Source organism: Monodelphis domestica, chromosome 4 (assembly GCF_027887165.1).
Source record: "Monodelphis domestica isolate mMonDom1 chromosome 4, mMonDom1.pri, whole genome shotgun sequence".
NCBI classification, from domain to species: Eukaryota; Metazoa; Chordata; class Mammalia; order Didelphimorphia; family Didelphidae; genus Monodelphis; species Monodelphis domestica.
In genome coordinates, this window is record NC_077230.1 from 110,310,321 (window position 1) to 110,382,409 (window position 72,089).

At 37.8% G+C, this 72,089-nt stretch overlaps 2 protein-coding genes across 5 annotated transcripts; both read left to right on the forward strand.

Moving 5' to 3' along the window:
• The first annotated feature begins 14,117 nt into the window (after positions 1–14,117).
• AMMECR1L (AMMECR1 like) lies at positions 14,118–38,941 on the forward strand. 4 transcript variants are annotated; one of them, XM_016433565.2, is made up of 9 exons: positions 14,119–14,255; positions 15,957–16,066; positions 21,128–21,219; positions 23,511–23,955; positions 28,692–28,802; positions 29,108–29,222; positions 29,907–29,997; positions 33,705–33,801; positions 35,259–38,941. In XM_016433565.2, the coding sequence occupies exons 4-9, from the start codon at positions 23,549–23,551 to the stop codon at positions 35,368–35,370; spliced, it is 933 nt and encodes a 310-aa protein (XP_016289051.1). In that variant the 5' UTR covers positions 14,119–14,255; positions 15,957–16,066; positions 21,128–21,219; positions 23,511–23,548; the 3' UTR covers positions 35,371–38,941. The 4 variants fall into 4 exon arrangements, with proteins under 4 accessions (XP_007494041.1, XP_016289051.1, XP_016289053.1 ...); XM_016433567.2 differs by lacking the exon at positions 21,128–21,219; XM_016433566.2 differs by lacking the exon at positions 15,957–16,066 and having other exon boundaries at positions 14,120–14,255.
• Positions 38,942–48,948: 10,007 nt separating this feature from the next.
• Positions 48,949–53,613, forward strand: POLR2D (RNA polymerase II subunit D). Its single transcript, XM_001366347.5, has 4 exons — positions 48,949–49,071; positions 50,487–50,667; positions 51,672–51,767; positions 52,409–53,613. The coding sequence occupies exons 1-4, from the start codon at positions 48,999–49,001 to the stop codon at positions 52,485–52,487; spliced, it is 429 nt and encodes a 142-aa protein (XP_001366384.1). The 5' UTR covers positions 48,949–48,998; the 3' UTR covers positions 52,488–53,613.
• Positions 53,614–72,089: the final 18,476 nt, after the last annotated feature.

Genomic DNA, 72,089 nt, shown 5'->3' on the forward strand with positions numbered 1-72,089 from the left:
AGCAATATGGATTTCTCTCTAAACTGAGAAGTCACATCACCAATAACTTACTGAATCTTTGAAATCTGTTAATGTTGGAAGATAATATAGTATTGTCAACATTTTAAAAATCATTTTTAGAACAAGGCAGGTAGGTGGCTCAGTGTATTGAGAGCCAAGTCTAGATACAGAAGATCCTGGGTTCAAATTTGGCCTCAGATACTTCCTGGGCAAGTCACTTAACCCCAATTGCCAAGTTCTTACCACCTTGGAAGCCATACTTAGTATTGATTTTTTTTTTAAATCATTGTTAGAACACACCAGGAGATTGTGGTTAAACTTGAATATCCTAAAAGGTGAGTATGTGGGAATGTGGGTACCCTTCCTATCTCCTAGGTTGCTTAGAAATTAACCCCAGTCTGAACTCTTCCCTTTTGGAATGTAAATGATCTATTAGCCCCCTGTTGTCATTAAAGCAATGTGCTTGTTCATATCATCAGAACTAGCAGCTTTTGTTTTGAAACTTCAATCTCTAGAATTTATAGTAGTATAGACACTATATTCATGCTATTTGCAATTAGCTTCTAAAATAGAATAGCAATCAGCCCAGGCTATTCCATCCCTAGAGTGACTGACATTTAGTCCTAGGAGATTTAGATAAGAGGCTTTTCTTCTAAATTCTACCTACAACAAATCGAGGTAGCTCACTCTTTGGGAGGCAAGAAGGAAAATATGTAACAATAGTCAGCCTGCCTTAGCTAGTGCCAGGTTAGGATAGAAACAGTTTGTTAGAATTCCATTTTGTGAGAAATTGGTCAGCCAGGGAATATTGGCTAAGCAATAAACTAACGAAGGCATGCCCATGGCTTTAAGAAATGAAGCTTAAAAGTAATTCTTCATCCTTCCAATAAACATGAATCACAGTCACAGAATATTAGAGCTGAGAAAGAACAAAGTCCAAGCCTTTTTCCAAATGAGAAAACTAAAGCTCAAAGAGATTAAATGATTTGAGAAATGTTATATACTCAACAGTGGCACAATCAGGAACACAAGAATTCACCATGTCTACTGAATGCTATCTGGTGGATTTTATTATTCCATGCTGCCTGTGTTTGAAGATCTACTTAGGCAAAAGGAGTCTAAGTCCTTGGTTTTATGATTTTCTTGGTAGAATCTAGTTTTGATTATTGGTCCCAATTTAAAACAGGTAAATTCTTTATTATAAATGTTGTGTAATAGCAAAAAGTCCTAGTCTGTATCTTAAGTTATTCCTCTTTGGGAAACCCTTGCTTTCTCTAAAAATACAATTCCTTCTAAAAGATACATGAATAAATGATCTTTGCATTCTGATTGAGGGTACTGCAAGAGCAAAATATTATGAATTAGATAAGATTCTAAAAAAATGTTTTAAAGGTAACCTGGACAACTTTTGCATGAAATCAGGAGATCACCCCAAATTTTAGGAAATAGGCCACATTTTTCAGCTTTGGAGAAATTGTCTTACATCTTTCAAGAAACAAAAAATGAAATAAGGGGGAAAGAAACAGAATGTCCCTAATATCTAGCCAGGATATCTCCGAAATTATATATAGGTTTGGCAAAAGTGTTGGTAACTAATAGTCCTTCTTCATGCTCTCTCTTCTATTCCTTTCTCCTTTCAAATCTCTTCTAGTTCTAGAAGAGATGCTAGACAAGATAGCAGCTAAGAAGTCTCCAAGTTGGGGATCTCCACTGTTGGCCAAATAACTACAAAGTTGGCTTGTTTTTAAATTAAAAAACTGTAAAACTCAAACACTTCATGAGTAGGAAGAAATTCATTTCTATAATTTGGGATTAGACTGTACTAAAAATAATAGGTACCAATAAAGAAACTAAGCCCCATAACATCATGGCTACAAGAATTAACCAAGTCATGTTTAAAGAGATCAATGCCACTTGTTCAATGAACTTTTTAAAATGCATTTAAGAAAGGGAAGCAGTGTAATATAGTAGAAAGCACGTGGACTGGCAGAGGAAAGAACTAGGTTCTAGACCTCATTCTAACATTATTTTTTTGTGTGACCGTCATTTACTGTTTTTCAACTTCAATTTCCCCATCAAAAATTATAAGGATAATCAATTCTGCTACTTAATAATGGATTTATGAGTATTCACTAAAATAAGTATTCTTTCTTATTTGCCTATTTTCCTTATCTTTCTAGCATAGAAATTCCCTTATGTTTAAATTACTGCCTATATACTAGGGGAGTTTTTTCTGAAACTTCTCTCTTTCATTATATATACATGCACATACATATACATATATATATTTTTTAAATTCGGGCTTTCCTTTTTTCTTTGACTTTCCACAAGTCTCTTCTTTCTAGTCTGGATTCCCAACTTATTTGCTAACATGGGTAATCAGTTATTCAATAAGTATTCATTAAGCCCTTATCATGTGCCAGGCAGTTTGCTAAGTCCTAAAGAATACAAAAAAAGGCAAGAAACAGTGCCCATTCTTATGGAGCTCACAATCTAATGGGAGAGATCAGTAAACAAAAATGTACAGACACTATACACAGGATGGATAATAATTAAAAGAGGGATATCACTAGAATTCCAATTAATAGGGGGGAGGGAGTTAGTCAAATCTATGCTATGGAAAATCATTTTGTTGGCTTACTAAAGGACTGAGTAGAGGAAAAAGACTTGAGGCAGTCAGACCTTACAGCAAGCTATTGCAATAGTCCTAGTCTAAGGTATGAAGGTCAATTTAAGCAAGTAAATGTTAATGTGAATTACTACTTGAGTTTCATTTGTTTCTAAACCTTTAGAGTAGCAGTTCCCCAACTTTTTTCTCTCTGAATCCCTTTACATTCTTAAAAATTATTGAGGAACCCCCACAGTGGGTTATAGCTATCAATAGTTGCCATGTCAAAAAATAAGACTTATTATTATATAGTCCTCAGGCCCATATATGCCATTGTTAGTATTGTGAATCTTAAAACTGCTCAGGCTCTACTTCAGAAGATTTGATTAAGTTATTCTCCATTTTTAACAATGGAGGTACTTGGTCAGGAACATATTGAGAACTTTTAAAATTACTCTACCCTACTCAGAAAGTGCCTTAGGGGAAGATAATGTTGAAAACTCCTGATTGAACAATGAAAAGTCCCTATAGTGAAGCTAGGTGGTCTGTTTTTAGATCTAATTACAAAAGGTGCTCAGTACCTATAAAGGTTAAATTAGTACCTAACAGGTCAAGCAACTTACAAAAGGCAAGCTTAACAAAAGAGGTGTGAAGTACTCAGTAGATTTTATCTAACCAGAGAAGGTGAGAACAAAAGAAGATGTAAACTAAGAATGGCCAGTCCTGGAAAAAAGCATCTACTGTGATTGGTAGATGTGAAAATTTAGGGGAGGTGACACAAGAGAAAATTTCTTTAAAAGGGGAGTTTGAAATTGAGGGTAGTTGCAGTTTGGACTAGTTGGAGTTCCTAGAGTTTTGGGATTGGAAGTTAGTTGGAGTTGGAGTTTGGAGGTTTGGAGCTTGCTTGAAGACGATCTTGTGGTGAGTGATAAAGACTGACTCCCTCTCCCGTAGGCTCAGGCCTAGGCCATTTGGCCTAGGCCCTTTCTACTATTTTCTCTTTCTCTCTCTCTCTCCTTCCGTTAATTCCTTCAGTTATATTAATTAAAATCTCCATAAAACCCAGCTGACTTGGGTATTTTCTTATTTGGGAATTTTCCCACGTCGACGATTTTAATTTTAGATTTTAAATCAAGATACTAAAAATTATCTTTATAGTTGGCTGAACCCTTTACAGTTTTGGCAATTCAGTCTTGGCAAACCACATTTTCACGGTTACAGTTTCACCCAATTATCTCCAGAGCTGCCTGTTCTTTAAAGAATTCTAATTTCATTTAAGGCTGTGCCCACCTCTCCCACAGTAAGGTTAGTTCCCCACCATTAAAATGGTTTCATGATCAATTTTGCTGTCCTTCCCCCTTTTCACTCAATTGTATTTGCTAGTCCAACCTTTGAGACTTGGTGTTTCTATGGTCTCCCTGATGTTGACACATCACAAGTACAGATCTCAAAACTTTCCACTCTCATCCTATATAATTACTGTCATTGTCTCTCCAGAAATTCTTCAAAAACAATCCACACAAATTTATGGAAGCCTGCCTGTTTCTTTTGATAATGGCTAACATTTATATAGTGTTTTTTTAAATCTGGCCTCAGACATTATATGATGCTAGGCAAGTAACTTAACCTCTGTTTGACTTAATTCACTGGATAAGGAAATGGCAAACCACTCTAGTGTCTTTGCCAAGAAAACCCCATGGACAATACTGGCCGCTATGGTCTGTAGAGCCTGAAATGATTGAACAACTGAACAAGGATTTACAAAGTGCTTCAAATACATTATCTTACTAGGTTGTCAATAATATATAATACTAATAACATAATGTAAATGTGTATAATACATAATAAGTTAATAATAAATCATACCCCTTTGGCCTCCCAAAAAGCCTTTTAATTTCAAAGTATAAACAATTTGATTTTAGGGCTGAAGTTGAAGCTGTCTCTCCCTAGGCTGTGATGGGCAACCTTTCCAGCTTGGTGTGTCAAAATTTACTAAAAACCCAAGCATAACTCAGGTGGTGGGTCACTTCAAGGAAAAAAAACTTAATTTCACGATATTTATAGTTTAAATAACAAAAAACATATAATTGTAATATATAACTATTTAATAAACCAAAAACTAATTATTTAACTTACCTGCTTAGTGACTTCTTTGTTCATCTGTTAGTCGGTTTCTTTTGTTGGTCTTGACATTATTTAACTTGTGTGGAGTGCCCTGAACTTAGATAAGTGAGGGGGAGGGAGAATTCTTTAACTAACCTGCCCATTAGTGACTTTTTTGTTGCTGAATTTCATTGGTTAAATATTCAATTGAAAGTTGGTATTTTGTATACTCCAAGCCCAAGCAATCGCTACCAACTTCATCTATCAGGTTTTTTTTTGTAGGTTTTGATATTATTTAAAACTGAAACTGTGTATTTAACTGTGAAACTGTGAATAAAGCCATTGCTATATTTTTCAGGGTGTTAAAAGTGTCTGGTAATCGTTCTAGGCACTCCTCCATTGTATGTGGGCTGGAGCCCCTCCCAGTCTTCCCTGCCCTCCCCAGCTAGCTGGCCCAGGGGCACCAAGAGAACAGCACCACCGGCCTGCCTGCCCACATTCACTCCTTCCCCATGTGTGTTGCTCCTTCTCCCTGCCCCTGCAGGAGCCCCATGGGTCCCAGCCACCTGGCCCACACCACCCACAGCCAGCATGGAGCAGCCCTTCCTGGGGCCATGGCTGCAGGTGCAGGCTCCTGGGCCTGAGGCATGCTAAGCCCACATGTGGCCACATGTCGTCAAAAATGGCTGAGTGTCATAGGTTCACCATCACAGGGCTAGGCCAATTAGATGTCCACAGAAATTCCTAAATTCTATATTAATATGATGAACCCTAAGGGGACCACTACGTTGAGAGGTTGTCAATGCTCCAGTGCCATTTACTAGTGAGAGAGCTATGAGTTGCCCTTATTCTTCCAAGGTGAGACTGGAAGATCCAGTCTTTAAAAAACAATTAAAAAAAAAGTTATCTGAACAAATTCAAGTTTCAAGTAAGTAGCAGAATGAAGAAGGTGTAAAAAGATGGGAATACTTTTCAACTAAACAAACTCAAAACAAAACACTTCTGGATTCCAGAGAGAAGAACCCCCCCCCCACCCCCCTTGTTTCCAGTAAAGTAGGAGGCCAAAAGTAATAACAAAAAAAGGTAAGAGTGAACACATGCGCACAACCCACAAATCCATGTTTTGGCTAGGAGTAAATGTGGTTTTTCCAGCCTTTTAAGCACAAAAGTATTTTTGACTCAGCTCAGCTTGGTGATAGAACAACAATAGCTCAGCCTCTGCTATTCTGCTCAATTTAGACACCAAGAAGTTTTACATATTTGTCTTCAGCCTACTCAGAAGTAGTTAATCTATCACCAGCCCTCCCCCCAACCAAAATTTAGTTTTTCTCAGGTTTTTTAAATCACTTTATTCTCTCAAGTTCTTGAAATCCAACACAAACAAAACTTTCACACCTTAAGAACTACATCTTGTACATATAAAGCAAGAATAACTATTTGTTTAAAAACAGAGGAGACTAAGGTTATCAAATATTTCCTTGATTCTTTCCAAAATGAAGTTGCCGGGAGGCATGAATTAGAAAGGAGCAAAAAAGGGTAGTACATTAAATAACTTTGAAGATGATGGCTCTGCTCAGGCTGAAGAGCCAGCTCTTCCAGAAAAGAAGATGCTAGTGAGATGACTTTCTGGATTGTTTGCACTTTCCCTTTCCTCCCAGCCCCTCCAACTATAAGAATAGGCTCACATACAAACAGAACAAGTTTTTGAAACTTGCAACTAGTGGAGATTATTTGTTTTACTTACCTTTCCTGAGTCAATCAACCAACTAATACCAGGGAGATTTTCTTAAAAAGAATTCTTGGCCTCAAAAAGTTTTTTTTGTTTGGGAGTTTTTGTTTGTTGTGTTTATCATTATCTTCTAATTAAGTTTGTCTACTAGATCAAAAGAATTTTTACAAGGTTAATGTACATGAAATAGCTGTAGAATGAAAGACCAAGCACAATCAAGCACAAAACTCCGTGGTCCAGTGGTTTAGGGGTATAGAAATGACTGACTTATGAAAATCCCACTCAATCTGGAACTGACTTCAGTGAAAGCCTTTTAGTACCTACTTGTAATAAAGTAGATCCTGTTCTACACCAAGTGAACCCCAAAACCCCTCTCACCTGCTTTCTTTGATTTTATGGGCTCTAATTTCCTCACATAGTTCTACCTGTTCAAAATAGTTAATAGAAAACAAATTACATTCCTTTTCTTTTGAGCCTTGAAAAGCCAGAATTAAAGATAAATGTACCAAGGAGAATGATTACTTAACACAGGAAGCAAGGAGCCTACCTGACCCACAGTGATCAATTTATGTACAGTCTATTTCACAAGTCTGGAAAATCTTAATTCTGTTATGCAACTAAGGGAAAAAACAAAAAGACCAGACCAGCCCAGATCTTGTAGAATAGAGATAACAATCAAAACTTGAAACTCCAGCCATTATAATAGCTCCAAAACATCTTTGGGAGAGGAAAGGAAGGGCTGCCTGATTAAATCAGTTTTTCCATTTTCAGGGGTCAGTAATCCCTTAGAAGCAATTTATATCCCACTCCCACTTAGCCCTCCCCCTTCCTGGCTACAGATTAAGAAAATTTTAAAATTGTTAGCTACACAAAGGGACAAAGCTGCTTAAAAAATAGAGAAGGGTGGGAGGTTGGTAAGAAAGAAAAACAGTGAAAGTGTCTTCATGAGTCAAAAAAAATCCTTTTAGGTTTATTTACAGACATTAGAGTAGAAAAAACATAAGCATCATAGCATCCAGAATCTCCGATTGGATAAAACCTCCGGTTAGCTACCCCAACTCAGACCTGACTCCATTCAGTGCTATCTTGACAAGGAGCTCTTCTGTCTCTGTCTGAAGACCCCCAGTAATAGGGAACTCATTACTTTCTGATGCCATCATTCCACTTTGGAACAGAACTAATTATTCAGAAATTCCCTTATATCATACTTAAAAATTAAACATGCTTCACTGTAACCATCACCCACTGCTCCTAGTTCTGCTGTCTGGGGTCAAGCAGAACAATTTCCCCACAAAATAGCTTTTAAAATACCTAGATAAGTCTAAACTTCCTTAAATCTTTTCTAGGATAAACATTTCAATTTTTTTTCAGCCAGCATTCTTCTTGTGGCATGACTTCATGTCCCCTCACCACCCTAGTAGCCCTGAACATCTTCCAGCTTGTCCTTGTCCTTCATAAAATGTCCACAGAAGTGGACACAATATGGCTTGGGCTAGGCAGGATAACACCATCACTTCCCTCCTTCTGACCATTATGTCTCTCAGTGTCACCTGAGTAAATTGGTTTTTTCAGCGTCCATCTCACACTGTTGATTCATATTGAGCTTGCATGAAATCCCCTGAAATGCCTAAGTCATTTTTCAGATGCTCTATTGAACTCTGCCTCCCCATTCTGGACTTGTACAGTTGATTTTTTTAAAACAGTGCCTGATATCCATATTAAATTACATCTTTATATAATTTAACCCACCTCCAACCTGTTGGCGAGTTAGGTAGGGGAGTGTCTACCCCAGGCATGGGAAGACTTCTCCGGAGAATGGGGTACAGAGCAATTTGTTCCAATGGTCACGAAAGCAGCTAAAGCTGGTGCTGTGGAAGGCTTAGAGCTCGTCTGATAAAGAAAATGCTGAGGTCAATCCACTGCATCTCTGGCCACTAACAGTTGTCTTGACACTGGATCTGAATGAGGAAGAGAAAGTGAGGCTAATGAGTTTGTACAACTCTGGCGAAAGCCAAGATGTCACTTTGGTCCTCTGCTAATACAATACATGACAACATCTTAAGGTTCGGTCTGTAATTCTCCCAGGCTGACTCCCTGTGGGTCATTTCTCTTATGGAGCTCTCCTGCCAGCATCAGTCGCCTGTCCTCATCTTGAGTTTGCTGATATCCATGATGTGTCTGTAACACTTTGGAGGAAGAGTATGGTTTGAGTATGAGACATTGTAAGTTCTGCCTGAGTGGTCTGGAGTGGGGGGAAAGGGGGAGGCAAGAAATGCATTTAGATTGGAGAATAGGTCAATCTTTTCATAGATGGATGACTATATGTATTATATACAGATATTCCTACTCCATCCTTTCAGGGCTACAGATAAAGAAACAAAATTAGGAAGTATATATATACTATCTATAAGGAACAGATAAATGCATAGAAATATCTCTACATATTTCTGTCCTTTTCTTTCAGATGCTATTCCCTTTTACTTTTTTACTTTGTCTATCACATTGTACATGCTTAAAAATAAAGTAGTCCTTGCTCTCAGAAAGCTTATGTTATTCTTAAGGGAAACACCATTTAGACTAAAAAGCAAATATGAACATAGTGTAATTTCCAGAGAAATGAGGAACTAGCCAACTGGGCAGACCAGGGAAGGCTTGCTGTAGGAGGTAGAGCTTAAGTTAAAGTTTATTCAAATCTGGCCTTACATACTTTCGAGCTGTGTGACCCTGCACAAGTCTTTTAACTCCAAAAGCCCAGCCCTTACCTCTCTCCTGCCTTAGAAAAATATTAATTCCAAGACAGAAGGTAAAGGTTTAAGAAAACAATAAAAAATATAAAAGTGGCAGATTTTCTCATCTTTTTTTTAAACATGTACTTCTTCAGTACTTCAATTGAACCTTGGTCAAATATGGATAGTTCTGTAAGTGTAGGCGGTAACTTTCACATATTTTCATCCTGTCTAGTAGGCAATGCAATAGTTACAGTGTTGGACCTGTAGTCAGGAAGACTTGAGTGTGTGATCATAGGCAAGTCACTTACCTTAAACATGCCTCAGTTTCCTCCTATTTAAAATGGAGATAATAATAGCATCTACTTCACATAGTTGTTCTGAGGATGAAATGAGTTAACATATGTAAAGCATTTTGCCAACCTTAATGTGTTAATGTTGGCTTTTATTATTACTATCAATTCTTGTTCACATCCTCCCAGAGAAAACTGCCTGCCACTTTCTCATCATTCATTTCCCTTCTCCCTGCTTAATCAATATGCATTTTTCTGTGTGCCCATTTAAGATAATACTGATATATTAATTCAATGAAAGTGGCCTTCCAAATACATGTCATCATCGGGAAAACACGTTTTCTCATCCATTTGGTTTTTCCTGTGTGGATTGTTAGGCTTCCACAAAGTCCTATTCCAGGAGAAGTAAACATGGGATCAAGCAAATTATTCAATTGAGGGGCAGAAGTTCTGGCAGAATTTTATTCCACTCTCAAAAACCATTGACTGTAGTCCTATGGATCAAATAAATCTACTGTCTGATGCCCATGATAAGTATAGAGATTAATCCTCATTAGACTACCTTTTGGTGACACAGGCTTGGTTAAGGATTTTTGAAATGACAACTATCTCCATAATTAGAAATAAAGGGGGAAAAATTTTTAATGGTTCTCAGTCCAATTTGGCTCTCTTCTTCATTGAAGATGACAGATTGGTGGCATAGGATGCTAAGAATCCCCGTAGGTGCAGGAACCTTAACTAACATAAGATCTTTAATCAATGACCAATAAACTGACATACTTGGAAGAACTGGACCATGTCATTATTGATATTCTCATTATTAACAAAACCACAAGACAAAGAAAAGTTGGAACTAAATTAAAAGAATGGTTTGAAGGCTCTCCTTGGATCAGCAAACAAAGGAATTGGTAGTTGGCTTCATCATGTATCCCAAGAAAATAAGAAAATCATTTTGCCAAGTACAAAGTTATCTCATCTTTAATTGTTCATTATTAGTATAAGTAAAAAGACCATCATTGAGATACAGGCAATTTATCTGCCAACATCTGTTAAAGAATATAAAGTTGTGGAGAAATTGTATAAAGCACTTGATAGGAGCATGAAGATAGGGACAGGGAAGAGAACCATCCCCCGTCCCCCAAAAGCTGGGAAATATAATTCAGCTTTAAGAAACAAGAAGCCAAAGGCCTGCAGAAGCTAGAAGCTTTCTGCCTACAGGTAATACTTTATTCCAAAAAGGAATTAGGTGGTAGACAAAGAGAGCACTATATACAGCACCCACCATGATTTTACAAAAAGGAAAATGTCTTATCTTTTTTTTTTTTAATGAAAATGTCTTATCTTAAAAGAAATGACTTATTATTAATGTGGGAATATAATATGGAAGCTTCCTGGATTGTATGGCCAGACCATCTACTTAACAGAATAAAAATAGGAAGACACTGCTTATACTTGCAACAGCTACTGCTTGACCTATTCAAATAAATCATGATGATGGGAAATAGAAAAAGACAAAGATACTAACTTTGTTTACTACCATTTTCTGTAAAAGTTTAGCTCATGAAAGAGTTTTTTAACTTATTAAATGAAAAAGTTTCATCATTCTCACTTTATAAATAAGACTGAGACACTAAAAAGTTGAATGCTTCTTTAGGTAGGACCCATTGTTTTTCTAAGCAACAGAGATTTTCTTTTATATCCAGGGTTTTGTTTGTTTGTTTTTTGGCTAGCACCCTATTTTACTTTTTACTTCTTTCTCATTCATTGTACTCTAGCACCCAAGTTACAGACTAAAGTCACACCTACTTATTTCCTTGACCCTTTTGTCTTAAGCATCACTTTTTAACTCTAAAATCAAATCCTCTTATCCCTGCTTTATTTCTAAAGTCTTTTATTTATCTTTTTTGATAGCTCAAAGCATGATTTTCTTTTAATTTGGTGTTGAACAGAGCCCAACTTCAGCACCATCATTTTAAAGCCTTTACCTCCTGGCACTCTGCACAGTGATAACATGGGAGCAATAATAACTACCCTTATCTATGTGCTATTTAATGACTGCAGTACTGCCTTGGGAGCAATAAAACTAAATCTCTTTCCCAGCTGGCAAATACTTCCTTTCCTGCTTTAAGAGTTACTTTCTACTGGAAAGACCTTCAGTATTTCAAATTTATTCTGATTACTTTGCTGGGACCTGGCCTTTTTATCCACACACAGAAAAATTACATTCTGGCTTATTGCCTCACATACTTTTGGCTATGGTCCAGATGGATCATCCAGGAGTCTGTCATGCAAAAACAAGGAAGGTTAAAAGACTGCTTATGTGGCCTTAACAAAAGATGGGGTCAGCAAGCCTGTCACAGAAAGACAGTAGACTTGTAGAAACAGCTTTCTAGAAAATTATTCTCTTCTACAAAAGAACTGGCTGGAAGAGAACAGAATAAATTGTAGACAAGAACTACTATAAAAATAATATACTGATTATATATGTTAAAAAGGAAAGCAAGGTGTGTATATAATATTCATAGCTCCCTGTAAATTCCTTTCTATCTTTCTGTGTCTATGTAATTGAATGTTTGTTGAAATTTAATTTAAAAAAGGGGGGGGGGGGATTTTTAAAAGATTGAAAATAAAAAATTACCTGATTTTTCCCTTCTGCCCTCATCCTACTCCCTCAACTGATTGAGAGCATTATGATACTAAATCTTCTGGGTTGCTTCTTTGCCTTTTTCCTTAATATAAATGTGCATGAAATTTGCTCTAATGATCTTCCCTCATCCCTTATTGAAAAAAATTGACATTTTAAATTGTGTATTCTGGAGCATTAGTGTTTTGTTGGAAAGCTTTACTGTTACATATGATTTGCATTTTTTACTAGACACTTGTTCTTGGTCTTAGAAGACAAACATTTTCATTATTTCTTTGTAGAGCAGTAAGAATGCCAAGATGCAAATTGAGACGGTCCTCTGCAGCCCTAAGACACAAATTCTCCTCATAGTTTATGAAAGCAATTCTGGGTTCTAAAAATGGCTCCTCTCTTTGGTTCTAGATCCCTTTGAAACTGCCTTCCCCAAACTCTCACTATATTCTCTCCTCATAATAACCCTTTATTTCCATTTCCTAAACTTGCCTTCAAATATGTCACACACAGTCAAATGAACTGACCTGAACCAAAATCCCTTTTAGGAAAATTTAGAAGTGGAAGAGAATAAGATGCTATTTATTCGATTCAATTCCTATGCTCCAGAAAACTGAGTTTATTCCTCTTCTGACCAATAAAAACAACAGCTTCCATTTGCATTGTGGTTTTCTGAAAATAAAGTGTTTTCCTAATTCTGGCAGACTAATTTAATAATACTCGAATTGCCTATCTTACAACTAAGAGTTAACTGACTCCACTAAGGTTACATATAACTACCAAGGAGTTGCCCGGTTACCCTCGACCAGAAGCGGCTTTTGCACACATTTATACACAGACACGCACACGCACGCGCGCGCGCGCACACACACACACACACACACACACACACACACACACACACACACACGCCAAGCCACGCTCCTGCTGCCAAATTTAAGGGCACAGGCAGAAGCTGGAAAAGAGCACAAAGAGCACAGAGATGGATACCGCCCCCCCCCCACCGCCCCATTAGGCGCCAGCTCCCGGGGGGAGGGGGGGAGGGAATCCTTAGGGTTCTGGGTTCCAGAACCAGACGTAAACGTTGCCTGCGTGACCTTGGGTAAGTCACTTACGGGTACCTGGTCACCGCTACCCCGCTTTATGAAAAAGGCTGGTGGGGTGAGGTCTGCTCGCCAGCGCATTCTGCCAGTATCTGCACGTGCTAGAGTTGGGTTGGGGTCCAACCTACTGAGAAAGGCAAACCCGGCGACCTTCTTGAGACTCAGTTGAGACAGCTTACTCTAACCTCCAGTCAACCCTTCGCTCTTGAGATGCCTCGTCTGCAGCCTTGGTTTCGAGGGTCGTAGGCTCTGGAGACGCCAGAAAGGGCTGCAGAGTAGTACAAAGTATCCGCTCCCCCGCCCACACTGCCGTCGGGCTAGCACTACAACTCCCGGGATGTCGCTCTCATGGACAGAACCACAAAGACCGACATGCACTGCACTTTGTTTGCCACTCTGAAGGTCGGGAGCTGTAGTCCACATGCACCACCTTCCGGGCGGTGATCAACCCCCTCCCACTAGTATCTTCCGGTATCGGTGTGGGGGGCGGAGTCTTAATTCCAAAGTAAAACCGTCGCCTTGGCGGGGGAGCAATCGAATAACAGCCTCTAACTCCCCGTAATCACCACTGGCCAATAAGGCGGGCCGACTCTAGTCATGTGACCCACACCGGAGTCGCGCTTTTGTACTTATAATTCCTTCGCGCGAGACGCGGCCTCTTCTCTATGGTTTCTCCTGGTCGTAGGAGGGTGGATGGGCCTCTGGAGGACTCCGTACATTCTTCCTCCATTACCTCACTGTCTCCGGAAGGCTGCCGGGATATCGGAGGACCCAGTTCCTACCTCGTTTCAGTCCTCCAGCCACCCGGGGAATCCCTCCAGCAGCTCCTCCTTGCCGCCGCCGCCGCCGTCGCCGCCTCCGCCTCCTCCTCCTCCTCCTCCTTTTCCTCCCCCCTTCCTCCTCCTCTTTCTCCGGCCTGGCCCGGCCCGACACTCTTCACTCCGACTGGAGGGCCCGCTTCTCTCAGGAGCCCCCACCCAGGCGCATGGCTCCATGAAGCGGGAGGAGGAGGAGGCACAGCGCGAGAAGTCCCGGCTGCTTCAGGGACGGGAAAAAAGGTGGGAAACTCGGGGCCGCCGCCCTCCGCGCCCGGCCCGCGGGGGGGACGTGGGAAGGGGAGTGGACCGGAACTTGGGTCCAGACGGGGGAAACGGGGCACCCAGGGCTGGGGGACCCTGGGCCCCGAGGCCGGGCTTGGGGGGGGGCAGTAGGCCGGAGCACTTGAGGCAGGCATGTGGCCAGGGGAAGGACCCCTAAGGCCCGAGCCGGGCCCGCCGCCCCCGGCCCCCTGTGGCGGGGCTCGGCTGCCTTTCTTTTAAAGCCCTTTTCGAAACAGTCTCGGGTTTGTGGAAAGTTTGGCGGTGTCGGGCGCCCCCTGGCGGCCACCGTGGGGCCGGGACCCGCCGCCCCTTCCCCCCCCCCCAGGCCTCCCTCCCCTCCCCCGCCGCGGGATTCCGCCCGTCAGCCTGGCTCTACCCGCCGCGCCCCCCCCCCTCCCCACACACACACACATGCCTTATATTACAAGCCCTGCACTGGGGCCGGCTCTGCTCCCTTCTCTCCCTCGGGATCCCACCTTCGATATCCCTTCTTCATCTTCCACCTTTCCTCACTTTGCACCTCACTTTGCACTCCCTCCATTTTCCTACCTTCCTCTACCATCCTCTTTCCTTTTTCCCACCTTGCCCCACTTCTTTCCTCACATCCCTACTTTTCTTATCCTGCCCTTCCTTTCTCCCCACTCCTCTCCCTCTTTTCTCATTTTCACCTAGTATTAGTTCCCATGATGTTCCATTATTTTAGGTGACATATCTAGTCCTTCCCACTATCTTCAAATTTCCTAACCCAAAGGATATCTTTTACTTCCCTGGCTGTAGACTCTCATCTCATCTCCCCAGCATTTCCCTTATCTCTCAGCCTTTCCTAACCCAGAAACTTCCTTTCTAGCTTCTCTATTCCTTTCCATCCTTGTCCTGGTTTGACCTTCTCTTGTCCTAGTCTACCCTTCTATTTCTCTTACCACACTTCCTCTTGGCCTAACCAACCTCCTCCCCTTCCTGATTTGTTTTCTTCACCTCCTGTCCAAGTTGAGCCAAACCTAACTCTTAACCTCCCCAGAGATCCCTTACCTTCTTCACCTTTCGCTGCCCTTAAGAATATGGGGCCTGGAGTTTCTTGCTTAGCACCCTCTCTTTTCCTTGGGATTATTCCTGTCTCCTGGTCCTTAGGAGTCAGAACAGGACTGGAGAGTAGATAAAAAAATTCAGAAGTAGTAGTATGGAGTTCTTAGAGCTTTTAATCACCCTTGCTACAGAAGAAATGAAATATGTTGTCCTTACCACCCTGGCAGGGAGTCTTGGTATGGAACTCTCCATCACTTCTTTGCTAGTGGCTTTTTTGAGGAAGTAGAAAATTGTTTGTACTCTGAAGTCAGGAATAAGCAAGTTTTAACCTAAAGTTGGAGAAATGTTTAATGCACCTTGTATCCCACAGTATTTTATAAACAATTTCATCAATACATCAATACCCTTCCCTTTGATAATAACAACAAAGATAGGATAATTTAGGGAATGTGACTATTGCTACTGCTGTTAGCTAGTTTCCCACCCTTATCTAGGTTTCTAAATGTTTTGGGGTGAGGAAAGCCTATTCTGAAGCTGTAGTTTTTAGAAATTGTTCTCATGTCTTACCCACTTCTGAGAAATAGGCCTCATTTCTTCTTTCTGAGATTTTGTTAATTCACTGCCTTTACATTTTAGGTACAGAAAGCAGGAATGGAACTGGAAAAAGGAAAATTCTTTGCAGATACAAAATAGGTCCCCCCCTCTGCTGTAGCTGCCCCTCTGGCCATATACATTTTCTGATTTCAGTGAGTATGACCTTGTACTTACTCAAAATAAAATGTGTTAGCTGTCTTAGAACTAAAGGAAACTTCACAGCTTAGGTGTTCATGTTCATTTCCAGTATGAGGTACTGCATACCTTGAAAGCTCCTGATTTTGATTTTTGTAGTTCCCAAGCAGTCCTGATGGTGATGGGATCCCCTGTTCTATCTCTGACTTAAATTGAAGTCATTTTATTGTACATAATGTTCAAAATAAAATTGTAAGATGACATAGCTTCAACTTCTTTTTTTATCCTAGTTAGGTTATAATTTTCAGAGTCTGAGTGAAAATAAATTCACCTGGTCTTCTACTACTAAACCCTGTACTTCCAGTGATTTTGACAAGAAATAACCTCTGAAGTTGCTATAGATAAGTACCAAAGGGAATTTATAGAACATGTGCAGAAAATTTAGACTGTACGCTGCTTTCTGGATTATTTGTTGGTCTTTGGTTTTGCTGTTGATATTTTAATAAAAACTAGTTAATACATACAATTCATACATGGTGTGAAAAATAATTGGTGTACTAAATATAAACCCAAAGTTCCACGTGAAGATTTATAGCAGTTAATTCTTTAGGATCTTGAAAATCTTCTATGCGTTTTTGAGATTTTTCCATATACATTTGTCAGCTTCGTAGATATACACAGAATTTAGCTCCTTGTTACAAATTACTAAGCCAAGTCTCTGTGAAGTTGGGATAGGTTCAGTCACAGAGTATCATTTTAAGTACCCAAACCTAGACATCTTGACTTTCAGGATTGAAAGACCTTTCAAACATCTATCCAAATAAGTTATGAAAAGAAATACTAAATAATGCATATGTATTATCTATATGTATTTTCTGGGATGACAAGTTTGATGACAGAGCAATTAGAATAGAGCCCCTGAATCTGCAGGGGACACCATCTAAGGCTTATTACTGCAGGAGGTGAAACCATGGATATAAGCAAACACCTGCTGGCTCCATGTATACGTTCCCTTATTCTCTCCCTGCCCTTGGCTTGGCTCTCTGCATCCTCTCCCCACTCAAAAAAAAACAAAACAGGAAAGATTAAGAAAGCCAGAGAGATTTCTGCCAGGGCTGACCTCTAGCTCTTTGTGGTTGACCCCTGAGATAACTGAAACCGGGGTGGATAAGGGGGCTCTGCTGTGTTGTTTCTGAAGTTTATCAAGCAAAAATATGGAAGCAACTCTTAAAGCGGCTGTTTGAGACAAGTATCAGGGTGATTTTTTTTTATCTTTTGCTGATTTCTTTAGATAGAACAAAATTATAGCTGCTCAGGTGCGGTTTCTCTACCCGTAAAAGTAGTTAATAAATTTGTGTTTTATTTTCTTTCCTTATAACAAAGATTGCTGTGCCCTACTCTACTTTGTGTGAAAATAACTCCCCATTATTATATTGGTATAGTAGTTTCTTTAACTTCTTCCATCAAGCTTCTTACTTTCTCTAACACTGGCATGCTTATCAAATGAGCCCCCCCCCCCCTTTTTTTTGGCTGTTCCTTTGTAATACCAACTTTTATTTAAGATATGGATAAATAGGGGGCAGCTGGGTAGCTCAGTGGATTGAGAGCCAGGCCTAGAGACGGGAGGTCCTAGGTTCAAATCTGGCCTCAGACACTTCCTAGCTGTGTGACCCTGAGCAAGTCACTTGACCCCCATTGCCTAGCCCTTACCACTCTTCTGCCTTGGAGCCAATACACAGTATTGACTCCAAGCGGAAGGTTAGGGTTAAAAAAAAAAAAGATATGGATAAATAAAGCTCTTTCCAACTGTGATATATAGCCTATGAGCTATTCATTTTCTTAACATCTCTTGCTGAAAGGTCAGCAAGTGATTTTTATTAATGAGTGGGGCAGGGGGTTACTGGTGCCAAAGAATCAGGTTCATCAGAAAAGTAGTGCCATGTTAGTAATGTAATTTATCATCCTATAAGGTGATTATTTGTAGAATTTCTGAATATTAATGTTTTTCCTCCAGAATTTCTATGAATCAATAGCCACAATGTCGTATTAAAGATCTTATTTTTTCATTCTAATGCTACCTATAACCTGAGAATGTTCTTACCAGAGATGAGGATATTTTTCGGTTAATAAAGAAGCTTTAAAGGGAACAGGCATAGTGTAATAGAATGTCAGGGTAATAAATACGGAACCATGAGGGAATGAGCAGAGGATATCTGCTTCTGACAAGGAAGATGAGCCAATTAAACCCTGTCAGTAAGTGGGACAGCATGTCAATTCTAGGTCATTTTAATAACCTATTAATAGGGCAGGTTAGCCTACTTATTTGTAAACAAAAAATTGAGAGTGGAATAAATAGGATTCACCATAGAATCTTTAAGTTGGAAGGGATATTAAGAATTCATTCTAGTTTAACCCCTTCCTGATGCCCAAGTCTCCTCTGCAACTTTAAAAATTGCCAATAAAGGCTAATTTAGCTGCCTAAATGAATAAGTCTTAAGTCTTACCCTTCCAGCAAACAAATGTAAACTTTTTTAGTCAGCAAAGGAAGAATTTTTTGGATGAAGTAGCAGCTTGAGGTCATTGTCCCTTTTTCAATCTAGAGCCACCGAACTTGAGTATATGCAAAAAAAAAAAAAAATCCTTTTCGAAAGACCTAGCTCAAAGCTTGAGCAGTGGATTTTAGCAAAAAAGATAACTAAATTACATCATTTAAGTAGAGCAGATTTAACTAGTACTGCAAAGCTGAGAACTTTGTAGCTTGAGTTATCTAAGTTGACTGTTTTGCCATAATAAATTGTTCAGTGATATGCTCTGCTTTGTCAGAGTACAGTTTATACTGGCATTTTCTGATAAGGATGGATAACCACAATCCCAAGTTTCCTCAGTGCTTCAGTGGTGGACTAAGTCAGCACCACAAATGAACAGAGTGATCAAGTTGTAGATTATGTTCCTAAGGAAAATGTGTCATTTTCTTATGAAGACTTAGAAACACATTTTCCAATTCAACAGATATTTATAACATGTTTAGAGGAAAGAGAAAACAAATGTATTCATGGTTTTGGAAGAAAAGGATTGTGCAAAGCAGTCTTCCAGAGGAATGGATTAGAGAGATACAAAACTGGCCCAAATCTCCAGGAATGTAGAGTGAATGCTATCCAATTCTGGGGTCTTTAGATAAATTATAACCTTGAAGTTAACCTGTATTGCCTGTTCTAGATGGTTAATTATGTTTTAGTATTCATAGTCATTAAGCAGATGTTTATAGAGAGCCTATTATAAGAAAGACATTAGGCACTGTGAAAGATTAAAACACGTGAATCTCTACCCTCCAACTTATAAACAACTGATAGTGAGCTGTTCCATATAATAGCTAGCTGTTTCCAAGTAGCATTAGAATCTCCTAAATCTGTTAGTCACAAATATGAATTCTTCTAAAGAAAGGAATAACCAAGTCACTTTCTTTAGCATGCATATATGCATAATTGAGAAATCAGAATCTTCTATATTTGTTGTTTTTAAATTTGAGAACCCTGCAAACTACTTAGTACTTTGGGAAGGTAGTAGCAAACAACAGGTAACAGGATTCATAATTGTAATAGAAATAATACCACAGTTAATGGGGAAATATGGAGATAGTTTAATAGTTCAATCCTGAGGGAATTTTGATCTAACCTAGGATTGAAATTTGATGTTTATTAGATCAATAGGAAGACTAAAACTAATCTTACACATGAGGCAGTGACATCTGTTATTTCCTCCTTCAAACTGGATGTCATTTCTATCCCCTCGGAATAAAATTTCAACCAGTTCATCTTCATTGGCAAACAGGCATCATTTTTGATTTGGACAAATCATCGGAAAATGGTCTGCTTCCTACTCATAATGTATGGTGCTGGTGGTGGTAGGTTAGTTCACATTTTCCCTCTCATTGTCATCAAACAGCATATGGTGGTGGTAGGTAGGTGGTAGTGGTGGTGGTTTTTAAACAGAACTCTAAGGCTTTATAAAAGTTACTATGTAGTTGAATGTTTGCTTTTGTTGGTGGTTACTAAGTTTAGATTTGAAATCATTAAGTATCAACCTGGAAGAGTTGATCTCACTGATACAGTATAATTTTTTTTTTTTCAATGAAATGGCATCTAATTTCCATTTCTCATAATGGAACAGTGACTTTAAATCACTCAGCCTAGGGAGAGAATTGGTAACTCACTGGTAATTTTCCCCCCCAGGGTGTTAGAGAAGAGGGAGATTGTGCCATTGGATAGTATGTCTATTTTTATCTAGTCAGACAGATGGGCAATCTGTCATGGTAGTATGTTGTTACTCAGATTTAGGTCCTACTATCAAATACCTAGTATTTACTTGGTCAATGTGTGACAGTCCTGAGAGTTAGCTAGTTTTGCCTGTCTGTATAGTTCTGTATAGATGACTCTTTGGAAGCAGAGTTGCAGTAATTATTCACCTTCAAAAGTTTAGGGGTTTTTTTTGGCATATGCAGAAATAAGCCGAATACCATGACCTTTGGGGAAAGTTTTTTTAACTATCAGATAAATGTAAAATTATTTCAAATATGTTTTCATGCAGTTAAATTTTCATCTTTGCTTTAGTTAACTAGTACAATTATTGAGCTATTTAGTGATCCTTAGAGAAATAAATGCTCAGGATTAACAAAATGAGAAGATCTTTTTGTCTGTGGTTGAACATAATAATGGCTTCAATAAGAGAGAGCCATCACCAAACTGAAATTGTTAAAATGTTGTTTTTGTGTGAGTTTTCTGAAAATAAGCACATTTGAGATACCTAATTGCATGCTAGTTGCAGGTTGATCCTTCTTCCAATCTCATATAATTCCAGACCTGATTTAGATTTGGAATTCTTCTCTTACTTGGTTCTGAAGAATTTCAGTAAAGTTACAGGTCCTCTCTTAGCTGGGTTTTTAGCCTAATATTAACACCATGTACAAAATGAAATTATGTGAAAGAGGAAAAAACTTTTTTTTTCTCAAATTTGTGTGGTTCTCCTTTGTCTCCTCTAAGCTAAAAAAACCCTCTAAGGGGCTTTTTTTTGCTTCTCTCAAGGCAGGGGACCTAAATGCAGGGCCACCTAAGGACACTGATGGCTCCACTCAGATTCCAGCCCTCTACAGATAATACTGCTTCATCACTCTACGGTTTGTAGTTAATACATTTCCCCATAAGCATTAACTAATTATTCCCTACCCTTACATGTCCGGATTAAATAACTTCGAAAATAATGTATAGTCACGGGTGCCAATAGTTTTCATCTTTTACCAATATGACAGTGACAGAATGAACCTCTAACTATATTGTCTTGTAATTAAGATAATGGCTGCAAGTTTTGTTTGTCTCTTTTTTTTTTCTCGTAAAGCCTTCACCTAACATGGCAATTCTGCCACTAAAATTGTTCTTTCTTGAAGTCTGCACTGTGAACACTATGGTTAGGATTTAGCTATTAAGGAGTTTAGAATTATTTAACTTTTGAAATCTCTTATCAAATATTATCTTAAGTAATCACATCCTAAGAAATGTCTAACTTTCACTAATATTTAGCTTAGCCCTGAGTATCTTGAAGACAGTGAAAGCTGAAATGGGTATTTCCCTCCTGACTGGTCAGAGCCCCTGGAGAGCTATTAAATGTTCATAGAGAGCCTCAGTATCTCCCTTAGAGAGTGTCAGTTCAGATTTGACTTGGAACTTAATAATATAAGTAACTCGGAAATTAGGAGAATGAAATGGAGAGTTTGGGGATGTTTACTAAGACAACTTTTGCTACTAACCTAGTTTTTATGGCTTTGACCAAGTCATCATCCCACTGGACCTCCATTTCTTTATAAAATGAAGGAATCAGACTAGCTATCTCTTTCCTTCTAATTCTATAATTCTTGTGTCAAGACTATTCTGTTTTAAATTGTCCCAGAATTTTCTATTACCCTTAAGACAAGAATCCAATAGATTTTGCTCCCAGGCTATTAGTTCACATTTTCCCTCTCATTGTCATCAAACAGCATTTAAGTGCCCCCTTGCAGTTCCCTCTAATTTGTTTTGTGTTTGTCTAAGTGGACTTCATACTCTTCGACTCATTTTCCTTTCTGTGAAATGAATAAAGTGTGAGCTGTATCCTGGTAGTCTAGTCATAATGATCACTTGTTCATATTGTTCTCTTACTCTGTCCTGGTTTGTCAGATTGTAATTTTTTTTTAATTTTTATTTATTTTGCAGCTACAGTAAGGAATGTGTAGAGCTTAAAGAGGGTTCAAAAGAAAACTTAATACCATTTAAAAGTTGGAAAATAAGGCCTATAAGGGAGGAAAGGTGAAAGTAACTAGAATTATTTAACTTGAGATTATTGAGTGTTGATTAATGATGGTCTTTTGGTTTATGTTGAATTGTTACAAAAGATGGTGGTATTTGAGGCAACTATATGTAGATACAATGATTGGGTGGAAAGAGTGCTGGATTAACACTCAAAAGGAAGACTGAGTTTAGATTCTGAATCTGCTACTTAAAACCCAGGTAATCTTGGACAAGTCACCTCCCCTTTCTCTCTTTAAATTAGTAGATTGGACTAAAAGGCCCGATATGGTCCCTAAATTTATAATCTTATATTTTCTTTAGTCCTGTGTTATCTTTACTGAGAACAGGAACCAAACTTTTATTAAGGAGATTAGAGTTAATGAGGAAGAACTTCCTGAAAGTGTTGGTTATTAAATGTTGGACAGGAATGCCAAAGAATTTACCATATTTTTTTCTCTGCATTTCCTTAAAAACAGAACAGTCCGATTTTGATTGGGAAAATAAGAATTAAACTAGAAGGCTTATTGGTGGGCCAGTTGTAATATATAATTTAATCCTAAATTATTTTTTTTTCTTTTAACCTTTACCTTCCATCTTAGAATCAATACTGTGTATTGGTTCCAAGACAGAAGTCTAGTAAGGGCTTGACAATGGGAGTTAAATGACTTGCCCAGGGTCACACAGCTAGGAAATGTCTGCATCCAGGAACCCAGGATCTCCTATCTTTAGACCTTGCTCTCAGTTCACTAAGCCACCTCCAGCTGCCCCCTCATCTTGAAATTTTACTTAGTTTTCAACTCAGTTGCCAATGCTGTACCCCACTTTTGCTAATAGTTCAGGTCATAGGATTTCCCAACAGTGAGGAGAGAGCTAGGAACTCTAAGCAATTTAATTATTAGAATGCATATGTGTGTGTGTTTGCACACTCTGGGGATCATAAGACTTTGGAAAATTGAGAGTAATTTATTAGGGAAATGGCCAGCTGTCCTAACAAGTTAGATGATATCTCAAAATATTCTCTTGCCCTTTGGTTCTTTGATCTTATCTGTCTGTACAAGTTATAATGCTTGAATGGGAAAAAAGATTTCTAGCTTTCCACATATTTTTTCATTCAGCCTAATTCTTCACTTTTTCCCCCTTCTGATAGGGTTCTGCAGCATTCCAGACCTCAAGCACTGAATCAGGATGGGAAAAAGACGTTGTGTTCCTCCACTAGAGCCCAAGTTGGCAGCAGGCTGTTGTGGGGTAAAGAAGCCCAAATTATCAGGAAGTGGAACACACAGTCACGGGAACCAGTCAACAACTGTACCTGGCTCTAGTTCAGGTCCTCTTCAGAACCACCAGCATGTGGATGGGAGCAATGGAAGGGAGAATGTGTCTGACTTAACTCTGGGGCCTGGAAATTCCCCAATTACTCGAATGAATCCCACTTCGGGAGCTCTGAGCCCACTTTCCCGGCCCAATGGAACTGCCAATACCACCAAGAATCTGGTGGTGACAGCGGAAATGTGCTGCTACTGCTTCGATGTCCTCTATTGTCACCTCTATGGCTTCCCCCAGCCACGACTTCCTAGATTCACCAATGACCCCTAGTGAGTAAACTCGTGTGTGGGCAGTGAAGATGCAATTGCTCAGCAGGCTTCCTGGCACCTTTCTGGGTTACTCTGTGGGAGGGTGTGGTCTTTGTCATTAAACGCTTTAATAATCAGTCACTTGAGAGATAGGTAAGTGGGAATAAAACAATGAGACATAAAGTCAAAATGATACATTCGAACATCTACTGGATTCAGCAGTGGATGAGATGTTGGATTGCATTTGGAGGAAGTATAATCCTGGTTAAAAAAAAATAATGTCCTAGGAATCAGAAGGTTTTGTCTTGGCTCTGCTGCTAGTTTACATTGCCTTAGGTAAGTCTTTTAACCTCAGACAAGTTTATCCAACTGGAAGATGATGCTATCTAGGGTTTTACTCTGTATTACTTATAGATGGAGGGAATTCAAATGTAGGCAAAAGAAATGCTATTGTATATCTCTTCACTTCTTCAACAATCTTATGGTGTTTCTAATAGACATTCCTTCAGTGTCTACTGCATCTTACTATACCTCTTCCTTTTGTGCAGCATTAGCATTCTTAGAAGCCAAGGGTTGCCAACAGAAGAAAGAGTCATGCTTTAACTTTTTAAACTTTGACCCAAAGCTTATGATTTATACTTAACCACCTTAAGTTCAGAATTTGTATTAATGCCTGGACTGTGATAGTTCCTCAAGATTTTTGTCTCCTTTGGGATCAAAGGCTATTTTTAGGACACGTAGAAAGTGACTCTTAAAAATGCTAGCACTTTAATTTCTTTTCCTAGGGCTTAAATGAAACATTGGGGAGGGAGGGGTGCAGCTGGGTGACTCAGTAGATTAAGAGCCAGACCTAGAGATGGGAAGTCCTAGGTTCAGATTTGGCCTTGGACACTTCCTAGCTATGTGACCCTAAGCAAGTCTCTTAACCTCCATTGCCTGGCCCTTACTGTTCTTCTGCCTTGGAACAAATACACTGTATTGATTCTAAGACAGAAAGTAAGGGTTTTAAAAAATTAAAAGTAAAAAAATATGGGTGTGTTTATACATTACCTACAATATTCATAGGATTGAGCTAAAGATTACGGGTAATACAGAGCAGCAAGGTATACGGACAGTCCTTACTTGAGAACCCCTGTAATCTTAAATTGGGAAAATAATTAGGAGCACATCTGAATTAAACACAATAGTATAATTAAGTTCAAATGGAAGTTACAGATAAATTCCAAAAGTTTGTAGTTGGGATGTTTGTCTGGATTGGACTATTCAGAAAAGTTTTCAGAGAGGAAGTGTAGCACTTGTAGGACGAATTGGAGTTAGAATCATATCTCAATTGGAAAAGATCTTAAAGTTTCTCTAAAGCTAATTTCACATCTATTACAGAAGATTTCTTTACACTATCCAGTGGGTAAAACACTTTACCTTTACTGGGAATTCATTGCTCTCTGGGGCAGCCTTTTTATCATTGGACAGCTCTGAAATGGATAAATGGAGAAAGAGAAGGAAGATATAGGCAAAACAAAATGAAAATTAACATGATGAAACTTTATCTCAGGGGAAATACCAGTCAGGCTGGTGTGATAGGATTCACCACAAAGAATAAATGGCACTTGAGCTAGAAAGTTAGGTTAAGGCAAGATTAGGAAAGGTCTTAGATGGTAAACTAAGAAGTATAGATTTTATTGTGAAAGCACCAAATAACCATTAGAGATTTTTGAATGGGGAAAAGACAGGAATGTATTGTTTTAAGATTAGCGACGCTGTATAGGATTTGTTTGAAGACAGACCAACCAAGGCACAATTATAGTGGTTATACAAAATAATACATGCTCAGGACTTTAAGAAAGTTAGATGAAATCTTTAAAATTATGAGTATGCCTTAACTTCTCATTCTTTGTTAGGTATATTTCCATAGGGTCTTATAGTTGTTGGTCATTTCTGGAGAATATTTAATCATATTTCCACCTTTTAATACTAGAAAGTAAATTACTCAGAGAAGACATGGAGAAAGGAATTGGTGATTTCAGTTGGTGAAATACAGGGGCTTTTTTCCCCCCCTTAAAATCAATAGGAAGCTTTTATATACCCAGAGAGACTGATAAATTGTAAAAAACAGTCACTATCCTGGAAAACTGATAATGAAACACCTTCCTCTCAGTAAAGAAGTGAGAATTATGATGTAGCCTGCAGCATTTACTAGTTGGTTTACCTTAAATGTTTTTAAGAGGGGGGGGGGGAAATTTAGGATAGGATGAGGGAATTTTAAGAGAAAATTTCAGACATTAAAAAAACAAAGGACAAGTAAAACTTTAAAATATCCAGGCAAGATTTTAAAATATCTTGTGAAAATAATCTCTTACTAATGTTCTTTGTGTTTGGGGGTTGGGTTTGTTTTGTTTGTTTTGTTTTGGTTTGTTTTTTTTTTTAAGCCCTATCTGTTCTAGGAGCAACTCTTAACACAAAAGGGCAAGGAGGCAGTTGATTTGCCCAGGGTAACTCAACTAGTAAATGTCTGGTACTTTTTATCCACTGTGCCACCTAGCTGCTCCTAGATGTAGTCTTTATAAGAAGGCTATCCTCAGCTTTTCCATTTCATAGAATCAGAGCTAGAAGAGACCTTAAAGATCATCTAATTCAACTCTCAGGTTTTATAGATGAGTGAACTAAGTCCAGAGAGGTTAAGAATGTTGCTTGAGGTCACAGATGATACATAGCAGAACCTGACCTTGAACCCACAAATCTGGTGTATTTTTTTTTTATATTTATGACCTATATCCCTTAAAAAATTAAAAGGGTGGAGAAAATTAGAAGTAGGCAGAGGTTTAAGTAGGGTTAGGGATTTGATGTCAATTTTTGTTTATTCTTAAAGTAAAATGGTTTAGAGGTATCAAGGTAGCACAATGGATAGAATGCCAGGCCTGGATTCAAATGTGACTTCATGTACTTCTTAGCTGTTTGGCCCTGGGCAAGTCACTTAACCCCAGTTTTCTAGCCCTCGCATCTTACTTTTTTTTTTTTTAACCCTTACCTTCTGCCTTGGAGTCAATACTGTGTATTGGCTCCAAGGCAGAAGAGTGGTAAGGGCTAGGCAATGGGGGTCAAGGGCCTTGCCCAGGGTCACACAGCTGGGAAGTGTCTGAGACCACATTTGAACCAAGAACCAAGGACCGCCTATCTTTAGGCCTGGCTCTCAATCCACTGAACTACCCAGCTGACCCCATTGTTGTTACTAAGACAATGTAAGGTTGCAGAGGTTTTTTGGTTTTTGGTGTTTTTTTTTTTCTTGGTGAGTTAAATTGGATAGATTCATTATAATATTGCACTTGATATGGGTTATACATTGAAGAGATTATTATCATATATGGAGAAAGAATAAAAGCTGGCCTAGCTGTTACTAGGAAACTTGTGTTAGTTGCTAAGTCCCATCTAAATAAAAGACAATTTATAAAGAAAGCAAAGAAAGGTCATAAATGTGCTGCATGATAGTAGAGATTTGAGGAAAATAAGTAGCTCCTCAACAATGGCATGAGAATTAGTGGAAATAGTGACTCCTCATGTAAAAGGAAAGAATACATTTTATATTCTGAAGTTAGAAGAGCCAAAAACCAATCAAACATAAAACCTGTTGCTGTGGATGAGTTTAAAGAAGAAATTCTAAGGTGTAGCTGGGTGGCTCAGTGGATTGAGTCAGGCCTGGAGATGGGAAGTCCTGTGTTGGACTTCTGGCCTCAGATACTTCCTAGCTCTGTGACCCTGGGCAAGCCCTTGCTGCTCTTCCTTAGAACTAATACACAGTATTGATTCTAAGACGGAAGGTAAGGGTTTTGAGAGAGTGTGTATATGTTTTGGGTGAGAATGGAAGTGCAGATAGAGTATTGAGGATTTTAGTTCTTAGGGAGAGCTCCTCCTAAAGAAACAAATGAGAATACCTATTTCATCTAATAAAGAAAGAAACCCTTAGTTTTAGGTGGGGATGGGAACCCAACGTCCACTGGTAGCACTTTCATGAGAATGGGTTTTCTTCCCTTCAAAGCTTCGGTAGTGGGGGATGGGGGAGGATGTTATTAAAACAATTATAGTAAACATTTGTGGTCTGAGATGTTTGCCTTTGGAAAATTTTAGGTGATCTGTGGACAGTAAGTGAAATTTCTCTAGTTGATAAGAGATGAAGGAGATGAGTCATGTTAAAATAATTAAGGGGAAAGGGCAAAAATGGATATCTAGGATGAGATGAAAATTTTCATTTTAAAGGTAGGATAAGAAGTATATATAGCAGTGGTTCTCAACCTTTCTAATGCTGTGACCCCACAATACAGTTCCTCATGTTGCAGTGACCCCAAACCAAAAAATTATTTTGGTGGCTACTTCAAATTCATACTGTAATTTTGCTACAGTTATGATTCAGGATGCAAATACCTGACATGCATTATGTATTCTCATTGCTACAAATTGAGAGGTTGAGAACCACTGATATATAGGAATCTGGTACAAAAGAGGAACACAGCAGTGTAGAAATCTCCACAGATCTCTATACAACTGCATGGGATTCTTTATAATCAGGAAAATCTGAGACTTTGGGAAAATAGGAAAAGAATAACGAAGGATAATAAAAGGACTTCCCAAAAGAGTCATTTAAGTAGTTAGCAGTTTAGAAAATCATTTTGTTTGCAGTCATAGAAATTGAAAAGGACAATTCAGAAGGTTTTGTTGTTATATGTTACTAATTTGAGTCTGGAGAATGTTTTGTTTTGCTTTTTTAGCCCACTCTTTGTGACATGGAAGACGGGGAGAGACAAACGGCTTCGTGGCTGCATTGGAACCTTCTCAGCCATGAATCTTCATTCAGGACTCAGGGAATACACATTAACCAGGTAATGCAGAACTAGAGACCTGCATAATATCTCTATTGTCAGGGAAGTCCCTGAAATTTTGAACTGACAAAAGAACAAAGCAATCAATAATCAAAATATAAATAAGCAATAATGTTACCTTGGTATATTATTTCAGAAAAAATAAGTTTCTTCAAAATATTTGAAGATTCTTTGAAAATTCTTCAAGATGGTGGCTTTTGTGATCCTGGGATACTTAATCTAAAGTTACCTCATTTTAGTGGGAGGGGGGGGTGTTTTGTCATATGTGTATGTGTGTTTGCATGTGATTTAATGTCATTTTACAGTGCACTTAAGGACAGCCGATTTCCCCCCCTGACCCGCGAGGAGCTGCCTAAACTTTTCTGCTCTGTCTCCCTCCTTACTAACTTTGAAGATGCCAGTGATTACCTGGACTGGGAGGTGAGAACAGCTGCATTTGGAACTGCATCTCTCGTTACATGTGGGTTCGGGTTAGTACATGGTAATGTGTCTCCTTCGTTAAGAGAATATAAGATTGTTAACTGAGTTGGGTAGAATTTGTGTGGGAAATTTTATTGCAAAAATATTATGAAAGAAATATAATGACCAATTTTTCTTGCTCCTTTCCTATTCTATCTACCCTTTTCCCCATATCCTTATCCCTTTACCAAATCCAAAACATTTTGTTGTTCCCAGGTCAAAGATTCTCCTGAGTGAGCTTACAATAATCCTTTGTTACATGAATTTAATAGAAGAAATACTGGCATGATTAATAAATGTTAACAATGAGATATAATTGTCCAAAGTCAGGTTGGTTAATTAAGGAATTTATCTCTGTTTCTCTTACCCATAGACAAAAAACACATATAAAAGGGACAGGTGGCTTCTCTTAACTTCTTCCTTTCTTTTACCTTTAACCCAGAACCTAAATCTGGCACTTTTCCCCCCTTCTCAGCAACCAAGGAAGGATTAATTGTGTAGATATAAATGATTTCTCTTTTCCCAAATTTCAGTTCATGCTAATTTTAGAAGTCAGTGTCAGGTTTTATGTGGATTACGAATGAACTAACAATGCAGTCAGACCATGTAAATGTCATTCATTTGTCTTCTTTTTTTCCCATACAGGTAGGGGTACATGGGATTCGAATTGAGTTCATTAATGAAAAAGGTGTTAAAAGGACAGCCACATATTTACCTGAGGTCGCTAAGGAACAAGGTGAGCTGAGAAAAACTTCCATTTTTTAATGGTGCAGTTATATAGCCATGGGAGACTAATCTCTTAGATAATGAATTCTTACAGAATCTGAATAAGAATCTTGTTAAAACTTAAAATGGTGTGATTGGATGTGGCTCTTTGCAGAAAGTACTCTGGGTACAGAGTGGTGGTGTGTATACATTCAACTTTTTACACTGCAGGTTTCATTTATTTCCTGCTTTGTAGAAGCGTGCTGTAAGCATCCTTAGTCATTCTTAGTTTTTGTTTGATTTCTATCTTTGAAGAAAAATTAAACTTTGCTTCATTTCATACTTTAAATTTGAGATACCATAAAGAATGGGAAATGGAGGGAAAGCTCTGCAGCCTTCTGACCTACTGTACCTGGCCTTATCACACCATGATTTGGGAATAGATACACAAGTAGAAGAATGAAGACAACTATTCCAGCCTCACAGAATATTTTTTCTAGGCATTGTTGGTATAGGATTAATCATTCCACAGATGTTTGTTCTCTTACTGATAGGAACCAGTTCAATGTTGTCATTCTCTGTGTGAGATATGCCTGTGAATTTTCTAGCATACTTTTAGGAATAAGGAGGATTTTTCCTTTCCCCATCTAACCCTACATAACACTTTCAGAACCAAAGTCATTTTACAACACCATTAATAAAAGCATTATGTATTAAAACAAAGCAATTTGTATTAGATTGGTAATCTGTGCATTTGTACTGCGTGCTCCCATTATGTTATTTGGATATACAACGTGTGGACATACTCTTAAGCATCTTTTGTCCTTTTTACCATAAGTATTACCATTTCAACTTTACTATTGGCCAAAATTGGCAAAATAGTTAGGAAGCCTGTTAAGTGTAGAAAATGCCAATGTCCACCAACAGGCATTTATTTATTAATGTGCTTTTTTGGGCATTGGGGAAACAAAAGCAAACTAAAATAGTCCCTTCTGTCATGGTGACTACAGCCCATCAAAGGGGATGATGTTCAGATCTATAAATATATACAGACTAAATATAAGGGAGAGCAAGGCACTATCAGTTGGCAGGATCAAGGAAGGGTGTCATGTAGAGATGGATGGTTCTTGATTTGTGTGTTGAAGGAAGAAGGAAATGAAATGAGGGATTCTCTGAGGTAGAGATGAAGGAGCAGAAGGTGTAAAGGCATAGAAGTGGGATTTGGCTGGACTATTAAATTCAGTAAGGAGAATAATGTATAATACTAGAAATAGACATTAAATTCAAGTTGCTACAGAGGGTTCAAAATGCCAAACAGAAGAGTTTGTTTTTTTCTTGGAGTCAATAGGGAGTCGATAGAATTTGGGGAGAGGAGTGCCATGGTTAGTGTTGTACTTAAGACAATCCCTGACAACTGTGTGAAGGATAGATTGGATTAGAGGGGCTTGAGATAGAGAAACCAAGTGAGAGGTGACAACCATATGTGAATGGAGAAAAGGTACTGATATAAGGGATGTCAGAGTAGGAAATAGTAATATTTAGCAACTGATAACATGTGGAGTGAGATTCAGGGATGATGCCCACAGCTAGGATCAACTTGTGAGATTGGAAGAAAGGTGTTGGCCTCTGCAGAAATAAGGAAGTATAATAGAGAAGAGGCTTTGTGAATGAAGGTAATGAGTTCTAAGGAGCTAATGTGGTCACCGAGAGTGGAGAGAGAGACACAAACCCAACATATAACCTTGCCTCAAGATAGCTATGTAACCAAGGAGCAGCTATTTCAAAGTCATTGTTGAGAAATACTCCATTCAATATATGCTAGCTTTAGTTTACTATTTGAGAACTCATTACAAGAAACTATTTCCATTTTCCAGTAAACATGGGATAAATAATCCCTTTGAGCAAGCACTTGCTCAAAGTTCAGTAATGGCTGCAGTTTTTAATGAAAGAACTTGATTGTTCTTATTCTTGATGGAGATTGGGGTGAGAAGTGAAAACTTTTGCTACCTTTGACCTGCTATCAAGTAGCAATTACCCTTCAGCTTTCCTTCCTCTCAATACGTCCTAGCCACATTAAAACAAAACAGCATTCACTTAAATTCTCAAACTATTCACGAGACATAAACCATGTAGGAACTAAAGGGATCAATGAATGACTGGTGTTTTGTTTGTTTGTTTTTTAATTTTATTTAATTAATTTAGAACATTTTCCCATGGTTATATGATTCATGTTCTTTCCCTCCCCTCATCCCACTTCCATAGCCAACATGCAATTCCACTGGGTCTTTATGTGTGTCATTGATCAAGACCTATTTCCTTTTTACTGACATATGCACTAGGGTGATCATTTAGAGTCTTATCTCCAATCATTAATGAATGATTGCTGATGGTGTGTCAATAAACCTTCCTTTCTTCTACTAAATTCAAAACATTTTCACTTGCCACTTCTTCAGAAAAAGATGTCTAGGAATAGGTTCATCTTTAACAAATTTGTATTATAACAACAAAAATTTGGTTGACTTACTTATGTGTTCTAAACCTTTGATCATGTTTGGTGAAAATTTTGCCATACCAGCTTCTATACTTAACAGGAACAAAAAAACTACTGTCTTTTTGAAGAACCAGATAGTTCAAGTTTTTAGCATGTGTGAAACCTAGTTTATTTAAATATTCTTTTAAAAAGAATTCTTTGAAGATTGCATGTTCATTTTGTGATATGCAACATTTTTCTTTATTTCAGAGGATTAACCTTTGGGGTTTAAGCCTAGAAAAGAAAAATGTTCACTATATCCTCAATGAAGTAAATGGGGGGGTCTTGTCAGTTTGTATTTCAGGTTATGCCTACATTTACTTTACAAATCAGAATATGGATTTGGCACAAAAGAAAGCATTTCATTTCAGTGAGTTCCTTGAGGTCCAAGTGTAGTCCAGTGCCATTCAGCAAATTTTTTTAATGATGAGGATGGGAGAAGTACTTGAGATACATTTATTGAAGTACTACAGCTATTTCTGAAAGGCTGTTGGGGAAATTAAATACACTTTTGGCATAGTAACTTGTGGGGGAGTTTACTATATTCTTTTTATTTGATTGTTGTTTTTTTCCATTATGACAAAAAAACTTGCTTTCCTAAATTGTTACCAAAACACAATTTCTTCATCTTCATTAAGTAAACTTTGAACAGCAATACTCTAGCAAAAATTAGGAACCACTGTGGCTGCCATAATAGTTTAACTTTGTACTTTTAAGTTGAAAGAGGATACTGCATGTAGGTAAAAATGAATGCAGAAATTTGAGCTCATCTTCCCACATTACAGTGTGATACCACTACTACTAGTCCATCAGGCCAGCCTAAGTTGGGACATTTTTAATACACTGTAGGTGACTGAACCCGGGTGTCATCTGGCAGAAATGGGTTATGAGTCAATGCAGCAGGAACAGGGAGCCTGGGGAAACGCATTATGGAACACATGGGGTTACTATTTCACAGAAGCTGCGATTTCATCATGGATTCTAGGAGAGTCAGACACATACACAGGGTATGTGCAGGCAAGTGCATAGGTGTGTGACCATGCATGTCATATGTATTTCCCTTAATTCTGATTGTATATATATTGTTCAGCCTGATGTTAGATTTTTTACTTCCTCTAGAATCCCATTTTTCTTTTTGAACAGTTAACAGCATTTCATTTTGAAATGTTTATTACAATGCTAAAAATTTCTTGATTTCCCTTCCGCAGACTGGGATCAGATCCAGACGATAGACTCCTTGCTCAGGAAAGGCGGCTTTAAGGCTCCAATTACCAATGAATTTAGAAAAACAATTAAGCTCACCAGGTAAGCCACTGCCTCAATGTCTTTATCATTATAATTGAATTGGAAGTTAACTTTTGTTAGTAAAGGGAAAAATAATGCCTTCTCCAGTAATGGATCAGGGAAAAGGAGATCTGGGAGAGCACATGAAAAAGTGGCAATAAAGAATATACTTTTAATAGAGTTTTATGTGCATATCTACAGTTATGCTCACACAGGAATTGTAGTGATACATAGCTTTATGTGAGCATAATATTAGTGATCTTATCAAACAGATGAAGGGGAAAACAAAATTTAAAGAAAGATAACCCATTGATTAAAGTATTTTGACTCCATTTTCCCCATAGAAAATCCACTGAGATTATCCATGGACAGCCTGATGGCATTCCAATAGATTGGTCACATAGCTCTTTGAAAAGATCTAGCCCTAACTGGTTTGGATAGTTGCCAATTATGAGCCTCCAATCTATAAAATAATATTTCTAGTGGAATTGGAAGAGCTCAGAGTCTTAGCTTCTGGGGACCTTGGTTACCCCATCTGTAAAATTGTTGATAATCATATTTGCCACCTACTAACCTCACAGGTCCGATTGGAGGATAACCTAGTGTTTATGAAGTGCTTTTGGACTCCAAAGAAGGGCACTCTTCAAATACAAAGCATTATTATTATTATAATTTATTTGAACAGCCATATCCCTGTCAAAATTCAGGAATAATCACCTTGCAGTGGAGAAGTGATTACAGTGAGAAAGAGATGGCTATGGGTAAGGAATATCACACCTAGCTCCTGTGGTCTGTAGTAGGCTCCATAGGTTTGTAACACCCCATGCTTTACATCTTGATTCATGGCTCTTTTTAAGAGCAAACTTAAAATGCTCTAGATTCCAATGGCACTGTTACCGTATTCATCTAGAAAATGAGAACCTTCCTATACCCCAAAAATCTTTTTTGCCTGCTGCTTCATAATGTGGCCTGAAATTAGGTTCCTTTGCTACATTTCGTAGTAAATATCTTGATTATTGTCCTGAAAGTTTGAGGTATACATTGTTCTTGCATTTTTGTCAAAACTATCATACCTTCTTTGTAGAGAGAGAGAGAGAGAGAGTAGTGGTAGAGAGCCCAAACTGAGTGGTTGATGCAACGTATACCACACTTTATTTTGACACTGGAATTCTTCATCCAGATTGCATTAGCAGATTGCTGCAATGCATCCTGATGATAAATGTAGATAATGTTTAAAGGTGAGGTATTCATAAAAGACAGGCTCAGGTATGGATTGTGAGTGTGCTTTTTCATCCTGTTCATTTGTAATAATCAAACATTGTTTTTTTGTGCTGTCTTTCATCCTTTGTAAATGAGGTTGCTTTTGTTCTTTCATCTTATTCTTTCAATTAGAGCACATATTTTATTTTTTCCCTAACAAATAATGCTATAAAACTAATGGTTATATGTTTCTGATCCCCTTTCCTGTTTCCTCACAGGTACCGCAGCGAGAAAGTGACAATCAGTTATGCAGAGTATATTGCTTCTCGTCAACCTTGTTTCCAGAATGGCACTCTTCATGCCCCGCCCCTCTACAATCATTACTCCTGACACGCGGCTGCATGACCAGTCCCATCCCCCCGTGGCCTCCAGTGGCTACGACATCATTGGAGCAGACGCCTCCTCTTCCTGGTCCAGTTACTTCTATTACTGCACCATTTTATGATGCTAGCTTCCGTTGCCGAGTCTGCCTTCCAGCTGACGGGGGGGATTGCACTGAGCGAGACAGAACTTCAGGGGCCCAAGCCTTATCTCAGCCATTCCTCAAAATGGGGTTCAGTTGGATTGGGGCTCCTCCACGACTAGGAATTACTGTGTGAGGTGCAGAAGACCCTTAGGCATGCAAGCGCCACTTCAAATTGCTGTATTGTGTGTAAGCCACACACACTGGAAGCTGGAATTGTTGATTTATGAAAGCCCCCCCTCTCCCCTAACCTCCTTCCCTCTTCTCTCCTTCCCACTTCCTTTACCCACCCCAAATCAAGTAGGAGCGTTCCCCTGGCAGTCTGGGCAACGGAGTCCGACAAGAAACATTTTTAGGTTATTTTAAATTCCTTTTTTTAAACCTCTGGTTTGGTGTGTACCAAGAGTTGATTGCAGCTCCCAGGCACCACAGGTGGACATCATGTTAGGGTTAAATTGTTGGGCACCATGAGTCCTTTCAGGCTCCTGTACAGAGACCATTCAAACGTCCGAAAGCCCTTTGGATGGTACATTGCAGATCTCACCATTGCTAAATAAACCCTGAACGTTTTAACTCTCATCCCACTGTCAGCTGGATTTTCTGGCACTCTTCTTGCATTGAGTTTACTGGTATTAAAGAGTGCTTTATGGTATAGCCTGCTCCTGAATGGATTGGAGATGCCTGAAGAAGGGCAAAATGCCATTGCCAAGTGTGTATGTGAACATCATAGCGATGCTCATATCCTGTCAAGAAAGCTCTTCTTTTCCACTAGGCTACCTCACCCATACTTTGGTAGCAGTGCCGAGAGCTGGATCTAGGGTCTCAAAAGCTATGGTGATGTTTAAACACACAGCTGGGTTAGGGATTTTACAAGGACAGGGTAATCCAAATGAATCCAGTATCTCAAGACAGTTTTAATTTCAGGCAAGCTTCCTAGGGGACCTTTAAGCAGGGCAGTTCCGTGTATGGATCTTTTAGTGGGAAGACTCACTGTTTTAATCTAGGTCTTCAAAGCCAAGCGATGTAGTTTAATGGCAAGTAGCTGGTCTTGCCCAGGATCTTGGGAGTTGCCAAACCACCAGGGCAAATTGAAGAAGAGCTCATTTTATTCCAGACCATTCAGACTTTCATGTGCGCTCATACTTCCCTTTCCCATTTTTGCTAATTTCCAAATGTCTACTAGTAAGGTTCCTCCTTCCTTCTCCTTCCACCTGTTCTTCACTGGCTCATTCAGTGATGTCACTGCGCAGTGCTCATATACATGACTCGTGGACTTGGAAGAAACTTTGGAAACATTGGAATAAGGCATCGCATAATAACTTAAGGAAGAGGAGGCCAGTTGGATGAAAGGATTCTTCTTATGATTATACACTGATTACCAGCAACAGTGGTTAGAGGACTTTGAGATGAAGTGCATGACCGACCCAGTGGATACAGTATTTGGATATATTTTTTAAAAGTTTAAGTGTGATAATGGTGTGGCTTTTTGAAACTGGCTGACAGTCAAGTCAAAAGTTCCTATGAGTTTTCTAATACGTAAAGAGGGAAATCTAAGAAACCACATGCAAGCTGTTCTTGGCATTGCTGTCCTTCTAGGTTCTTGGAAATGTTTGCAGTCTTGTGTGTCAACATTATGCTCTGCTGTTCTTGAGGATACAACTTGTGCAAGGGAAAGGTGGGAGTTACATCAGGATTTCTGTGCAATATCACCCCAGACTGCATTTTGTACTGGGCATTTCTCATGTATCACCACTTTTCCCTTGCAATATGACTAAAAAGGTTTTGGAAGATGGATGGGGTTGTTTCATGATTTCCTGCTGCTGAGAATAAATCAGTCTCGTTACAAACTAGAGTGATAGTAGTTACTCTTAGGTGCCATGGACTGATGTAGAGGGGTGGTTCAGCTCTGGGCAAACTATCCACCTCTAAACTGTACAACAGTATTGATACATAGGGCTACACTCATTACTGTTCAAATGTTCTATGTTAGAATTTGTGTTTAATTTCTAAAGAGTTTAAAAAAGCAAAAAAATTGGTGCTAAACTTTCACCCCTGAGCACGCTCAGTGAGACTGGTCATGCAAGCATACAGTGCCATGCTATTCAAGCCTATTTTTCTTTTTTAAATGTTGCCCTGTTCTGTGTCTTTCTCCTGTGTATGATGTGTTTTGTTTGTTTTGTTTTGTTTTTTTAATTTTATTCAGGGGGAGGGTGGGGGGAGGGTAGCTACCATTTAAAAATAGCAAACTGAAAAAATAATAACTACAAAATATAAAATAAAAAATCCAGTACTGGGGGGACTGGCTCGTTTAAGTACAGCAAGCAAACTGAAGTGGGCTCCATGTCTTTGGAATGAAGAAGCCTTACTCCATTTACACCCCCTCTCACATTTACACCTAGTTTAGAAGTGAAAATACTGTTATAGGTGAGGGCAATAATGAGTGGACCAAGGAAAACTGATCTGCCCCCTAGGGAATGGGCATAGTATCAGTCCCAAATGTGGTCTAGTAAGAAAGTAATTTAGAAGTGTGCTGGTCAAGGTCACCTCATAAAAATGCACGGCAGGTGGTTCTCAGGAAATAATCCTATGTCTGGATCATTGTGTGGCAGCTTTGCATCGGGAGATGACAACTCCAAACTGAAATTTAACTGCCTTCCACTTGCCTGACAGCAGTGATAGGGATGGCCAAATATATGTGGTGATTGGTAGGATTAAAGAATATTCAATCTCCTGTTTCTGCATAGTGTCTCTTTTTGTCCCTGCACTGCCCTGCTGGACAAATAAATATTGTTTCTAAGGAACCAGCTTCAGAGTTTGCTGGTTTGGTTTGGAGTTTGTTTCATCCCTAGCTGTGAGTGCCTTTTGGTCTGGAAAGTTTTGATTGTCTCATGATAACCACAGCTAGGAAGTTATCTCTGTAATTATGACTTGTCCTTGTTTTACATTAACTAAAATAATGTCTTTGATCACTGGAGTTTGTCAGTGTTGGGATGTTTCCACTGTGAGGTTCTTTAAATTTATTCGCTTCATAATGTTAAAGCAGCCATTGTTAGTAGAGGCCCTTTCAATTTGAAAGGTGTATAGAAAAGACATTATGAATATTTTATTGTTTATAAGAAAAAAAAATGTCTGTAAAAAAATCCTGGATGTTCATTTAACTTTTGCACAGGATCAGTTATTTTTCATGACACCTTAACATCTACAACTTTCACTGACAGTTGACTTTTCTGTTGGTTTTCTAGAACTTTATTGTTCATTTTATTTGTTCATTTCATTTCCCTAAAGCAAGAGACCTCGTATGACCTTCAGTGCAGAGATGTCAGACCAATTCTTTGTATTACACTTGGTTGCCTCCTAGCTATATAACTTCTGAGTGTAAATCATTGAACTCTATCCTCTAATGAAGTATTGTAGAGAATAAATCATAATGGGTAAAGATTTTTCTTTGTACTGTCTCATCCTTATACCATGTGCCTTAAACTGTTTGGAGTAATAAAATTATTTCTTCTCACTAATAGCTAAGCAATATTTGCCTACATATTGGTCACACACCAGATCTTGTTAAGGAAAGCCCCCTCTACCCTTCTCCCTTTTCTCCCTTGTGTTCAGGTATCACCTCTCCATTCTGTCATTTTGCCAACTCATCATCCATAACCATCCTTTCAAAAGAAGCCAACCAACCCTTTATGAGCTACTCCACTTTCAATAGATAGAGGGGAAAAAATTCTTGGTTTAAAATTGGAGTGGGAAGAGGTAGAGATAACAGACCCAATGAAATTTTAAAATACTTGACGCTTAAATTTTGTAGCATAAATTAAGAGTGCTCTAAGAGTTTGGAGAAGGGAGATGGCCATGTGGGCTAGCTAGACTTTGGAGAGAATAAATTGAGGGAATACAGAGTACTAGGGAGGGGCAGTGAACGTGGCATGTTAGGGAGACTGAAGGTAGCTTAAGTAATCAAGTATTGTTGAAAAATAGTAGGAAATGAGTTTCAGTAGTTAAAATGAGGGTTTTGAAATCCTGGCAGAGTTGATAACATATAAAGCAATAGCTTTAAAAATCTGAAAATGAAAATCATAGACATGTTTTTTGTTATAGCTTATGATTCCCTATGGCTTGGGATCCAAAGTAAAGCAAAGACCAATCTCAACCCTATTCTCAGACAAGTAGAAATCCCTTTCTTCATCAGAGTGGTCTGAGACTTCTTCCAAAGTTCCAACAAGAAAGACAGGTATATCCTCCCTTTGCAGCCAGCGTGCATTTGTTTTTAAGGCTTCAGTGATAATCACTAACAGAATTTTAGGGCTAAAAACTTGCTTTCCTCACTAGCTTGATAGATTATCCAATATAGCAATTTTACTACTATTCATTTGTTTTATAGATGAAGGTACTATGACAAAGGATAACAGACTGACTACACAGCTGACATTTTTGAGGCAGGACTTGGAATTCAAATCTGATTCCAAATATTGTATATACTAGACCACACTAACAGGGGTCTACTATGCCTATAATCAACTGACTTGATGCTTTTATAGCTCCCTAGTTGATTCACTACAACTCACCACAGCTACTTTTCACATCTTTTCCGCCCTCAAACCTCCCGTGGCTCCCTCCTCAACTCTGCAATCTGGTTTATGACATTCCATTAAAATAGCTGTTTGCAAAGTCACCATTGATTGCCAAATCTATTGACCTTTTCTCAAGTCTTGACCCTTACACCTTTAGCATTGTCAGGCACCATCTTCTCCCTGATACTATCTTCTCTTACATTTTTGTGATGCTTCTTAGTTCTAGTTCTGCTCATTTCTTCTCAATCTCCATTACTGAATCTTCATTCAGGTTTGGTCCCTTCATCATGGTTATCCCCAAAGCCTCTGACCAGGACCCCCTCCCTCTATATAATTTCACTTATTAATCCCATCACTTCTCATGGATTCAATTGTTAACATTCTATATAGATGAATCTCAGGTCTATTTATCCAGCTCTAACCTGTCTCCTGACCTCCAGTCTTGCATCTTAAGCTACCTATTGAACGTTTCAAACTGGATGTCTCATAGACCTCTTAAACCCATCATGTTATAAAACTAGTTCTCTTTTCCCCAAAACACTCCCCACTTCTACATTTCTCTATTATTAGTGAACATTTCTTTCAGTCAGCCAGGCTAGCAACCTTAGTGACATCTTTGACTCATTTCAACTCGTATCCATTGTCACAACATCTCTCAGATATTCCCATCTGCCAAATTCCCTTCATCTTCTCACATCTGATTTGCAATAGACTGCTGATCATTTTCCCTGTTCCAAGTCTTCAGTCCAGTTTCCATCCAGCCATCAAATCTATCTTCTAAAGCACAAGTTTGAACATGTCACTTCCTGGCCACCCCTATTCAATCAATTCAAATGACTCTCTATTGCCTCCGAGGTTAAATAAAGAATCTCTTTGGTTTTTAAAAATGCATAATCTGGGCCCTTCCTATCTTTCCAGTCTTCCCCACCTCTCTCAGACTTTGTAATCCTGTGAAATTGGCCTTCTTGGTTATCCCCTATTCCTTCAAGTCTCAGCTTAAATTCTGTCTTTTGTCAGTTCAAGGTTTTATTATTTTATATTCAGTTTTATTCATCCTTTTTCTAGTTTAAAAAAAATTGTTGCATACCTAATTCATTAGTCTGCTCTTTTTTCTCTATTGATGTTAGCATTTAGAGATATAGATTTTCCCTTAAGTACTGCTTTAGCTGCATCCCACAAATTTTAGTACATTTTCTCATAGTTGTCAGTATCTTTAATGAAGTTATTGTTTCAGTGATTAGTTGTTCAAACTCATTGTTTAGGATTAAATTATTTAGTTTCTAAGTAATTTTTAATCTATACTTTCAAGGCCCTTGTAGAATATAAAATTTTTTTTTTTGCATTGTGGTCCAAGAAAGTTGTTTTATTTTTCTGCTTTTCTACATTTGTATGTTAGGTTTATATGCCCTGATTACATGGTCAATTTTTATGAAGATGTCATGTACTGCTGAGAAAAAATATATATATTTTTTTCTATTCTCATTCAATTTTTCAGTTTTCTCCAGAGTGCCAATTGAGTCTAACTTTTCTAAAATTGTATTCATCTCCTTAAGTTCTTTCTTATTTTATGGCTAGATTTATCTAGTTCTGAGAAGGGTAAATTGAGATCCCCCACTAAATTAGTTTTACTATTTCCTCCTCTAACTTACTTAATTTTTCCCTTAAGAACCTGGATGTGATCTCATTTGGTGCACATACTTAAAATTGATATTACTTCATTGTCTTTGGTACCTTTTAGCAAAATGTAGTTTCCCAAATTTCTCTTTTGCTTTTGCTTTGTCTAAGAGCATGATTGCTATCTCTGCCTTTTTTTTTTATGGCTGAAGCATATAGATTCTGCTTCATCCACTTATTTTAATTCCGTGTATCTCTATTTCAAGTGTGTCTCTTATAAACAACATATGGTTGGATTCTGGTTTCTAATCCATTCTGCTATCCATATGCATTTTATGGATGAATTCTTCACATTCGTATTCACAATTATGATCGATAACCATGTATGTCTCTCTATGCCTATTCTTTTAACCTCTTTTTTTACTCTGTCCTTACTCAAAAGTTTGTTTTGCTTCTCACAACTATCTCCCTTAATCTGCCCTCCTTATTCATTCAATTGGATATATTATTTGATTATTTCTCTTAGCTCCTTCCCCTCTTACTTTTTGTTGGGAAGATGGATTTCTATACCCCACTGTGTGTATTTATATTCTTTCCTCTTCAAACCAATTCAGATGAGAATGAAGTTCAAGCTTTTTTCCTTCCACTTTAAAATTCTTCCTTGGAGAACCTGGCCTGGAGATGGAAGGTCCTGCATTTAAATGTGGTCTCAGACACTTCCTAGCAGTGTGACCCTGGGAAAGTCATTTAACCTAAAATGCCTACCCCTTACCTGTCTTTTGCCTTAGTACTGATTCTAAGAAATTAAAAGTTAAGAAGACCTTTTCTTTGCACACCTTTTTTATGTGATATAATTTCCCCAATTCTTCCTCTGCCTTCCCTCTTCTCCCAGCACACTCATGCTTTCTATGTATATAGATTTCTTATAATGGCCCTAATAATGATAGTTCTTGGGAGTTCACAAAAATCCCACCTTTTATAATCTTTCCTGGTCTCTTTCAGGGTTAATGCTTTCCCTCTGTTAATTATTTCCATTTTATTTTGTATAGATCTTATTTACACTGCTGTGTTCATGTTGTGTCCCCAGTTATTCAGTAAGCTCCTTGAAAGCAAGGACTGCTATTTCCTGCCTTTCATTGTAGCCTGAACTGAACCTGGAATCAGGAAGACCTGAGTTCAAATATGGCCTCAGACATTTACTAAGTGTGTGACTCTGGGCAAGACATTTAACCTCTGTCTGCCTTGGTTGCCTCATCTATAAAATGGGTATAATAATAGCATGTACCTCCCATGGCTGTTGTGAAGATAAATGAGAGAATATTTGTAAAACAATTTGAAAATCTTAAGAGTGCTACATAAATACTAGATATTACTATTCCCTAGTATTTAGCACAGTTATTGACATACTTGCCAAACATGGAGAGAGAGCTGTCAAAGACAACACTGGACTAGAATATAAACTCATAAAATACCACTTAGAAGGATAATAAATGATTGTGAACAGAATCATCTCAAAAAGCAGAGAGAAGCTATAAAGGTTAAAGCCAGCTTAAAGAAAACTAAATAAAGTCATCCCAAGGACATTCAAAAATTAAAAAATAAAAAAGCACTATACAGAAGAAAAATGGAAAAGATTTACAGAAAAAAAAACTTTCCAAAAAAGTTGTTTTATATCAGATACTGGAACTACCATGTATAACCCCAGTATTATAGTCCTTTGGGTCTTTACAAAGGACAAAGAGAACAAAGATGGGGGAAATGGCTAGGTCTGTACTACATTTGTTACATCGATAAGCCTACTTTGCATTTGCAGAACACTGTGATTTTTAAGGAGTTTTTCTCCATTTCCCACAATAATTACAAGAAGTCCAACATCCCTCTATAATATTGACATATTTGTATTTATTTACATTTTGTCTTTCTTATATATCTCACCAATGAATTAATGTACAAGGCAATGTAATTTTGAGGATATTGAGAGAGCAATATATAAGAAACAGGAAGGGGAGGAAAGCATGAAAGGTATGGGAAAAGTATGAAACCTTCTTACGAGAACAAAAATGGTGCCTCAGAAAGCATACATAATTACCCATCCTGAAACCTGCTCTTCCACAGGGGCAAAATCTTTATGGCATCATCTATACAAGAATTGAAAGCAACCTGGAAAAGGGTACTCATGTGAAGATAGGACTTCATAAGAAAAATTCAACAATGGGCTACTTCGTATACACCTTAAAAAGGACTCAAAGATCTAGAGTATATAATATCATATTACAATGATTGTTGATAATTCCCCCTCGAATTTTTTTTCCTTAGTACAAAACCCTATCTTATCAGCTTTTTTACAATAAGATGTGTCCCATCCACATAACAAAATCATTCAGGATTCCTCAGAAGATACAACAGAAATAAGTCTGTTCAATAACCCTCTGATTAATAAATATCAGGGGCAGTTTAAGACTGGAGACATTAGCTCTCCAAAATTATTTACCAGTGTGATGAAGAAGATCTAGCACTGAGTCCTAGTCAGTGAGGGATTCCCTGAGGGGAGTGAGGTCTTCCAAATATCCTGTTTGCAGATAAACCCCAAGATACTATAGAGTCTCCTTAAAAGTATCTGTAATAATTCCAAGGAGTTTAGTCTGTCAATCCTGTAAAAATGGAAATTTTGAACCTTAGACTTCAATCCCCAGAAGTCCTTGGTATTTCCCAGCATTCCCTATAATCTCACATGAGTCTACCTGAGCGAGATCACAATTAGTATTTAACTGGCAGTAAGGACTCCCTCTCTCCTTCTCTGCCATTGCAATGATGTAGCAAATGTAGCAAGTAAGCTAAGTATGGGGATTTTAAATGGGCTAATCAGCCATGGGCACATGGTTATTATTTTGTATCTTTTTTATTCCTTGATTTCTAATAATCCTTAATAAACCTCATAAAATATAATATTTTTTATTAGAGACATAATTTAATTTTTACAATCCACACAGTAAAGACCAAGTGGATGAAGAATGTCTATTCCTCTGATTTCAACATGAATCTGATTGCACCCTCCCCTTAAAGTTTGTATGTGTAAATAAGACAGAAAGTACAGATGGACAATGAGCTGGACCTAGAATTAGAAAGAAAGAGGAGAACTGGATTTTTTTTTAAGGTACATCAACTCCCATGCCTTTTATTTTATTTGCTTTTTCCCAAGGTCCCAAGGTGTCATGATTCATTTTGTCTCCCTCCTCTCTTTCTTCCCCCTCTCCTGGAGCTGACAAGCAATTCCACTGGGTTTTATATGTATTATTGCTCAAAACCCATTTCCATATTGTTCATTTTTGTAATAATCTTCCCAAAATCATATAATAAGCTGGGTTTTTTAAAGCTTATTTAATTAATTAATTTAGAATATTTTTCTATATTTACATGATGTAGGTCCAACTGACTTTCAGACATTTTGAGCTGGATATTCAGTAGGCATCTTAAACTCAATATGACCAAAGTGGAATTCATGATCTTACCTTCTAAAATCTCTCACTGCTCCCTTACTTTCCCTATTACTGTTGCAAGTACCATCCAGTCCCCCCAAACTCACAACCTAGGTATTGTCCTTAACTCTTCTCTTTGTCCTCTCATCCCACTCTTCTCCATATGCCATCTTTTGCCAAGGTTTATTGATTTAATCTGTGCAGTGTCTCTCAAATATGCCTCCTCTCTGCTCTCATCACTTCAATAGCCTGCTGGTGGATCTGCCTCAAATCTCTCCCCACTACAATCCAACCTCTATTTAGCTAACAAAATGATTTTCTGAAAACACAGGTCTGACCATGTCACCCTTCTTCTCATTAAACTCCAATGACTTCCTATCAAATGCAGGATCAAATATAAAATCCTCCATTTCGCTTTCAAAGCCATTCAGAATATATGTGCCCACTCCCCATCCCAGACTTTCTTAGTCTCTGTTTCAATATGTTGTGGGTCAGCTTAAGAAATTAAATGGGCGTTTTGGAATTTTTTTTATCCTAAAGATATTTTATTTGAGCAATTATATGTAATAACAAATTTCCACGTAACTTTTCCAAAGTTATATGATATAAATTGTTATACTCCCTTCCCTTACCTCTGCCAGAGCTGGCAAACAATTTGATATGGGTTTTACATGTATTATCATGCAAAACATGTTTCCATATGTTCATTTTTGTAAAGTGAACAATCATCTAAAACCAAAATCCAAATAAATAAGTGAAAAATGACATGCTTCTCTCTGTATTGTGATTCCAACAGTTCTTTTTCTGGAGGTAGATAGGATTCTTTTTCATAAGTCCTTCAAAATTGTCCTGAATCATTGTATTACTGAAAGGAGCTAAGACTTTCACAGTTGATCATCATACAATACTGTTGTTACTGTGTACAATGTTCTCCTGGTCCTGCGTATTTCACCTAGAACTCTATTCCACTTTGGCATCTAGCTGACGTGTGTGTGTGTGTGTGTGTGTGTGTGTGTGTGTGTGTTCTATTAATATCATTTACTACTTGTAAACTTTTTTTTTAAGCTCTCTCTTTTGGCTCCAGGTATGTTAAAATTTGTCAATCTCATTTTTAAAATTGCCCGTGTGGTTATTCTCCAGTTAGGCAGGTCACTCCTGTCAAAGTTCAGAAAAGCCAAGCAGATTACATTTGAGATTTAGAATGAATATGCCTACCTAAACCATATATCTATTTTTATATATTCTACATGTAAATGAATGAAGGTGTTGATGTGTGACTATGTGTTTTTGTCTCCTCAACACTGGGATAGAGAATGGGGTATTGTGTCCATGTGTTTTGTATTAAGTTTGAATTAAGACGACGAATATTTATAGAGATGGATCTGTAAAAATTGAGTTGTGAGTCAAAAAAACGTAAGTTCTCTTCTCAGCTGTTTTTTTAACTACTTGTTTGAATACTGGCAAGTTTTTCCATCTCTCTGGGACTGTTTCTTCATTTTCTAAATGGGGATGGTAATTTAAAAAAATGGAAGTGGTCCTTTAAAATCCAAGAACCAATTACAAAGAAAGGGTCCAACAAGAAGGGGTTCAGCTAAAAGATGTAGCTGCCAAATGATCTTATCAAGAGCTACAAATAAGTTCCTTGAACAAATTAGAAAAAAAAAATGCTATCCACATCTAGAGAAAGAACTGTGGGAATAGAAATCCAGAAGAAAACATATGAGCTATCACTTGTTTATATGGGTATATGATTTGGGGTTCTGGTTTTTTAAAATTACTCTATAACAAAAATGAATAATATGGAAATAGGTTTTGAGTGATATATATATAAAACCTAGTGAAATTACTTGTCAACTTTAGGAGGGGGAGGGAAAAGGGGAAGGAGACAATAAGAATCATGTAACCATGGGAAAATTTTTAAAACTAAAATAAAATTTAAAGTAAAAAAAAAAGGCAGTTCATTTAGTCTGGGAGACAGGCTCGAACTGGACTCAGCTTTTAATAGGTGGAATGGACTTAGTAGGTTATTGTGGGGATCATTGAAATAAAGGACATAAAAAACTTTTGAAACTTCATTTTTAGACAAACTAATCTAATCACCTTGACCAGAAATCACTTTTCACTTTCTGGACTCTTTTCCTTTTCTCACATCATTCTTTTACGGTTGGAAAAATCCTGTTAATTTTTCTCAGATCCAGTCTTCTCTATGGTCATTTCACTTAGAAATGATATCTATCTCCATCCTTTTGGAAATTTCCATAAACCTATATTCTGTACCACTCATATTGGTTCATAATAATAGATAAAATTTAAATGCTGCATGTATTTTGCCTCATTTGAGTCTCATAGCAACCCTATGAAGTAGGTACTATCATTATTACCATTTTACAGATGGGGAAACTAGGGCCCAGAAAGATTAAATCACTTGTTTATGATCCTAAAAATGTTCCTAAAAATGTATAAAGTAGGAACTGAATGCCAGTCTATCCAACTCCAAGTCTAACCTTTTTCCAACGAATGGACCACTTAACTGCCTAGCACTTATTGGGACTACCTCATTTTTTAGTTATGTCTTAACTTTTCCTAGATATTCCCTAGATTTTGTTTAAAGAGGGGACAAAACCCCTCCTTTGTATCCTTTAGGATCATGTTTACATATATATGCATATATGTATTTGTTGAATCCCAGAGGAACAAGGTTAGAGGATTGTGGGTTTAGGGTGTAGAATGTATTTTGGAAAATGTCTAGTCATAAAATTCAAGAAGCGAAGTGTCTCAGTGGATAGAGTGCTGGTCCTGGAGTTAAAAAAATCTGAGTTCAAATTTGGTCTCAATCACTAACTCTGTGACCTTGGGCAAGTCACTTAAACTCTACTTTAATCCACTGGAGAAGGAAATGGCAACCCCCCCCCCCAAAAAAACCCCAAAACTTTGCTAAGAAAACCCCATGAACAATATGGCACAAAGGGTCATAGAGTCAGCTTGTGGATTTAGAAATGGAAGAGACCTTGAAAGCTATTTAGTCTCTCTCCATTTACAAATGAGGAAACTAGGGCCCAAGAGAGTTGTCTAAAGTTGTACAGGAAATAATGGCCAGAGGTGGGGACTGGAATCATCAAGGCAATATGGGTGCCCATGTGAAAGGTAAAAGTCAAGATTTCAGAAGTGAAAAGAGAATGAGACTGAGAGTCAGGAAGCCTGGAATCCAATTCTACCTGTTGCTTTAACTCATAAGGTGTCCTGAGACAAACCACATCACTTTTTTAGATCTTTTACTAGATAAATAGATAGAATGGAAGGAATGAAGGGGAGAAAGAAACGGGGTTAGGCGGTGGGAGGGAGGGAAGGAAGAAAAGAACAGGTGGATGTGGAGTAGTTCTGAATTCTATGATCTAAATTCTATGATTTGTTCCATGAAAGTAATGCCATGCAAACGTAAGGTGTGTATTCTCTTCGCATATATGGTAGTGTGTATCTTGAGACATGTCCATTCCGGGGCTTGTCCATCTTAGGATTTGTCCACTTGAGATGGTATCTATTTCAGGACGTGTCCACAGCGTGCATAGATAGGTGTGTGAATGAAGGCAGGAAAGGGTATCCCGAGGGCCAGTGGGACGGGTATACGCATGCGCGCCAACATGCTAGGCAGGCAGGAGTGAGGTGTAGTGTGGCCAGCCTTTGAGAAACTCCTTTCCCCGTCTCTGTGACTAAGATGGCGCCCCCTAGCTCGTTTCCCTTAGCCAGGCAGACCCCTCCCTCCGTGGACAAGTCCCCTCCTCCCCTCACGGCGCACTTCCGCTTCCGGCCCCGCCTTTGGCGCGGAGTAAGAGGGTGATGGCGGCTGGAGGGAGCGATCCTCGCGCTGGCGATGTGGAGGAAGACGCCTCGCAGCTTGTCTTTCCCAAAGGTGCGCCCCGCGGGCTCTGCGGAGCTAGGGAGCGGGCAGAAGGAGCGAGCCCCACCCTCTTCCCTCCTACGCGGCCGGAGCCGTTCTCTCCGCCACTCGTACCACGGGGTGCTCGCTACCCCTAAAGCGGGTTCGCGGGGAGCCGGACTGAGGGCGACCCCGTGGTGGGGGAGGAGCGCCCCTGGCTGCGGAGGCGGGGACTGGTCGATCCGGTGTCTCATCCCGGGCGTCCGTGCTCTCTGCGGTTGACTTAGAGCCCCAGTCGCGATGATGAATGGGAAGGGGTTGCTGGAAAAAAACAAACAAGCCTGTTTTGGCCCCTTTCTTGTTCTTCACTCAAAACGCTCCATCCCCAGACTCCGGGCTTTCCCTCTGCCTGCCTTCGAGCGTGCAATGCTGCCCCTCCTCCGAGGCCATACCTAGCCTTCCTCCTGCCTAGAATGCCAGATGGTTGTTTCGAGTTTATCCTATGTATATGGGGCTTGTTTGTCTCCCCCTTCGCCCCCCCCCCAGAAGACTGAGCTTGAAAGCAGGGACTGTGGGTGCTTTATAGATGCTTCTTGACTGACTCTCCTAACCCCTATCTCAGGATGAGTATGGAGTGTGAAGAATGAAGCTTTGCTTTAAGCTGGTGCTAGTGATGGGAGTGAGAAATGGGAAAGAATTGAATAAGACAGCAGACAATTAGAGCCCATGTCCGTAGTCAGGAATTCTGTGACTCAGACCCCATGGGACCTACATGACTGGCCAAGTCCTTTAAATTCTGGTTACCTCAGTTTACTCCTCTGTAAGATGGAGATAATAGCATCTATTAATAGTAGCACATATGTTGCTAAGTAGTATCTGATTCCTTGTAATTTGATTTGGAGTTTTCTTGGTAAAGATACTGGAGTTATTTGCTATTTCCTTCTCTAGATCATTCTCCAAATGATGAACTGAGGCAAGCAGGATTAAGTGACTTGCACAGTATCACATAGCTAGTAAGTGTCTGAGGCTCTGTTTGAACTTAGGGAGTTGAATCTTCTGATTCCAGGCCTGATACTATACACTGTGTCACCTGGCTGCCCAGTAGCAATACAGCAATAAAAATAGCACAACAAACTAGAGTCGATGTGAGCATTAAATGAGATAATAATTGTAAAGCACAATGCCTGGCACATAATAAACACTATATAAAGATAACTATTATTGTACTTGAAACATAACTCTAGCATATCAGAAATAAAATACTAATCACATATAATACAATGATTTTAGTAGTAGTTATACAGTCTAATACTCTGGGCAAGAAAGAGAAATCCTCCAAGTTTTTCTTTTGAGGTAGATGTAAAGTCAGCTCCAGATGCTAAATCAACCTTTAGAAGCAGATTTTTGAGTGATGGTTTTGAAACTGACATATTATTTCTCACTAATAGAGTTTGAAACAGCAGAAACTCTTCTAAATTCAGAAGTCCACATGCTTCTAGAGCATCGAAAGCAACAGAATGAAAGTGCAGAGGATGAACAAGAACTTTCAGAGGTTTTTATGAAAACTTTAAATTATACTGCACGTTTTAGTCGGTTTAAAAACAGGGAAACCATTGCTAGTGTTCGGAGGTAAGTGCCAAAGAAAAATTATTTTACCAAGAAATGCTATGTTCTATGGTCACCTATACTTAGAATACTCTCTTACTGGTTAATGCTCAGTAATATATCTCAGAATATGATGCATACTGTACATAAAGTATAATTGGGAGGAAGGGAACAAAATAAAGATTTAAGGATTGTCAAACTGGATCTACGATCCTTTTTCAAGATGGTATTGTACCTTGGCAGATTTTATTGAAGCACTTAGTCTGGGTCTCTCCTTTTTTTCCCATCACACCCTTCTTTATATTTAGCTATATTCTCTGTCTCTGTCTCTGTCTGTCTCTCTCTCTGTCTCTGTACTTCCCCTATTATCCTGAAAGTTGCTTAAGACAAGAACAGTGTTATATCCTCAGCATATAGTATAGTAGATACTGTTTCTTTTGGTGCGGTAGATAAGAGTGGTGGGCTTGGAGTTAAAATTCAGAAAATCCAAATGGGATCATGAGGAGTCAGATAAGATTGAATAACCACAATGTTTCCCAATTAAATTTTATTTATAGAGCCTCCCTTCCATAAAACAAAGATACAGCTTAGAGAATTTTTAATAGAGAATACCTGATATTATGGATTGGGCATGAATTTTGAAGTAAAGAGAAAGGAAGCAATAACTGTAGCAAAAGCAAAAATGCATATTTAATGTTATGGATCTTAGTAACTAACTAAACTCACCACATATGGTACTCTCTTCTCAACTTTTCTCATCTCAGCCTTCTTGCCAAGCTTAACATTCCTTATTGCCCATGAAGGCAGAGGATGACATTTGAGTGGAAGGTCCTGTGCCAACATTAACTATATTTGGACATTATCTGTAAAAGGGTGGTGACCTCTCTTCTAGGTGGTGTTCTTTCTTCTGTAACACTCTACAATACCTCATACATAATAAGTGTTCAATATATACTTTCCAGGTGAATGATAGTATACCTTTTAGTTTGGGTAATCTTTTATGTTTATATCATATTCTCTCTGTTCAGTTTGTTACTCCAGAAGAAGCTCCATAAGTTTGAGTTGGCTTGTTTAGCAAACCTTTGCCCTGAGACAGCAGAGGAGGCTAAGGCTCTGATTCCAAGGTAAGAACTAATTCGGGGCCAAGGAAACAATATGTATGATGATATATAATTATTATAACAATGAGAAGGGAAAGAAAAATACAATAAAATTGAATGCTGAGTACTATAATCCTCTAACTTGACCCCTAAAAAGAGTTGAGAAATATACCCATCTCCTAACTTTGGAGAAATGGGGACTTTGGGTGTATAGTGTTGTATAGTTATATCAGATGCAGTTGATGTGTAGATTGTTTTTGCTGAATTTTTTTTCCTTCTCTTTTTCAGTCTTTTTCAAGGGAAGGCTCATTGTGTAGGGTAGAAAGGAAGAATTTGCTCAGATATTAATTTGATATACAAACAGAAAGCATCAGTCAAACAAAAAAAAATAATTTAGGCTTGTGCACATGAATTCTTAAATTTCCTTATCTAGTATTAAACTGGTGGAGGAAAAGGTTAAAAGAAAAGTCAGGTTTTGTATCTAAGATTTGAAAAATCACTAAAGATTCCTTATAACTGGGGAATGTCATTTTTAGTCCTAAGTGAAAAGGTAGGCAAAAAAGTGTTGAAAAATGGTATAGGGAAGCTAAAAGGATATGGAATTCTTAAGATTGAGGAAAAAGCATCTTCACTATCATTGTTTGGTCACTTTGGTTCTCCTGTAGCCTAGAGGGTCGATTTGAAGATGAAGAATTGCAACAGATCCTTGATGATATTCAGACCAAGAGGAGCTTCCAGTATTAATACCAGGAACCCAGCCCTTCAGTGGAAACAGAAGAGGAAATTTCCCAGAATTCTTCTGCAACTAAGAAGAACTTGAACTCTCTCCAGAGACTATTCAGAAATTTAAATCACAAAAGTTGGTCTAGCCTCCTATGGACAAGGCAATGCAGAGTAATCTTGCATCAACAAGTAATTCAAACTTGTGACCAGTTCTGATTCTTATTGACTTTTTGAATATTTGAGATGTGGCAAAGGCCAGGAGTGCCACTTGAATCTTAAAGGGGCTTTGGGATGATTTCCTTTAATGAAGGGTTTCCAAGGGAGGTAGTGGACCAGAGCCTGGGTGCTTGCATTAACCTTTCCATCCCTTCTCTTAAATGGAATTGATTAAGGGGAAAGATTGAGTGGGAGAATTTAGCCAGTAAATACTTGTGGCATATTACCTTATATCACTGAATTTGGCACTTTAGTTTATATTCACATTTCTGGTTTGAATTTCAAGCTATCTTGAAATATTAGCCCAGATTAGAATATGTAAAAATAGCATGAATAAAAAAAGAAAGTTGTATCTCATAAATGATGGAAGGAAAAATCAAAGGGAACCTATAAATACAGAGGGAAGAAGATGGAGAAAATACTAGCAGTCGTAGGGCATCACTGTATAATCATAAGTTCGAAAGAGCCTTGATTTAGGAGGCTCAGTTTGGCCCCTGGTATATCCTGAAGGCTGCAAGGTTTTGGAGCAGGAGAGAATTTGTGGGATTTATTCTGACAGCTGCCTTGGGAAAGGGTCCTCTCTGAGTTTAAACTAGTCCTGGATCCTGATTTTAAATACAATTCAGTATAGGGTTGGTATATATCATAGGGTGGTATCTGGGAAGACCAGAGAATGAGACTTAATTCTGGTTGAGTCATCACAATGAACTAAATTTGGGGCAGTTTTCTGGCCCCAAATTTAGCATTGATTTCTGAAAGGTCATGCAAATATTTTTTGCAATTGCTTCTCCCATGCTACAAAATCTGTTACTGTAATTTGATCTAATAATAGAAAGGGGGGATGGGTAGATTCTATAGTGGATGTCTAGTTAATTGTGCAATTCCTAAGAAGTAAACTTACTCTAGGAAATAAAATTATTTTTCAATAAGATCATGAGTGCCTGCTTTTTTTGGAGTACCAAGGACTTTTTAATAATGTCAATTCCTCTTTATGTAAATAGAAAAAAAATTTCTTGAGGACAATCATTGACTTGCTGAAACTTTGTATCTCCCTATACGCCTTCCACAGTGTTTTATACACAATAGCTACTTATATTTAACCAAACATAGCTTCTATTTATCAAAAAGTCAATCCATGAAACTTATGTTCTAGATTCATAAGGATAAATGAAAGCTTTTTTTTGGTCAAGACTTGGTGTTCTTAGATGAGGAATCTTGGTACACTTTAAGTTGACAACAAAGTAGGGTTCCTAAGTAGGATGGGCCTCGACCCATTACCTGACCCTTGATTACTCTGCCCTTTACTTGGGCCTCCCTCTTCCACCACCACCATTTTCCTTCCTTCTATTACTTCCACATGACTTTGAGCCAATTGAGTTACAATTATGACTCCAATTGGAATGACAGCTAGCAAACTCCAGTGGGACCTGGGAGCTAGGCTAGGGAATCCTAGAGTTTCTGTGGAAGAAATAGAGAAGGGATGAGAAGACTTAAGAGGCCTGCAACCTTGCAGTTTAAAAAGGGAAAATTTTGTATTACATCTAGCAAAATTGATATACCTTGAACTATTGTCCTAAGTATGTATAGTAAAACCAGTCAAAATTGAAATAATTAGAACTCACCCAGAATTGTTTTTGAACTGTTAATTTCATTTTAATTTTTGGTTTTTAAACCAAAACCAAAACCTTTATTTTACAAATCTTTTTCAATTTCATCCACTAACTGTATTCTTAGTTTATCCTTATATACACTTGGATCACTGATCAATTGATTTTCTCACCATGTTTCTTCCTTTTAAAATTTTTTTATTGTCATGAAAAACACTTCCATATTGGTCATTTTTGTAAGAGCAAAGTCATACATAACCAAAACCCCAAAATTAAACCATAAATATACTTATGTGAAAGATGACTCCCACAGTTCTTTCTCTGGAGGTAGATAGCATTCCCTATCATAAGTCTTTCAGGATTGTCCCAGATCATTGCATCGCTGAGAGTAGCCAAATTTTCACAAATGATCATAAAATATTGTTTTTGTGTATAATGTTCTCCTAGTTCTGCTTTTTTCACTGCATCAGTTCCCTCAGATTTTTCTAACTTTTTGAAATCATCCTGCTTATTTCTAATAGCATAATAGTATTCCACCACCATCTTATACCACAATTTGTTCAGCCATTCCCCAATTGATGGACATCCCCTCAGTTTCCAATTCTTTGCCACTACAAAAAAGAGCAGCTTTTAAGTATTTCTATACAGGTAGGTCCTTTCCCTTTTTTATTATCTCTTTGAGATAGAGACCCAATTGTAGGGGTATTCACAGTTTTGTAGTCCTTTGGGCATATGAACTTTGATTTTAAAAGACTTAATGTAACCATGGAAAAATATTCTAAATTAAATTTTTAAAAAAGAATTAAAAAGTTCATATCAGGACTTTTACAAAGCAGCTCCATAATACATCCCATTTAAACCTACCTACATTTTGGGAAGCTAGTAAAAAGACCCAGATTACAGACCTGGTCTTCCTGTTTTTCTGTTTTTTTTTTTTACATTAGACAAATTACTTTTACCTCTCTAAACCTCAGTTTCCTCTTGTGTAAAATAAGGATTTCATCTGCCTTGAGAATTAGAATCAATAGAAAATCCAAATTCCACCATCATTTAAAACTTCACAATCTGGCTTCAGTATTTCTAGACTTCCATTATTCTCCCTCACACAAATTATAGTCCAACCAAACTTGCCTATTTACTATTCTTCATAGATCCATCTCCTATAAGTTCTTTTTTCTAGACTGTCTTTCTTCCACACTTAGAATTGTGCTCGTGCATACCTATCAGAATCTTTCACTCCTTCCAGTGCTCAGTTTAAGTGTGGCTCATGTCCATGCTATCTTTTCCCCCCAAAGTCCCACTATATTTACTTTGGATATATTTATCTCTATTCATGCTGTCCTTCCTTGTAGAGCATTAAGTGCTCCCTGAAAGCAGGGATGGTTTGCTTTTGTATCCCTAGTGCTTTGCCCATAACAGATACATAATAAATTGTAGAATTGAAGAATTTAAGGAGGGGAGTTGTCTTGAAAAATAACTGATATGTGTATATGTAAAATATTGTCAACCCTGGATACTCACCCATATTAATTCTCATATAAAAATTTAATAAAAAATGGCCTATGTATATCAAGATCATATTTTCTTAAATTGCTTTAAAAATTTTTTATTTTATACTTAAGATTTGCATATACACAAAAGTACAGAAAAAATCCTGTACATGAAACCGTGATGAAGATAATAGAATATATCAGGCAAGTTTTCACAAGCAAGATATAGAAGATAGGAAAATCCACTGTGTTTATCACTGGATCACTTAAAAACATTTGATTCAGTAGAGCAAAATATCATCAAATTCTCCAACAAGTTATTTCCCATGCATAATTCTGAAATTATAAAAAATGTTAACAGAGGAAATCCCATTTGGCCACTTTTAGATCATTAATATTAAAACAAAATAGAAAAAGATAATGCAAGAGCATTTATTAGGTAAACTCCTAAGTGTTGAAGTTGAGATTACAAATAAAAAAAAGATGGGCAGCTAGGTGGCTTGGTGGATAGACAGGTAGGCCTGGAGACAGAGGTCCTGGGGTCAAATGTTGCTTCAGATATTTCCTAGCTGTGTGACCCTGGGTGTCACTTAACCCCAATTGCCTGGTCCTTACCACTCTTCTGCCTGGGAATTGTCAGGGTTAAAATTATGGTTGAGACTGAATTTAATAATTATATTTGGTCGCCAAGGATTTTATTTATAAAATCCTAATGAAACACGCAAACTCAGCTGGAAATTTTATGGTGATTTAATTGGCATAGTGGAGGAGATTTAAGAAGAAAGAAGAAGGAAGGGGCTAGTACCTGGTGAGAAGATTAGGAGATCTAGAAAGTAAGGTTTTGAGTGTGAAGGAGGGAAGAATCAGCCTGACCTCCAAAGGGGCTCAGCTAAAATGCCCAAACCTGAATCAGCTCAAGGGCAAAACTCACCACCAACACTCCCAAGATATCGAAACACCTAGCACACTCTCAGCCAGAGTTGCCTCTCCAGGGAAAAAAGAAGAGAGAGGAAGGAAGTGAAGTGCCTTATATAGACAGTTTTACAACACTTTCCTGCATCTCATCTGTACCAATGATGATTTAGCTTGATTTAGGACAGCTCAGAGGTCTGTCCTTTTTACTGCACATGTCTGTTGAAGGCCATTTTCTTAGATAATTAAATCTTGAGTTTGATGCAGACCTTCCAAATCTTGTTAAACTAAGAAGGGAGGAGAAATGTAGTTTCCAAGACCTGATTCTGTTATTCCAAGTATCTCCATTGTTACTGATCAGGAAATAGCTAAATCACATCTTCTAAAGAATGGTCTGATTAGGGTGGAATAGTTTTAAAATTCACAGAACTCTGTATCAATTCTAAGAGAGAAGGTGAAATTTTTTTTTTAAAAGATCCAAGGGGGTGAAGTCAAGATGGTGGAGCAGGTAGACCTAGACCTGCCTGATCTCTACCAAATTGCCTTCCAAAAAACTGATATAATGCCTCACAATGAATTCTGGAGCAGCATAACCCACAAAAAGTGGGTGAAATAAATTTTCAGCCCAAAACAGCTTAGAAGGCTGATAGAAAAGATCTAGTGCATCAGAGTGGAAGGGAACACAAAACAACATGCCAAGGCAGCCACCACTGTGGCAACAGGCTTTTGGGGGCAACTAAAACAGTGGCAAAGGCTTCTGGAGTTCTGAGCTACAGATGGTAAGGGGTTGGGGTGCTCAGAAGGAGATTACAGGGGTCACTTTGCTGACTCTGGGTAAAAGATTCTTGTTGAATTGCCCATATGCAGAACCAGGTCACAGTCTTGGGATGCAGTCTTAGGGTGAGGAGGAACACTATACACTAGTGGTGCTTGCAGGCACAGTGGAGCAGGGGACCCTGGTCACAGTCCCAAGGCAGAAAAGATTGCTTATAGTTATTCACAGACAAGAACACAGGCAGGGAGAGTATTAAACACATTTCTTATATACTTTACCACCAGATCTCTGGAGCTAGCTCTGAAGGCTGTTGCACAAAGAACCTGAAGTTTAGAGTAGTGCTCTCCTCACGAGAGATACAGAGCCCAATTTTAACAAGGAAAAAGACTGGGAAATGATCAAATGACAAAAAAAAGAAAAAACATAGAAAGTTATTTTGGTGACAGGGAAGAAAGACAACAGTAATAATACTGCTGCCTCCAAGAAAAATATGAACTGTTCTTAAGCCCCAAAGAAATTAATAGAGGAGCTCAAAAAAGATTTTAAAAATCAAACCAGAGAGGTAGAAGAAAAATGAGGAAAAGAAAAGAGTGTGATACAGGAAAATCATGGGGAAAGAATCAATAGCTTAGTAAAGGAGGCACAAAAAATACTGAGGAAATTAAAATCTTAAAAAACAGTATAGGCCAACTGGTAAAAGAGGCATGAAAATCCAATGAAGAAAAAGTCTTAAAAAATGGAATTAGTCAAATGGAAAAAGATATACAAAAATGCATGAAAGAGACCTGCTTTTTTGTTTGTTTGTTTTGTTTTGTTTTGTTTTAATTCAAAGATATTTTATTTTCTCAATTACAAGTAATAACAATTTTCAGCATGCATTTTTGGAAATTATAAGATCCACATTATCTTTCTCCCTCCCCTCCCCTCTCAGAGACGGTTAGCAATTTGATCTGGATGATACATGTATTAATCCTGCAAAACATACATTTTGGTAATTAAACATTTTATTTAGTCAATTTAGAACATTATTCCTTGGTTACAAGAATCACATTATTTCCCTCCCTCTCCTCCCCCCACCCCTTCCTGTACCTGACACGCAATTCCATTGGGTTTTACACGTGTCCTTGATCAACCTATTTCCATGTTGTTTATATTTGCACTAGGGTGATCATTTGGAGTCTACATCCCCAATCATATCTCCTTTGACCCATGTAATCAAGCAGTTGTTTTTCTTAGGTGTTTCTACTTCCACAGTTTTTCCTCTGACTGTAGATAGTGTTCTTTCTCATAAATCCCTCCAAGTTCTTCAGGATCCCTGCATTGCCACTAATGGAGAAGTCCATTACGTTTGATTGTACCACAGTGTATCAGTCTCTGTGTACAATGTTTTCCTGGTTCTACTCCTTTCACTCTGCATCACTTCCTGGAGGTCATTCTAGTTCACATGGAATTCCTCCACTTTATTGTTCCTTTGAGCACAATAGTATTCCATCACCAACATATACCACAATTGGTTCAGCCATTCCCCAATTGAAGAGCATCCCCTCATTTTCCAATTTTTTTGCCACCACAAAGAGCTCAGCTATGAATATTCTTGTACAGGTCTTTTTCCTTATTATCTCTTTGCGGTATAAACCCAGCAGTGCTATGGCTGGATCAAAGGGCAGGCAGTCTTGAATGGTTGGATCAATTCACAACTCCACCAGCAGTGCATTAAAATCCCAACTTTGCCACATTTCCCTACAGCATTCATTACTTACCTTTGCTGTCATGTGTAAATCTTGAAATCTCTCAGACTTGTGAATGTTAAAAATTTCCCCATCAGGGAATTCTTAATTGGAACAAATTCCCTACTGAGAAACATTCCCCATTTTGATGTGAGAACTCGCCAGGATCAGAAATGGGAGGACCTCTACTCCAACCGTACTTAAGACTGCTTTAGGGAAAAAAAAACTCCTTGCTAAACAAAGAAAGTACTTGGATCCATGCTTATTGTGGGGCAAGGAGTTCTTTGAGCCAGGCCTGTTTTTAAAATTGATACAATGGGATGCTGGGTACCTAAAAGGGTCGGGCAAGTTTTCTCTTGATGAGATTAGTTGACGCAGCTGTGTTTTCTCTCGTTCAGACTTACTGAGGAAATTTGGTCGACACAGCAGCATTTTTTCTGATTCAGACTTACTGAGGAGATTGGTCAACTTAGCAGGAATTTAGATGGGCAGTCCTTTGGAAAGCATCTACAATGATTGGTAGATGTAGGGACTTAGGGGAGGTGACATGGGAGAAAAACCGCTATATAAGAAAAAGCAGAATCTCTTGAGGATATATCCTTTTGGAGAAAGCCTTTTGGAGGATCTCTGATGAGGACGGCTTGGGAAGAATCTCTTGAGAGAGGCCTTTTGGAACAGTCTCTGGCTGGAAGGCTCTCGGGTGAAGTCAGCTGAGATGGAGCTCGCCTGGTGTCACTAGAATCCTTGTTTAGTCAGACCTTGTGGTGAGTGTTAAAAAACTGACTGATTTCTCTCTTAAGACTCAGGTCTAGGCCATATTGGCTTGAGGCCCTTCATACTTATTCCTTTCTTACTCTCTCTCTCTTTCTTTGATTACTCATTGTATTGTTAATTAAAATCTCTATAAAACCCAATTGACTTGGGTATTTGAATAATTGGGAATATTTCCCTAGAGACCACTTTATATTTGATTTAAAAACCAAGACACTGTAGTGAAACATTTCTGCAGTCAAATTTACTCACCCTCTCTTATATTTATCACAATTTATATCTTCCACCATTTTAATTTACTACAGTTTAAGACCTCAACCATTTTAAATCTCATACATGTTAGCCAATCTGCTGGGTGTGAAGTGATACCTCAGAGTTGTTTTGATTTGCATTTCTCTGATTATAAGAGATTTAGAACAATTTTTCAATTTCCCAATTTCTTAGACTTATAAATGTTGGAAATTTCACCATTGGGAAATTTCATACTTGAAAAATTTCCTATTGATAGTGGGTCTTGACTATTGGAATGTGAATCCCATTGGCATGGGAGGTTCCTTCTCCTTCCCTTCTTAAGATTACTTTAGGACAGAAACCCTTTGCTGAACAATGGAAAGGACTTTGACCTATGCTTAAGCATAGAACAGGAATTTCTTTGAGTCATGATTGATTTTAGAATTGATACAATAGAGATACTTGGAATAAATCTATTCAGTCCTAACAGGATTGAGTAAGGGCTGCAGCCTAGATCAAAATTTAATTATTTGAATCTCTACCCTACTCAGGTTAACAGGATTTAGAAAGGGCTGTAGCAAAGGAGCAAAGATTTAATTATTTGAAAATATGACCTTCAACAGACATGTGCAAAGCCTCTGGGCGGTCTTGGGTTAAGCTAGAGCCTCCATTGGCACAGGGATATTGATGGACAGTGATTGGTAGATGTGAGAACTGAGGGGAGGCAACTTGGATGGTTTACTTAAAGATCAGGGGGGTCTGAAGACGCGGGGGGGTTGAGGAGTTGGCCAGAGTGGTTGCGGTGTGCTCTGAGAAGCTTGCTCTGAAGGAAGCTGAAGGTGGGGGCCTCTGAGACTGTTTCTCCATTTTGGTCACGTGAGTAATAGGGACTGATCTCTTTTCTTTGCCCCAGCTATCTAAGGTCTTGGGCCTTTTGGCCCAGCCTAAACAGAAGGGGTATTTAAGCCCTATTCCCTTCTCTCCCTTTTTCTCTCTCTCTATCTCTAATTCCTTTCTTACTCCTATTGTAATTAAACTCCATAAAAGATTTACTGCTGACTTGAGTTTTCATTTAGGAATTACATAGCTGAATTCCTTGGCGACCTTAAATTAATATATATCAGTCTTTTAAAGTGATTCCCTTGTAACACTTAAAATATAATATTTTTATTAGAGATCTAATTTTTACAGTTGGCAACCATGAAGGGATGAGAAACTCTCAAAATTTTTTAAGATAGCCTAGATAAATTTTTAAAGCCATGTTTCTTCTGCCAAGGCTTTTTGCCTACCCCACCCACTCTTGGAAACTCCAACTCTCTTTGGAGCTGCTGCATTTTTCTTTTCCTACTTTTCCCTTAGTTTCTTGCTCTCCCTACTGGCCAGGCTATTTTTAGCTAGGGGACTCTAGGCAAAGAAGAGATAAACCACTTCTCTCACCCAACTGCTTGAGTCCTTCATCCTCATTCCTCGTTGCTGACTTTGGCATTGCTGATACTGCTTCCTCCAGCCCCTGACTGCAATCACTCATCTGGCCCTCAGTCCAGGCCCACAGTGGCTCTGCTCCTAAAATCGGCCTCTGACAGGACCTTGACTCCTACTGCTGTTGCTTATTTCTGCCTCCAAGAAGATAGGAGTCATGGCAGATGTTAAAAAAACTGGGGTGTTCTTTCCTTAGGCAACAATGAGCCTCCACATGGCAGGGTACCATGAGATAGGGGGAGGAACAAGGAGAAGGAAGAGACTCTTCCAAACAGGAAGTTGATTACAAGCATGGCGTATTTTATGAAAGAGCAGTGCATTACCTATTTCAAACAGTTTCCAGCTTTAGGATGTTTTTTTCTTTCTACCACTGATGCTATCAATTATCTTGCCTGAGATACTGGGGAGAAATTCAGCCCCCTACAACCCTTTGCCATTTGAGCCTGCCCAGTCTCTAAGATTCATCCAGTTTGAGACTCCTCAAACCCATGTTCTCCCTCGCTATGGGAAATCCCACAGTTCTGACAAAAGTAATTTGAATGGATAGAGAAAGGAACTTTAAAGGGAAGGAAGTGAAGATTTTAAGCCTTTTCAGACTCCATTGTTTTTATGAAAATCTGTATTTTATTGTGTTTTGCTGACTGTTTTGTTTAACATTTAATTTTGTTGTTTTAAGTTCATATGTTACTGTATTCTATACTCTTCTGTTACACTGAATCATTTAAATCTACTGTGTTTTAACTATTAGATATATTCTGTTACCTTTCGCCTATGGCTACTGAAAAAAATATTGTAAAAGCCCATAAACAGTTTTTTTCCTCCAATTTTTCATTTGCTAATTGTCACATAGATTATGAATGGACTCAACCTGCCCAACAACCTTTAGAGAATTTAATCAGCTAAGAATTTAATGGTGATTTTAAGGGGTCTTCAGAGATAATTTTAATTAACTAGTGGTTTCTGAATGAATGAGTTTTTAAAATTACATTTTAAAGAATGCTGTATTAAAGGTAGAGGAACAAAGAAATATTCCTACCAAGGTGTTTCTATGAATTAGGAAGCCAAAAAAAGAACTCCTGAAAAACCTCTTCAAGTTAATTTACTTCCACCAGAACAATCTAGATTTCTTGGTTATGTTCTAGACCCAAATAGGTTTTACTTTGTTTAAAAATACATTTGCCAAGGTTACATGCATTGAAATTGACTCAAAGAGGGAAGGACAATACAGTCCATTGTGGCAGAGAATTGATTTGCATCCTATAAGGAAGTAGAAGGGTAACAAACAGACTGGTGGGAAGGGAAGCAGTAAAAGGGAGGGAGAGGGTAAGGGGTAGTTTAAAAAGACTGTAAAGAAAATAAGGGGGGAATAAGAAGGGAGTGGGTAGAAAGGGAAGTAAAATAAGGATGGGAATTAGGGGGACTGATTAAAAACAAAACATTGGTGTAGAAGAAAATTGTGAAGGAAGAAAAGGCAGGACTAGGAGTAGAAATCAAAATGCTGGGAAATACACACTTGATAATCATAACTCTGAATGTGAATGGAATGAACTCACCCATAAAACGCAAGCAAATAGCAGAGTGGATTACAATCCAAAACCCTACCATATGCTGTCTGCAGGAAACACACATGAGGAAGGTAAACATGCATAGGGTAAAAGTAAGAGGATGGAGCCAAATCTATTGTGCATCAACTGATAAAAAGAAGGCAGGAGTTGCAATCATGATATCTGACAAAGTCAAAGTAAAAATAGATCTAGTTGAAAGGACAGGGAAGGTAATTACATCCTGATAAAAGGCAGTATAGACAATGAGGAAATTTCATACTCGACATGTATGCACCAAATGGCATAGCACCCAAATTTCTAAAGGAGAAACTAGTGCAGCTCAAGGATGCAATAGATAGAAAAACTATACTAGTGGGAAACCTGAACCTTCCTCTATCTGAACTAGATAAATCAAACCAAAAAATAAATAAGAAAGAGGTAAGAGAAGTGAATGAAATCTTAGAAAAATTAGAGTCAGTAGATATGTGGAGAAAAATAAATAGGGACAAAAAGGAATATACCTTCTTTTCAGCAGCACATGGTACATTTGCAAAGATTGATCATGTATTAGGGCATAAAAACATTGCAAACAAATACAAAAGAGAAGAAATAATAAATACAATCTTCTCAGATCACAATGCAATGAAAATAATAATTAGTAAGGGTACATGGAGAGGCAAATCAAAAATTAGTTGGAAATTAAACAATACGATTCTCCAAAATTGGTTAAAGAATAAATCATAGAAACAATACATAATTTCATTGAAGAAAATGACAATGATGAGACATCCTTTCAAAATCTATGGGATGTAGCCAAAGCAATACAGAGGGGGAAAATTCATATCCTTGAGTTTATATACTAACAAATTAGAGAGGGCAGAGGCCAATGAATTGGGCATGCAAATTAAAAAACTAGAAAGCGAACAAATTAAAAATTCTCAGGTGAAGACTAAATTAGAGATACTAAAAATCAAAGGAGAAATTACTAAAATTGAAAGTTCAAGAACTACTGATTTAATAAATAAGACTAGAAACTGGTACTTTGAAAAAACAAATAAAACAGACAAAGTACTTGTCAATCTATTTAAAAAAGGAAAGAAGAAAACCAAATTGATAGTATCCAAGATGAAAAGAGGGACCTCACCTCTAATGAAGAGGAAATTAAGGCAATCATTAAAAATTATTATGCCCAATTACATGGCAATAAATATGAAAATCTAGGTGATATGGATGAATACTTACAAAAATAAATTGCCTAGACTAACCGAGGAAGAAATAGACTACCTAAACAACCCCATATACGAAAATGAAATTGAACAAGCCATCAAAGAACTCACAAAGAAAAAATCCCTAGGTCCAGATGGACTCACAAATGAATTCTATCAAACATTCAAAGAACAACTAATCCCAATATTATACAAACTATTTGACAGAATAAACAAAGAAGGAGTTCTACCAAATTAATTTTACAACACAAATATGGTACTGACTCCAAAGCCAGGCAGGTCAAAAACAGAGAAAGAAAACTATAGACCAATCTCCTTAATGAATATAGATGCAAAAATATTAAATAGGATACTAGCAAAAAGACTACAGCAAATGATCACGAAGGTTATTCACTATGACCAGACAGGATTCATACCAAGGAATGCAATGATGGTTCAATATTTGGAAAACCATCCACATGATTGACCATATTAACAAGCAAACCAACAAAAATCACATGATTATCTCAATAGATACAGAAAAAGCCTTTGACAAAATATAACACTCATTCCTATTGAAAACACTAGAAAGCATAGGAATAGAAGGGCCTTTCCTAAAAATAATAAACAGTATCTATCTAAAACCATCAGCAAACATCATCTGCAATGGGGATAAACTAGAAGCCTTCCCAATAAGATCAAGAGTGAAACAAGGATGCCCATTATCACCTCTATTATTTATCATTGTACTAGAAACACAAGCTGTAGCAATTAGAGAAAAAAAAGAAATTGAAGGTATTAAAATAGGCAATGAGGAGACCAAGCTATCACTCTTTGCAGATGATATGATGGTCTACTTAAAGAATCCCAGAGAATCAACCAAAAAGCTAGTCGAAATAATCAACAACTTTAGCAAAGTTGTAGGATACAAAATAAACCCGCATAAGTCATCAGCATTTTTATACCGCTCCAACACATCTTAGCAGCAAGAATTAGAAAGAGAAATTCCATTTAAAATCACTCTAGACAATATAAAATACTTAGGAATCGATCTGCTGAGACAAACACAGGAACTATATGAACACAACTACAAAGCACTCTCCACAAAATTAAAATAGATCTAAACAATTGGAAAACCATTGATTGATCATGGGTAGAATGAGCTACCATAATAAAAATGACAATCCTTCCCAAATTAATTTACTTATTTAGTGCCATACCCATTGAACTACCAAAAACTTTTTTTTCTGAATTAGAAAACACCATAACAAAGTTCATTTGGAAGAAGAAAAGATCAAGGCTATCCAGGGAAATCATGAAAAAAATTGCAAAGGAAGGAGGCCTTGCAGTCCCATATCTCAAACTATACTATAAAGCAGTGGTCATCAAAACAATTTGGTACTGGCTAAGAGACAGAAAGGAGGATCAGTGGAATAGACTTGGGGTAAAACAAGTCTATGATAAGCCCAAAGATCCCAGCTTTTGGGACCAAAATCCAGTATTTGATAAAAACTGCTGGGAAAATTGGAAGACAGTATGGGAGAGATTAGGTTAGGATCAACATCTCACACCCTATACCAAGATAAACTCAGAATGGGTGAATGACTTGAATAAAAAGAATGAAAGTAAAAGCAAATTAGGTGAACACAGAATAGTATACATGTCAGGTCTTTGGGAAAGGAAAGATTTTAAAACCAAGCAAGAGCTAGAAAAAAATCACAAAATATAAAATCAATAATTTTGATTATACCAAATTAAAAAGTTTTTGTACAAACAAAACCAATGTAACTAAAATGAGAAGGGATGCAACAAATTGGGAAACAATCTGCATAACAAAAACCTCTGACAAAAGTCTAATTACTCAAATTTATAAAGAGCTAAAGCAATTGTACAAAAAATTAAGCCATTCTCCAATTGATAAATGGGCAAGGGACATGAATAGGCAATTTTCAGTTAACGAAATCAAAACTATAAATAAGCACATGAAAAAGTGCTCTAAATCTCTTATAATCAGAGAGATGCAAATCAAAACAATTCTGAGGTATCACCCACCTCACACCTAGCAGATTGGCTAACATGACAGTGAAGGAAAGTAATGAATGCTGGAGGGGATGTGGCAAAGTTGGGATTTTAATGCACTGCTGGTGGAGTTGTGAATTGATCCAACCATTCTGGAGGGCAATTTGGAACTATGCCCAAAGGGCACTAAAAGACTGCCTGCCCTTTGATCCAGCCATAGCACAGCTGGGTTTATACCCCAAAGAGATAATAAGGAAAAGATTTGTACATGAATATTCATAGCTGCGCTCTTTGTGGTGGCAAAAAATTAGAAAAAATTGGATACCCTTTGGGGAATGGCTGAACCAATTGTGGTATATGTTGGTGATGGAATAATATTGTGCTCAAAGGAATAATAAAGTGGAGGAATTCCATGGGAACTGGTATGACCTCCAGGAATTGATGCAGAGTGAAAGGAGCAGAATAAGGAGAACATTGTACACAGAGACTGATACACTGTGGTACAATCGAATGTAATGCACTTCTCCATTAGAGGCAATGCAGGGATCCTGAACAACTTGGAGGAATCTATGAGAAAAAACATTATCCACATTCAGAGGAAAAACTGTGGGAGTAGAAACACAGAAGAAAAACAACTGCTTGACTACATGGGTTGAGGGGATATGGCTGGGGATGTAGATTGTCTAAATGAACATCCTAATGCAAACAGCAACAACATGGAAATAGGTTCTGATCAAGGACACATGTAATACCCAATGAAATTGCATGTCAGCTGCGGGAAGGGGGAGGGAGGGGAAGGAGGGAAATAATGTGATTCTTGTAACCAAGTAATAATGTTGTACATTGACTAAATAATTTTTTTAAAAAAGAAATAACTGTGGGAGCAGAAACACAGAAGAAAAATAACTGCCTGATCACATGGGTTAATGGGGATATGATTGGGTATGTAGACTAATGATCACCCTAATGCAAATATCAATAATATGAAGATAAGCCTTGATCAGTGACACATGTAAAACCCAGTAGAATTGAGTGTTGGCTACAAGAGGGGGATGTGAGAAGAGGAGGGATAGAACATGAATCATGTAACCATGGAAAACTTTTCTTAATCAATTAAATTAAAAAAAAAAGAATTGTTCTGGATTATTGTATTGCTGAGAGTAGCTAAGTCTTTTACAGTTGATCTTGCATCAAAAGAGTTTCTTGATTTTCTAGTTGTTTGTACTGCATTCACTAAATTTTTTTACATATAGCCCATGCTTACTTATTTCATAATAATAAAAAAATAATAATAATTAACATTTCTATAGACCTATGATATGCCAAGCACTGTGCTAAATCCTTTATGATTATTATCTCATTTGATTCTCACACTAACCCTAGGAGGTAGGTGCTCTTATTATCCCCATTTTACAAATGTGGAAATTATAACCGTGTTGAACCCCCCCTTGTTGAATGTAAACTGCTTGAGCTAATATGAGTATTTGCATGGGCTGACTCACATCTGGAATCTATTCCCTCCTAAACTCGATCTTTTAGAATCCCTAATTTCCTTTATGTCTCAGCTCAAGTTCTAATTTCTTCATGTAGCCTATCCTCATCCACACAACTGCTAGTGTGGATTTTTCTCTTGAATTGCTTTTTGGCACATATTCCATATGCACATGTAGAAGTACATGTTTCCCCTCTATAGACTGTAAACTTCTCAGTGTCAAAAATGATTTCACTTGTATCTCTGTAGCTCAAGCATAGAGGAGATGTACATGCATGACAAAAGTAGGATATTAGTAGTTGTTTCTTGACTTAATATAGTGGTTGAATGGGGGGAAGTGCTGAAAAATATTTTGAAAAACATTGTTTATAAATAAAAAAGTGAAAGAAACCAAAAACTGGTAGACTATGCAGAAGCTTTATATATATATATATATATATATATAATATATTTCATTAATAGTTTTTAAAAAAAGAGGTATAAGACATAGCCATATTCTCCTAAAACTAACAAAAATGAAATATTTTAACAGATAAGAAATATCTTGCTTCCAATATGGGAGCATTTTCTAAATCAGTTGTCTGTGTACAATCACACCAACATAAAAGATAAAAATCAAAGCCAAATCAGAAAAATAAAAATGAGTTTATGGTGTTCACTAAAGGCAGCTTCAACTTGATCTATTTAAATAAGCTACTAACAATAAAAAATTGGAAATAGATAAAAGAAAATCCTAACACCATTTCCTAAGGAAGTTTAACTGATGTCAATCAGTTGTTACCAAGGAGATTGAAATACTTTAAAAGCCATTTCCACAAGCAACCATTTGATCTCTTTGCCAAGTAGAGAGATATGGCAGCCAAGAGCAACATTGGTTAAAAATTTAACTTGTTTATAAAATATTAAAGAGGAATGGGTGGGAGGTTATAAGCCATGTTGCCTCTTTCAAATAGGAGATACAGTGGAGGAAAAGACAAGATTACAGAAAACTCAGCAAGTATTCAACTGATCAAAGTCATGCCAAGAGAACTGAAGAATGAAACCAGAAGTAAGACAATAAACAGGCAAAATATAGGAAAGATCTGTTGAGATTTCTATAAAGTCACCAAATCTGGACTTACAGTTCCTACCTGATGTTCTTTATGATGAACTGTTAATAGAATTAAGGAAAACAGTGAAGGGAAAAAACAGTTGGATTAGACAAATATACACAGAATAATCTCTTTTTGGAGGCAGCACAATTTTGAAAGTGCTAGGACAACCTTTTGAGCTTGGTGTGTCAAAATTTGCCAAAAAATTGAGCATAATTTGGGTGGTGTTTCACTTTGAGGAAAATAAAAATCATAATTTCATGATATTTATAGTTTAAACAACAAAAATATAAAATTGTAATATGTAACTATTTAATAAACCAAAAACTAATTATTTAACTTACCTGCTTAGTGACTTCTTTGTTTATCTGTCAGTCGGTTTCTTTTGTTGGTCTTTATATTATTTAACTCGTGTAGGGTGCCGTGAACTATGATCAGTGAGGAGGGAGAATTCTTTAACTAACCTGCCTGTTAGTAACTTTTTTGTTGCTGAATTTCATTGGCTAAATCTTCAATTGAAGGTTTGTATTTTGTACACTTCAAGCCCAAGCAAGTGCTACTAACTTCATCTATCAATCTGTTTCTTTTCTTGGTTTTGATTAACACTGAGAATAAGGTCTCACAAAAGTACATGGAGGGAAAAATTGTGAGTAAAGCTATTGCTATATTTTTCAGGGCCCTAAAAGTGTCTGGTAATTGGTTCCAGGCACTTCATATTTCCTGTTCGTAGTGGCACTCCTCTTGATTCTCCAAGTGGCACCTTTCCATATTCTCAAACTTTGACCTCAAGTCAAAAAACACGTGAGCCCAGATGCTGTTTTGAAATTCTGCAAAATGCATTTCCAAATCATCAGTTTGCATCTATTTGAAACCATTTAATTCCAAACTACTGTAGACTACTACATCAGTATACTTAATTATTTTCATGTTCTGTTCTAGGCTTCTAAATTGATTAAATCTATCACTGAACTGGTCAAGTAACGAGTCTAAAACATGCTGGTACTTTATGTGCAAGGGTTTCATTTCATTTTGTACAACTGCACTGGCCTTCTCAAAATACTTTGTTACTTGATGAAAATATTTATAAGTTTTAGTTTCTTCATCTTGCTTGAAAATTTTAAGTTTACTTTCAAAAGCTTTTATGTATCCTATGGAAGAGAATTTACAATGCATGCAAGATAGAAAGTTGAGGACAGAAACTATCAATCAAAATGAAGATTCCATCAGAATGCTATCGGGAAAGAAGGTTGGAGCCAAGCCAGACTGAACTGGGCTGAGAGGCTTTTGGCTTGTGACTGATGGTAGAAAAGAAGCAATTTGTATCTCTGGACTTGAATTAATCAAGTTGGAGATTATCTAGCTGATTGACAGAGAAAGAAGAAGACAGTTGTTCTCATATCTCTCTGATTGAAGTTGTTTCACAATTGTGGCAGAATTGCCATTTTCCTCCATATCCTCCTAACCCTTATTTTAGAGAATAGGGAACCCTATCCCTCTTACCTTATCCTCCATCCTTGTCCGGTCTTCCCCAATGAACCCTTACTTGAGTTAAAGAAGAGAAAAAAGTATTTTCTCTAAAGTATCATAGTTCATACTGAGTGATAAGAAGGGAAAAAAAAGGGGAGGGGAAGCTGAAAGGCTTCTGAAGAGGGGAGGAAGGGAGGCTAAAGAGGGAGGAAATAGGAGGTATAGGGAGGAAAGATAAACAAACTTGATCCATTAGTTATCCAGAATCAATCAATGTACGCCCTCAGGAATTACTATCTATCACAATCCAAACATAACTTCAATACTTTTGCCCAAACCTTGTAACTTTAAGTTCAGTTCATTAATATGAATAGAGAGATCTGTAAAAAACATCAGGGTGTTGATCCACTTATCATCATTGAGCTGAGGAAAGTTTCCCAGATCCTTATCATCAAGAAATACCTTAATTTCTTCTAAGCACTACACAAAGTGCTCAAGAACTTTGCCTCAGCTCAGCCATCTTACATCATTGTACATCAGCAGTCCACTGTAGGTGGAATCAACCTCCAGTAAAAGTGCAGAAAATTCTCACTTGTGAAGTTGGTGAGCAGCTAGTAACTATTTTTGTAACAACTGACATTAAGTCATTTAAGTTGGTGAATTCTGCCTTGGCGCATAAAGCCTCCTAATGGATAATAAAAAACACAATCAGATGTCCAATAGCTTCCTTAAATAATTTGACAAATCTGACTTTTTCCCCCACCATGTTTTGGTGCCCCATCTGTCATCACTGACACAACTTTAGAGATATCAATGCTTAGGTCACAGAATGTTCGCATAACAACCGTATATATTTCGCTTCCTGACGTACTTGTTGGCACTGATACTAACTTTATCAACTCTTCTCTCATTGTGAAACCATCAGAATATTGACCAATAATGGTAAAATGAGCATGTGATGTGACATCAGTAGTTTCATTAAGAGAGATAAAAAATATTTACAATTACTTATGTCTCTCTTTAATTGATGTTGTACATTTGAGTTCAGTCTCATTATTCAGTCTTTTATGATATTTCTACTGAGTGGTAACTCAGATATTCTCTTAATAATTGTATCTTTATTCTGCATATCATGAAATAGAACTGATGCACATCTTAGGATAGTTTCTTTAATAAATTCTCTCTCACTGAGTGCTTTTTCATGCTGAGCTATGGAGTGAGCAATGCTCATACTTGCAGATGTTAAATTTGTAGAGCCATTTACAAATTTAAGGATGGAATTAGATTGGTTCTTATAAAGGTGTAGCTGCCTGGAAATGTATTCCTTCCTTTCATACTCACTTTTTTTTTCAAGAGCGGGGAATGATTAGTTTCAAAATGTCTATTTATATTCCACATTCTGCTTACTACTGTTTCAGTACATAGAATGCAAAATGATGTGCCATTTTTTTCTATAATGCCATACATCTTGGTCCATGTTTCTTGAAAGGGTTGGCTACTGCTACTACCACTTCCTTTATTTCACCTTGGTTTTTTTATTTTTTGGGTTCTCCATCAGAGGGGTAGTGACAGAAGATAGAATTATAGATAGCCTGTT

Bases quoted from the DNA above. Each gene is read 5' to 3' on its own strand.
- AMMECR1L (XM_007493979.3), top strand. From the start codon at position 23,549: ATGGGAAAAAGACGTTGTGTTCCTCCACTAGAGCCCAAGTTGGCAGCA. The intron at 29,998-33,704 runs GTGAGCTGAGAA...TCCCTTCCGCAG, and splicing joins TGAGGTCGCTAAGGAACAAG to ACTGGGATCAGATCCAGACG. The intron at 33,802-35,258 runs GTAAGCCACTGC...GTTTCCTCACAG, and splicing joins AAAACAATTAAGCTCACCAG to GTACCGCAGCGAGAAAGTGA.
- POLR2D (XM_001366347.5), top strand. From the start codon at position 48,999: ATGGCGGCTGGAGGGAGCGATCCTCGCGCTGGCGATGTGGAGGAAGAC. The intron at 49,072-50,486 runs GTGCGCCCCGCG...TCTCACTAATAG, and splicing joins GCAGCTTGTCTTTCCCAAAG to AGTTTGAAACAGCAGAAACT. The intron at 50,668-51,671 runs GTAAGTGCCAAA...CTCTCTGTTCAG, and splicing joins ACCATTGCTAGTGTTCGGAG to TTTGTTACTCCAGAAGAAGC.